We start from the raw sequence: 60,948 nt of genomic DNA on the forward strand, positions 1-60,948 counted from the left end.
CACACGGGATGAGACCCGTAATCATCTGCGCAATCGACAAGGGCACAAAAGCCCAAAACACAAAGCACAGGTACTCACACTTTAATGAAGTAATTTTTCCAACAAATGTTTACAGACAGATTATTTCACTTATCATTCACTGTATCACAATTCCAATGGGTCAGAAGTTGACATACACTAAGTTGACTGTGCCTTTAAACAGCTTAGAAAATTCCAGAAAATTATGTCATGGCTTTAGAATCAAATCAAATCAAATGTATTTATATAACCCTTCTTACATCAGCTGATATCTCAAAGTGCTGTACAGTAACCCAGCCTAAAACTCCAAACAGCAAGCAATGCAGTTGTAGAAGCACGGTGGCTAGGAAAAACTCCCTAGAAAGGCCGAAACCTAGGAAGAAACCTAGAGAGGAACCAGGCTATGAGGGGTGGCCAGTCCTCTTCTGGCTGTACCGGGTGGAGGTTATAACAGAACATGGCCAAGATGTTCAAATGTTCATAAATGACCAGCATGGTCAAATAATAATAATCACAGTAGTTGACGAGAGTGCAGCAAGTCAGCAACTCAGGAGTAAATGTCAGTTGGCTTTTCATAGCCGATCATTAAGAGTATCTCTACCACTCCTGCTGTCTCTAGAGATTTGAAAACAGCAGGTCTAGGACAGGTAGCACGTCCGGTGGACAGGTCAGGATTCCATAGCCGCGGGCAGAACAGTTGAAACTGGAGCAGCAGCACGGCCAGGTGGACTGGGAACAGCAAGGAGTCATCAGGCCAGGTAGTCCTGAGGCATGGTCCTAGGGCTCAGGTCCTCGGAGAGAGAGAAAGAAAGAGATAAAGAGAGAATTAGAGAGAGCATACTTAAATTCACACAGGATACCGGATAAGACAGGAGAAGTACTCCAGATATAACATAGTGGCCCTAGCCCCCCGACACATAAACTACTGCGGAATAAATACTGGAGGCTGAGACAGGAGGGGTCAGGAGACACTGTGGCCCCATCCGATGATATCCCCGGACAGGGCCAAACAGGAAGGATATAACCCCACCCACTTTGCCAAAGCACAGCCCCTACACCACTAAAGGGATATCTTCAACCACCAACTTACCATCCTGAGACAAGGCCGAGTATAGCCCACAAAGATCTCCGCCACGGCACAACCCAAGGGAAGCTGCTGACAGACCTTCAAACTCAGCGCGTCTTTGCTTGACATCAAGGGAAAATCAAAAGAAATGAGCCAAGAACTCAGAAAAAAAATTGTAGACCTCCACATGTCTGGTTCATCCTTGGCAGCAATTTCAAATGCCTGAAGATACCACGTTCATCTGTACGCAAGTATAAACACCATGGGACCACACAGCCGTCATACTGCTCAGGAAGGAGATGCGGTCTGTCTCCTAGAGATGAACGTACTTTGGTGCGAAAGGTGCAAATCAATCCCAGAACAACAGCAAAGGTGAAGATGCTGGAGGAAACAGGTACATAAGTATCTATATCCACAGTAAAACGAGTCCTATATCGACATAAACTGAAAGGCCACTCATTAAGAAAGATGCCACTGCTCCAAAACTGCCATAAAAAAGCCAGACTACGGTTTGCAACTGCACATGGGGACAATGATCGTACTTTTTGGACTAATGTCCTCTGGTCTGATGAAACAAAAATATAACTGTTTAGCCATAATGACCAACTTTATGTTTGGAGAAAAAGGGGGAGGCTTGCAAGCCGAAGAACACCATCCCAACCTAGAAGGACGGGGGTGGCAGCATCATGTTGTGGGGGTGCTTTGCTGCAGGAGGGACTGATGCACTTCACAAAATAGATGGCATCAAAGCCCTGACCTCAATCTTATAGACAATGTGTTGGCAGAACTGAAAAGGTGTGTGTGAGCAAGGAGGCCAACAAACCTGACTCAGTTAACCCAGCTCTGTCAGGAGGAATGGGCCAAAATTCACAAAGTTTATTGTGGGAAGCTTGTGGAAGGCTACGCGAAACGTTTGACTACCCGAAACATTTAACATTTGGGAATGTGATGAAAGAAATAAAAACTGAAATAAATCATTCTCTCTACTATTATTCTGACATTTCACATTCTGAAAATAAATAGGTGATTTACAGGGAATTTTTACTGGGATTAAATGTCAGGGATTGTGAAGAATTTAGTTTAAATGTATTTGGCTAAGGTGTATGTAAACTTCCGACTTCAACTGTAGTACTAATTTCTCCCAAGAAATATATTTCTAACTGAGAGTTGTGTGAGAACTAGACGTAGAACACTGTTATATTGTCGATTGTGCTAGCCCTATGTGAGCGGTGTGGGGCTCAGAGTAGCAGTAGCATGGTCTCCCTTGCTAGCCCTATGTGAGCGGTGTGGGGCTCAGAGTAGCAGTAGCATGGTCTCCCTTGCTAGCCCTATGTGAGCGATGTGGGGCTCAGAGTAGCAGTAGCATGGTGTCCCTTGCTAGCCCTATGTGAGCGGTGTGTGGCTCAGAGTAGCAGTAGCATGGTGTCCCTTGCTAGCCCTATGTGAGCGGTGTGGGGCTCAGAGTAGCAGTAACATGGTGTCCCTTGCTAGCCCTATGTGAGCAGTGTGGGGCTCAGAGTAGCAGTAGCATGGTGTCCCTTGCTAGCCCTATGTGAGCGATGTGTGGCTCAGAGTAGCAGTAGGATGGTGTCCCTTTGCTAGTCCTATGTGAGCGGTGTGTGGCTCAGAGTAGCAGTAGCATGGTGTCCCTTTGCTAGTCCTATGTGAGCGGTGTGGGGCTCAGAGTAGCAGTAACATGGTGTCCCTTGCTAGCCCTATGTGAGCGGTGTGTGGCTCAGAGTAGCAGTAGCATGGTCTCCCTTGCTAGCCCTATGTGAGCGGTGTGTGGCTCAGAGTAGCAGTAGCATGGTGTCCCTTGCTAGCCCTATGTGAGCGGTGTGGGGCTCAGAGTAGCAGTAACATGGTGTCCCTTGCTAGCCCTATGTGAGCAGTGTGGGGCTCAGAGTAGCAGTAGGATGGTGTCCCTTTGCTAGTCCTATGTGAGCGGTGTGTGGCTCAGAGTAGCAGTAGCATGGTGTCCCTTTGCTAACCCTATGTGAGCGATGTGTGGCTCAGAGTAGCAGTAGCATGGTGTCCCTTTGCTAACCCTATGTGAGCGGTGTGTGGCTCAGAGTAGCAGTAGGATAGTGTCCCTTGCTAACCCTATGTGAGCGGTGTGTGGCTCAGAGTAGCAGTAGCATGGTGTCCCTTTGCTAGTCCTATGTGAGCGGTGTGGGGCTCAGAGTAGCAGTAGGATAGTGTCCCTTGCTAACCCTATGTGAGCGAATTGTGGCTCAGAGTAGCAGTAGGATGGTGTCCCTTTGCTAGTCCTATGTGAGCGGTGTGTGGCTCAGAGTAGCAGTAGCATGGTGTCCCTTTGCTAGTCCTATGTGAGCGGTGTGGGGCTCAGAGTAGCAGTAGCATGGTGTCCCTTTGCTAACCCTATGTGAGCGATGTGTGGCTCAGAGTAGCAGTAGCATGGTGTCCCTTTGCTAACCCTATGTGAGCGGTGTGTGGCTCAGAGTAGCAGTAGGATAGTGTCCCTTGCTAACCCTATGTGAGCGAATTGTGGCTCAGAGTAGCAGTAGGATAGTGTCCCTTTGCTAGTCCTATGTGAGCGGTGTGTGGCTCAGAGTAGCAGTAGGATAGTGTCCCTTGCTAACCCTATGTGAGCGAATTGTGGCTCAGAGTAGCAGTAGCATGGTGTCCCTTTGCTAGTCCTATGTGAGCGGTGTGGGGCTCAGAGTAGCAGTAGCATGGTGTCCCTTGCTAACCCTATGTGAGCGAATTGTGGCTCAGAGTAGCAGTAGGATAGTGTCCCTTTGCTAGCCCTAGGGCAAGTGCATTAAAAGAGTTGCTTTCTCAGTTGCAAAAGCAGCAAGGACTTTCACAAAGCTACGTTCAGCAATCGACAGAATTCCGAGAGCTGGCTATGTACTGTCCCACAAAATTGCTAAACATAGCAAGCCATTCGCTGAGGGCGAATTCATTAAAGAATGTTTAAGCGACTCTGCAGTAATACTTTGCCCCGACGAGAGAGAACCGTTTGAAAATGTTTCCCTGTCAAGACGAACAGTGACACGGCGGGATTATTCGTGTCATGTTGCTCGTTAAGGTTGTGCCTTATTTATTTTCACATATTATACCAAGTGTGTATAAGTTTAGGAGCGTTGTTTTTCCACCTTCCGTGAGTAACTGGTGTCTCTTTTGTTGAGGGCGTTTATTTTGGTATTGTACCTGACCTATATGTTTGTGGACTTGCCTATTAAAAAACGCTACTCGGACATCTCTGCTCTCCTGCACTTGACTCCTTCATCTACCTCTAAACACAATCTCGTAACAGGGTGTTGAGGACATCGCAGATGATATGGCACAACAGTTGAAAGATAAGGTAAAGGATTTCACCTATTTCTCCTTGGCCCTGGATGAGAGCAGTGATGCACGTGACATGGCACAGTTGTAGATATTCTGACAAGGCATAACCCCAGAGCTTGACATTACAGAGGAGCTTGCTTCAGCACAGTCAATGAAGAGCACAACCACAGGGAAAGAATTCTAGGAGGAGGTTAATAAGTGTGTTTCAAAGCTGGAAATGAGTTTTGAAAAGTTATCCAGTGTGACCACTGCCCAAACTTGACAGGAAAAAACGTTGGCCTTTTGAAAAGGATACAAGATCAAGTAGCTGAGCTAAACACAGATCAGAAAACAAATGTGTTCTGAAAATGAGCCATGTTGTGAGCCATGTTGTGGATACAGTCACTAAAGTGGTAAACTTCATAAGGGCAAAATCTTCAAACCACAGGCAGTTTGTCTCACTGTTGGAAGACACAGAGTCGGGTCATGCAGATCTCCCCTACCATACAAAAGTGAGATGGCTGAGTTTGGGGAAAGTGCGTTAAAGGGTGTGGGACCTAAAGTCAGAGATTGCTGTGTTTTTGCAAATGAAAGGAAATATGTGGATTTTCCTCAACTGCAAGATAAAGAAGTGTTGTCTGATTTTGCCTTCACCATGTACATCATGGCCCTCATGAATGAACTGAATTCCAAATTACAAGGGAAGGTCCTTTTTGCACATCAGATGTACAGCCTTGTCAAAGTCTTCAAGGGAAAATTACTCCTAGCCCATCAAGTAAAAGCCAACAAACTCACCCACCTTCCGACACTACTAATCTGTTCCCTATCAGATAGCCAGTGGGAGAAGCGTACATCGCTGATGGGTGCTTTGAACGGTGAGTTTTGTCTTCGTTTTTGAGGATTTTAAAAGTGTTGGAAAATGACATGATGTTGGTTTCCTCTCCTTTCACCTTCAATGTGGATAACTCTCCCACTGACCTGCAACTTAAGCTTATCGAACTTCAGTCTGATGCTGTGATTGGAGAACTATTCAAAACACTGTCACTGACGAGGTTCTATGAATCTCTCGATGAACAAAACATTCCAAAGATTAGGAGTCATGCTCAGAAGATGTTTGAACTGTACCTCCTGTTCTCCACTCATTACCTGTATTGACTGTGCCTGTTTGAATTCGTTACCTGTATAAAAGACACCTGTCCACACACTCAATCAAACAGACAATCAAACAAACAGACTCCAACATCTCCACAATGGCCAAGACCAGCGAGCTGTGTAAGGACATCAGGGTGAAATTGTAGACCTGCACAAGGCTGGGATGGGCTACAGGACAATAGACAAGCAGCTTGGTGAGAAGGCAACAACTGTTGGCGCAATTATTAGAAAATGCAAGAAGTTCAAGATGACGGTCAATCACCCTCGGTCTGGGGCTCGATGCAAGATCTCACCTCGTGGGGCATCAATGATCAGGAGGAAGGTGAGGGATCAGCCCAGAACTACACGGCAGGACCTGGTCAATGACCTGAAGAGAGCTGGGACCACAGTCTCAAAGTTAACCATTAGTAACACACTACGCCGTCATGGATTAAAATCCTGCAGCACACGCAAGGTCCCCCTGCTCAAGCCAGCGCATGTCCAGGCCCGCCTGAAGTTTGCCAATGACCATCTGGATGATCCAGAGGAATAATGGGAGAAGGTCATGTGGTCTGATGAGACAAAAATAGAGCTTTTTGGTCTAAACTCCACTCGCCGTGTTTGGAGGAAGAAGAAGGACGAGTACAACTCCAAGAACACCATCCCAACCGTGAAGCATGGAGGTGGAAACACCATTCTTTGGGGATGCTTTTCTGCAAAGGGGACAGGACGACTGCACCGTATTGAGGGGAGGATAGATGGGGCCATGTATTGCAAGATCTTGGCTAACAACCTCCTTCCCTCTTGGCCAACAACCTCCTTCATTGAAGATGGGTCGTGGCTGGGTCTTCCAGCATGACAATGACCCGAAACACACAGCCAGGGCAACTAAGGAGTGGCATCTCAAGGTCCTGGAGTGGCCTAGCCAGTCTCTAGACCTGAACCCAATAGAGAATATTTGGAGGGAGCTGAAAGTTCGTATTGCCCACTCGACAGCCCCGAAACCTGAAGGATCTGGAGAAGGTCTGTATGGAGGAGTGGGTCAAAATCGCTGCTGCAGTGTGTGCAAACCTGGTCAAGAACTACAGGAAATGTATGATCTCTGTAATTGCAAACAAAGGTTTCTGTACCAAATATTAAGTTCTGCTTTTCTGATGTATCAAATACTTATGTCATGCAATAAAATGCAAATTAATTACTTAAAAATCATACAATGTGATTTTCTGGATTTTTGTTTTAGATTCCGTCTCTCACAGTTGAAGTGTACCTATGATAAAAATTACAGACACCTACATGCTTTGTAAGTAGGAAAACCTGCAAAATCGGCAGTGTATAAAATACTTGTTCTCCCCACTGTATGTATGTGAACAGACATTTTCACTGATGAAATATAACAAGTCAAGGCACAGATCATCTCTTACTGACTCACCTCTCAGCAATCCTGCAGCATAGCGACGTCAGAAACTATACCTGACTTCACTGCTTTAGTCAATGCCCATCAGAGACTTCACTCCTCACACTGATTGAGCAGTTTAAATGTAAGGTTGAGCTCTCTCTCTTTCTTGTGTTTTTGTGCATACCCGTTAACCAGAGTTCTGTCCGTGGTGCTGAATGCACTTTTCCCTCCGTGTATTTCATTGCATATTTAACATTGAAAATATCTAATAAAAGGAGAACATGGATGTGGTTTATTTCTGTGCATGTTGTTTTACAAAAGTAAAATAAGTAGCATATCTGGACGTGATTTACAGTAGAAATGTGTGTCAACACAGTCATACACATGATGTATAATCCGGTAATATGATTCTGGCCCGCGATGGCAAAAAGATATTCTAATGTGGCCCTCCATGGAAAATAATTGCCCAGGCCTGCCGTAGATATATATCAGGATGTCAAGGTGAAACGTCTCACAGATTGTACATTTGCACAAACCCACTATGCAAAAATGCACAGGAAACACATTCACATACTACACACAGTATAGTTGTATACATATGTCATGAGCATCATGTGGAAAGTACACGTGGCATATGACAAAGTGCACGTGGCATATGGGCTATTATACTGAACATATGCTGTGCTGTATATTCATGTGGAGGTTGTTCTATACATTAGTTCTGCCTCTCATATGACGCCTACACAGCTTCCTTCTGGGACGCTACCATAAACCAAGCTCTGCCAGAGGTTTATTAATACATACCTACAGTAAATACACTAGATTTGTGGCTTCTACCTAGCAAGTTCATCATAGACATACATTCCATAGCCGTATTCAGCTCAGTAGATGTTCAGGGACAACGTATAGGTGAATAATTTCCATAAAGGTAAAGCAGCACCAGCGGGCCCCACAGAACTAAACCAGCCCAGATGGACACAGTCCAGGCACACTCCCTCTGCCTGTCACCACAAAATGAATAGGTCATTAGCTCAGAGCTGCTTTTTCACCTCACAAAATGGTGCCACTGCTAGAAAGTCTCCTCTAGCAAGTCCCACAACAGCAGAGGGAACAAGAGGTGCCTTAGAACCATTGAGTGAGTGAGTGAGTGAGTGAGTGAGTGAGTGAGTGAGTGAGTGAGTGAGTGAGTGAGTGAGTGAGTGAGTGAGTGAGTGAGAGAGAGAGAGAGTGAGAGAGTGAGAGAGTGAGAGAGTGAGACAGACAGACAGACAGACAGACAGACAGACAGACAGACAGACAGACAGACAGACAGACAGACAGACAGACAGACAGACAGACAGACAGACAGACAGACAGACAGACAGACAGACAGACAGACAAGAGGAGTGTTTTAATCCTCTCTCTGTCTTTTGGACATCCCTTACACAGTCTGTTTCACAGGTTTCAATCGTACCACCAAATCCAGTGTTATTACAGTTTTTCCCAATTGTTTACACACTAAAACTGGCCCATGAGGCACAATGACCCAAACCTGTAACTCATTTAGCAGAACCATACACCAAATTTGCAATACTACTGGCACATGTTTTGCTTTACACTCAGATTACAATTCTATAACAAACATTTGGCAAAACACAACACAAAATTCTCTACCTTTGGCACAACCTTCACATCTACAATATCTTGTGTGCATATTTTAAAAAACACTCTTCAACAAGCTAAGCTCAATTACCAACTGATCAATTTCACTCTTCACATGTGCAAACACTAATTGCGGAAATGTTCACTATGAAATCAGACTTTTGGTATGGATAAAAATGCTACAGGGGAGTACTACTGTGTTTGAAAAACAATGGAAGCAAACTTAGCAGGGAGAGGTGGAGGTGGACATGGAGGTGGACGTAGTGGTGGACGTGGACATAGAGGTAGAGGTAGAGGTAGAGGTGGAGGTAGACATGGAGGTAGAGGTGGAGGTAGAGGTGGAGGTAGAGGTGGAGGTAGAGGTGGAGGTAGAGGTGGACGTGGACATAGAGGTAGAGGTAGAGGTAGAGGTGGACGTGGACATAGAGGTAGAGGTAGAGGTGGAGGTGGAGGTAGAGGTAGAGGTGGACGTGGACATAGAGGTAGAGGTAGACGTGGAGGTGGAGGTAGACGTGGAGGTGGAGGTAGATGTGGAGGTGGAGGTGGAGGTAGAGGTGGATGTAGACATAGAGGTGGAGGTAGAGGTAGAGGTAGAGGTAGAGATGGAGGTGGACATGGAGGTGGAGGTAGACATGGAGGTAGAGGTAGAGGTGGAGGTGGAGGTGGAGGTGGAGGTAGACATGGAGGTAGAGGTGGAGGTAGACATAGAGGTAGAGGTAGAGGTGGAGGTGGAGGTAGAAGTGGAGGAAGACCAAGTGAGAGTAATCTCTGATTAAATTTAGGCTACTGTGGTGGACCATGTGGTCAACCATGGTTTGACCTTGAGAGAGGCTGGGCAGAGAGTGCAGCCCAATCTGAGCCGCTTCGTCGTAGCATCCATTATCTGGACGTCCCAAAATTAGAATAGGTTTGTACTGCAGACATCTGCTATTTTTACTACTTGACAGTAATACAACATAAAGCTCAGTAAAGACTGTAGATTCCAATACATACTGTAAGGGGAAACAAAGTCCATGTTTCATGTATAACAGTATGTATGAAATTGGGAGCTATTTGTAACATGTTTATCTTGTATACTGTATTACTGTAGTGTTTACTGTACTGTATGCTATTTTGTTATTGTAGAACTGAAAGACGACCACAACGTGCTGGTAGAACTCGTCTATTTACAGTCGAAAAGGAGGCTGCCTTTGTGCAAATGGTAGGTGAAAATAATTACTTAAGACTGCGGGAAATCCAACAACAGATTATTGAAAACCCTGCCATCTTCCATCACATCATAGTGAGCTTATCAATCATAGCTCACATCCTTAAGAAACACAATTTCAGGATGAAGCAAATCTACGAAGTCCCATTTGAAAGGAATTCCCAGAGAGAGAAGGATAAATGATACAAATATGTGCAAGTAAGTAATGTACTCGCATTACACTCCTAAAACATTAGCAATTACAGTATTTATTGTCATTTCAGAGACTCATGGAGTTGGATGCAAGTCTCATCCCCCAGGAACTCATATTCATAGATGAGGCTGGATTCAATTTTTCGAAGATGAGGAGGAGAGGAAGGAACATCATTGGTCAGCGCTATCATTGCGGTACCTGGCCACATTGGGGGAAATGTCACCATATGCGCAGCTATGAGCCAGAATGGGGTCCTCCACTGCCATACCACCCTTGGACCATACAACACTGCCCATCTCCTTAATTTCCTGAACTCCTTAAATTACAATCTTTTTCAGTCGGAGCAGAGAGTGCCAGGTGATCCTGATCAGCAAATGTATGTTCTAATTTGGGACAACGTGAGTTTCCCTCGGGCTGCTCAGGTCCGCAACTGGTTCCATGACCATCCCAGGTTTACAATTCTCTATCTCCCACCGTATTCCCCATTTCTCAACCCCATTGAGGTGTTCTTTTTAGTATGGCAGTGGAACCTATGGCCCTTTTCCAGGCAATGGAGGAGGCCTGTGGTGACATTCCAGCAGAGTCCTGTCAGGGGTGGATGCGTCATGCCAGAAGATATTTCCGCCACTGTCTGTCCAAGGAGAATACCGCATGTGATGTTGATGAAAATCTGTAGCCAGACCAAAACACAAGACATGACTGATTTTGTTTTCACAATTGAGTATTTGTTTCTTGATTTAGTTTTCACTGTATTTTGACAGTTTCTTTATCTATTCTGTACAAATAATCTAACATACAGTACTGTAGTACAATTAATCTAACATACAGTACTGTAGTACAATTAATCTAACATACAGTACTGTAGTACAATTAATCTAACATACAGTACTGTAGTACAATTAATCTAACATACAGTACTGTAGTACAATTAATCTAACATACAGTACTGTAGTACAAATAATCTAACATACAGTACTGTAGTACAATTAATCTAACATACAGTACTGTAGTACAAATAATCTAACATACAGTACTGTAGTACAATTAATCTAACATACAGTACTGTAGTACAATTAATCTAACATACAGTACTGTAGTACAATTAATCTAACATACAGTACTGTAGTACAATTAATCTAACATACAGTACTGTAGTACAATTAATCTAACATACCTTACTGTAGTACAATTAATCTAACATACAGTACTGTAGTACAATTAATCTAACATACAGTACTGTAGTACAATTAATCTAACATACAGTACTGTAGTACAATTAATCTAACATACAGTACTGTAGTACAATTAATCTAACATACAGTACTGTAGTACAATTAATCTAACATACAGTACTGTAGTACAATTAATCTAACATACAGTACTGTAGTACAATTAATCTAACATACAGTACTGTAGTACAATTAATCTAACATACAGTACTGTAGTACAATTAATCTAACATACCTTACTGTAGTACAAATAATCTAACATACAGTACTGTAGTACAATTAATCTAACATACAGTACTGTAGTACAAATAATCTAACATACAGTACTGTAGTACAATTAATCTAACATACAGTACTGTAGTACAATTAATCTAACATACCTTACTGTAGTACAAATAATCTAACATACAGTACTGTAGTACAATTAATCTAACATACAGTACTGTAGTACAATTAATCTAACATACAGTACTGTAGTACAATTAATCTAACATACAGTACTGTAGTACAATTAATCTAACATACAGTACTGTAGTACAATTAATCTAACATACAGTACTGTAGTACAATTAATCTAACATACAGTACTGTAGTACAATTAATCTAACATACAGTACTGTAGTACAATTAATCTAACATACAGTACTGTAGTACAATTAATCTAACATACAGTACTGTAGTACAAATAATCTAACATACAGTACTGTAGTACAATTAATCTAACATACAGTACTGTAGTACAAATAATCTAACATACAGTACTGTAGTACAATTAATCTAACATACAGTACTGTAGTACAAATAATCTAACATACAGTACTGTAGTACAATTAATCTAACATACAGTACTGTAGTACAAATAGGCCAATTTTTCTTCCTTTGTACATGCAAAATACACTGCTCAAAAAAATAAAGGGAACACTAAAATAACACATCCTAGATCTGAATGAATGAAATATTCTTATTAAATACTAAAGACATGATTTCCCAGATGTGCTCAATTGGATTCAGGTCTGGGGAACGGGTGTGCTCAATTGTGCTCAATTGGTGAACGGGTGTGCTCAATTGTGCTCAGATGTGCTCAATTGGATTCAGGTCTGGGGAACAGTCCATAGCCCCCAAAGAAATGCCACCCCCACACCATGACTGACCCACCGCCAAACCGGTCATGCTGGAGGATGTTGCAGGCAGCAGAACGTTCTCCACGGCCTCCAGACTCTGTCACGTCTGTCACATGTGCTCAGTGTGAACCTGCTTTCATCTGTGAAGAGCACAGGGTCCCAGTGGCGAATTTGCCAATCTTGGTGTTCTCTGGCAAATGCCAAATGTCCTGCACGGTGTTGGGCTGTAAGCACAACCCTCACCTGTGGATGTCGGGCCCTCATACCACCCTCATGGAGTCTGTTTCTGACCGTTTGAGCAGACACATGCACATTTGTGGCCTGCTGGAGGTCATTTTGCAGGGCTCTGGTAGTGCTCCTCCTGCTCCTCCTTGCACAAAGGCAGAGGTAGCGGTCCTGCTGCTGGGTTGTTGCCCTCCTACGGCCTCCTCCACGTCTCCTGATGTACTGGCCTGTCTCCTGGTAGTGCCTCCATGCTCTGGACACTACGCTGACAGACACAGCAAACCTTCTTGCCACAGCTCGCATTGATGTGCCATCCTGGATGAGCGGCTCTACCTGAGCCACTTGTGTGGGTTGTAGACTCCGTCTCATGCTACCACTAGAGTGAAAGCACCGCCAGCATTCAAAAGTGACCAAAACATCAGCCAGGAAGCATAGGAACTGAGAAGTGGTCTGTGGTCACCACCTGCAGAACCACTCCTTTATTGGGGGTGTCTTGCTAATTGCCTATAATTTCCACCTGTTGTCTATTCCATTTGCACAACAGCATGTGAAATGTATTGTCAATCAGTGTTGCTTCCTAAGTGGACAGTTTGATTTCACAGAAGTGTGATTGACTTGGAGTTATATTGTGTTGTTTAAGTGTTCCCTTTATTTTTTTTGAGCAGTGTATATTTACTGTATGTTTAGCTTTTTTTGCAGTGTGTGTGCTTACAGTATGCTGTTTGAAATGTATTGAGTCATATTGAAATATAAAACATACATTTTTGCATTTGTGTTCTTTTCTTGTTTGAGTATACTAACAATATACAGTATAACAACACAATCTTAGTTTTACACTAAAATAGGTTCTGATAGTAGTGTTTTGAATATGTCACATAAGTGTGATCTCGATTGTCACTAAGTTAGATTCATTTGATGTGTGAGTGTATTTCATTTGTATGCATTGTTTAATTTTGAGCAGGGAGTACATTATTTTGATTTCTGTGTTTCATTTTGCAAGATGTCTTTGGGGTTTGGGGAAATTGGCTAACTGTATTGTGTTTTGTATTTAGAATTTTGAGTACTTGAGATGTAGTTTCAGCAAATGTGTGCTAACAATTGGGAAAAATTATAATGAACGAAGCAAAGGCCTTTTTGCAGAGCGAAGGAGTCTGGGGTCGATGGGACCGACGTGTTGGCTAATCTACACAAGCACTACAAATCAATTTCACTGACGCTCTCGCTCTGCACCCCTCTTCTCTTCCCCTCCTTCCTCACCTCCTAACCCTTCTCAGGTGAGCCCCTTCACCAGCCCCTTCACCAAATCTATTTCAGTGACGCTAGCTCGGCACCACCCCAACCCTCTCCCCCCTCGCTCTCATTCTCTTCCCCTCCTCTTCTCAGGTGAGCCCAGAGCCCCCTCTCCAGAAGCTAATTTCAGTAAATCACCCCAGACTCCCCCTCCACTCCTCCTTGCCCCCCTTCCTCCCTCCTCCTCCCTCCCCTCTCCAGCTAGTCGGGCGCCCTCTCCAGAAGCTCATTTCAGAGAGTCACCCCAGAGCCATGTCCTTGGCTGGCCTGAGTCTTTCTCATTATTGTTGTCTGGTGTGGATAACACATGTACCACTATGTTATTGTGTTGACACAGCTAGTCTGGAGACAATATGCTATTGGACTACATGCTATTGGACTACATGCTATTGGACTACATGCTATTGGACTACATGCTATTGGACTACATGCTATTGGACTACATGCTACTGTTGCATAATTCACTGTTGTGCTACAACTAGTGTCTTTGTCTTACTTGTTCAACTGCATTGTTTGAGCTACGGTGATTTAATATTAAATCCTAGAAGTACTGCTATACTTTTGGAAATACATTATTTAGGATTATGTATGGGGTAAAAATGAACTGTCGTACTTTTTTTAGCAATGACTGGAGTGAGGTTAAATCGTCTTTGTTCACAGATGAGGAAACATAACAAGAGAGAGAGGAGAATATGAGAAATGAAAAAAGAGAAGAAAAGATAGAAGGGATAGAAGAAGAGAGGCAAGGGTAATTCAGTACTCAATGAGGGCAACTGAGAGACAGAACACTACTGTCCCCATCTGGCTGAGTTCTGAACTGCTGTGACACAATAGACCTGGTAAATCTCTTTTTTTCTTCTTTTTTTTCTTTCTTTTTTTTAGATATATAGAAGAACTTATCCTACAATATCCCAGCCTGTCTGTCAGCCTGCAACTCTTCTCTTTAGTCATTATTTTACTCACTCAATCTTCTCTTTACATCTCCATCTGTTAGCCTAAAACTCTTCTGCTCTTCTTTTTCTCGAACTACTAACCAAATGTTCAGGTGTAAAATCGTAATAACACAGAAATAAATGACATTTTCTTGAATCAAATAAGGTTATTGTGGTAAATTCCCTGAAGCCCTCCTCGAATAAGCATCCAGTGGCTGCACATATTTGACGGAAAGTTTATTTTGTTGCAGCTCAATTTTGGAATCAGTCCTTACAACACAACATTCAGACTTCTAGCTATACATCCCAGGAGTATCGGTCAGGAGGACTCCAGACCGATACACCAGACCGATACAAAGTAGATCCTAGAGCTACCTTCTGATAGGGTACAGTCTGCTGGTTTCTGTTGACACATTTGTTTAGCAGTCAAAAGGATATAATAGAGGCATTCAATTCACCCTCCAATTGCAGACGTTGAACTTGTTTCTCATGGCCAGATAGAGAATACAAAAGGAAAATGGATTTGTCAGCATAAAAGCATTTTCTGTAGGTTCTGCACATGGCCTACTACTCCACTCTTTCTATATTTCTTTAGCTCTCTCTCTCTCCCCTCTCCTCCATCCCCCCCTCTCTCTCTCCCCTCTAGCTGCTTCTCTCACTCTGCCTCTCCCCCACCCCTTTCTCTCCCCTCTCCTCCATCCCCCCCTCTCTCTCTCTCCCCTCTCCTCCATCCCCCTCTCTCTCTCTCCCTCTCGCTGCTTCTCTCACTCTGCCTCTCCCCCACCCCTCTCTCTCCCCTCTCCTCCCCCCCTCTCTCTCCCTCTCGCTGCTTCTCTCACTCTGCCTCTCCCCACCCCTCTCTCTCTCCCCTCTCCTCCATCCCCCCCTCTCTCTCTCCCTCTCGCTGCTTCTCTCACTCTGCCTCTCCCCCACCCCTCTCTCTCCCCTCTCCTCCATCCCCCTCTCTCTCTCCCCCTCTCCTCCATCCCCCCCTCTCTCTCTCCCTCTCGCTGCTTCTCTCACTCTGCCTCTCCCCCACCCCTCTCTCTCCCCTCTCCTCCCCCCTCTCTCTCTCCCTCTCGCTGCTTCTCTCACTCTGCCTCTCCCCCACCCCTCTCTCTCCCCTCTCCTCCATCCCCCTCTCTCTCTCTCCCCTCTCGCTGCTTCTCTCACTCTGCCTCTCCCCCACCCCTCTCTCTCCCCTCTCCTCCATCCCCCTCTCTCTCTCTCCCTCTCGCTGCTTCTCTCACTCTGCCTCTCCCCCACCCCTCTCTCTCCCCTCTCCTCCATCCCCCCCCTCTCTCTCCCCTCTCGCTGCTTCTCTCACTCTGCCTCTCCCCCACCCCTCTCTCTCCCCTCTCCTCCATCCCCCTCTCTCTCTCTCCCTCTCGCTGCTTCTCTCACTCTGCCTCTCCCCCACCCCTCTCTCTCCCCTCTCCTCCATCCCCCTCTCTCTCTCTCCCCTCTCGCTGCTTCTCTCACTCTGCCTCTCCCCCACCCCTCTCTCTCCCCTCTCCTCCATCCCCCCCTCTCTCTCCCCTCTCGCTGCTTCTCTCACTCTGCCTCTCCCCCACCCCTCTCTCTCCCCTCTCCTCCATCCCCCTCTCTCTCTCTCCCCTCTCCTCCATCCCCCCCTCTCTCTCTCCCCTCTCGCTGCTTCTCTCACTCTGCCTCTCCCCCACCCCTCTCTCTCCCCTCTCCTCCATCCCCCTCTCTCTCTCTCCCTCTCGCTGCTTCTCTCACTCTGCCTCTCCCCCACCCCTCTCTCTCCCCCTCTCTCTCTCCCCTCTCCTCCATCCCCCTCTCTCTCTCCCCTCTCGCTGCTTCTCTCACTCTGCCTCTCCCCCACCCCTCTCTCTCCCCCTCTTTAATACAATTCTACAATCATAAGAATTCTGACAACCATTACTCTTTCCTTGTAGATTGTATTATATTTGCTTTTTCATTTCCCCTGCATGTTGGGTTGTTAAAGGCAGAAATAGCTCATTGTTTTAGATTTCAGTTCCCACTTGTACCCAGTGCAGATAGTGTGAAATGGTTGTTGTAGAAATAGCCTCCATGCTAGCAAAGCCTCCCCCCTCTGAAATATATGGCACCCTATTCCCTATATAGTGCACTACTTTTTGACCAGGGCCCATAGCGTTCTGGTCTAAAATAGTACACTATGTAGGAATTAGGGTGTGATTACAGAAGCAGACCTTGTTCTCTAAGTCCCTCCGCTCCCCCATCGGACCTGCTTAGACCACCAAACGCTCTACTCCACTCTCTGAACCAAACAACCAGTGTGACAGCCAGTGGTACACATCCCTGTACCATAATCTGATGTACCTACAAGACCGTGCTAAATACTGTAAAGAGATTAACTTCTAGGCTACTCTAGACTACACCAATAGTCACAAATGCATGCGTTTTCTAGCAAGTATTCTTCAACAAATCATTACGCTAGATAGCAGTCCTAACCGTAGCTCATTCATTGGTCCAGGTCTTTCTTGAAAAATGAAGCTTTATCTCAATGAGACTAAACTGGTAAAATTATGGTTATTTCAAACTTGCATTCACAAGCCATGACATCAATGCTCTTACATACTGTAATGTAATACATAGTTCATTGACTGTATGTTACCACTTTGTCAAATAGTGAGAGACACAGATTTGTGTTTCTAGTCAAGTCAGATTAGGATCTCTCCTTTTCCCTGTAAGAACCTTCCAGTCAGTGATGGTTGGGGTTCTGCTAAAAGACTGTGTTATATTTTAGTTCCAGGGGCCAATTATAGATGACAGACGCAGTAGGCTCTCAGGAAGTGCAACCCTGAAAGCCCTTTTAAAGCAGTGTCAAAGCATAACTTGGAAGTTATTGAGGTCCCCTCGCCCCTCACACACACGCTAATACATACACTTTTAGAAACACATACACACTCAGACCCCCCCACACACACACACACTCACTCTACCTCAGCCCCTCCCTCCCATAGCATGCATATTTTATAGACAACCTTTCACTCTGATCTCATCTCTTAACCCCATGGGTTACTCTGGGTAAAAGTCACATTGACTAGGCAAACATTTTTTTCCTGGCTGCCAAGAACACAGCAGGATCCGCCATAAGCTCCCATCGATGTTAATCCTGCCATTTATACACTGTCATAAAGGAGGTATTGGACCATCGCTGGGTGTGAAATGCCATACCAGCAGAGGGTTGATATTCTCACTGACTTCTGAAATTGAATATTGACCTTGAGATGTCAATCAACATGGGAAAATGAGGAAAGATTGAAAGAAAGAGATTTATAGCTATGAAACTAGCTACAGTGAGGGAAAAAAGTATTTGATCCCCTGCTGATTTTGTACGTTTGCCCACTGACAAAGAAATGATCAGTCTATAATTTTAATGGTGGATTTATTTGAACAGTGAGAGACAGAATAACAACAACAAAAATCCAGAAAAACGCATGTCAAAAATGTTATAAATTGATTTACATTTTAATGAGGGAAATAAGTATTTGACCCCCTCTCAATCAGAAAGATTTCTGGCTCCCAGGTGTATTTAATACAGGTAACGAGCTGAGATTAGGAGCACACTCTTAAAGGGAGTGCTCCTAATCTCATTTTGTAACCTGTATAAAAGACACCTGTCCACAGAAGCAATCAATCAATCAGATTCCAAACTCTCCACCATGGCCAAGACCAAAGAGCTCTCCAAGGATGTCAGGTTCAAGATTCTAGACCTACACAAGGCTGGAATGGGCTACAAGACCATCGCCAAGCAGCTTGGTGAGAATGTGACAACAGTTGGTGCGATTATTCGCAAATGGAAGAAACACAAAAGAACTGTCAATCTCCCTCGGCCTGGGGCTCCATGCCAGATCTCACCTTGTGGAGTTGCAATGATCATGAGATGTAACGGGATTCGTCCTCCTCTGACGAGGGGTATGAGAGATCGGACCAATATGCAGCATGGTACGTGTTCGTCATGTTTTAATGAACAAAATCACTGAACACGAAAATACAAAATAACAAATAGAAAGACAGAAATGAAAACCGAAACAGTTCTGTGTGGAACACACAGACACAGAAAACAATACCCACGAAACACTGGTGGGAAAAGGCTACCTAAGTATGATTCTCAATCAGAGACAACTAACAACACCTGCCTCTGATTGAGAACCATACCAGGCCAAACGCAAAATACAACATAGAAAAACAAACATAGACTGCCCACCCCAACTCACGCCCTGACCATACTATAACAAAGACATAACAAAGGAACTAAGGTCAGAACGTGACAGGAGAACGGTGAGGAATCAGCCCAGAACTACACGGGAGGATCTTGTCAATGATCTCAAGGCAGCTGGGACTATAGTCACCAAGAAAACAATTGGTAACACACTACGCCATGAAGGACTGAAATCCTGCAGCGCCCGCAAGGTCCCCCTGCTCAAGAAAGCACATATACATGCCCATCTGAAGTTTGCCAATGAACATCTGAATGATTCAGGGGACAACTGGGTGAAAGTGTTGTGGTCAGATGAGACCAAAATCAAGCTCTTTGGCATCAACTCAACTCGCTGTGTTTGGAGGAGGAGGAATGCTGCCTATGACCCCAAGAACATCATCCCCCACCGTCAAACATGGAGGTGGAAACATTATGCTTTTGGGGTGTTTTTGGGGAACAGGACAACTTCACCGCATCAAAGGGACGATGGACGGGGCCATGTACTGTCAAATCTTGGGTGAGAACTTCCTTCCCTCAGCCAAGGCATTGAAAATGGGTCGTGAATGGGTATTCCAGCATGACAATGACCCAAAACACACGGCCAAGGCAACAAAGGAGTGGCTCAAGAAGAAGCACATTAATCCCATAGAACATCGAGTTGCCAAACGTCAGCCTCAAAACCTTGATGACTTGGAGAAGAGTTGCAAAGTGATTGCCAACAAGGGTTTTGTGATTGCCTCTGTGATTGCCAACAAGGGTTTTGTGATTGCCTCTGTGATTGCCAACAAGGGTTTTGTGATTGCCTCTGTGATTGCCAACAAGGGTTTTGTGATTGCCTCTGTGATTGCCAACAAGGGTTTTGTGATTGCCTCTGTGATTGCCAACAAGGGTTTTGTGATTGCCTCTGTGATTGCCAACAAGGGTTTTGTGATTGCCTCTGTGATTGCCAACAAGGGTTTTGTGATTGCCTCTGTGATTGCCAACAAGGGTTTTGTGATTGCCTCTGTAATTGCCAACAAGGGTTTTGTGATTGCCTCTGTGATTGCCAACAAGGGTTTTGTGATTGCCTCTGTGATTGCCAACAAGGGTTTTGTGATTGCCTCTGTAATTGCCAACAAGGGTTTTGTGATTGCCTCTGTGATTGCCAACAAGGGTTTTGTGATTGCCTCTGTAATTGCCAACAAGGGTTTTGTGATTGCCTCTGTGATTGCCAACAAGGGTTTTGTGATTGCCTCTGTGATTGCCAACAAGGGTTTTGTGATTGCCTCTGTAATTGCCAACAAGGGTTTTGTGATTGCCTCTGTGATTGCCAACAAGGGTTTTGTGATTGCCTCTGTAATTGCCAACAAGGGTTTTGTGATTGCCTCTGTGATTGCCAACAAGGGTTTTGTGATTGCCTCTGTGATTGCCAACAAGGGTTTTGCCACCAAGTACTAAGTCATGTTTTGCAGAGGGGCCAAATACTTATTTCGCTCATTAAAATGCAAATCAATGTATAACATTTTTTGTTGTTGTTGTTGTTGTTATTCTGTCTCTCACTGTTCAAATTAACCTACCATTAAAATTATAGACTAATCATTTCTTTGTCAGTTGGCAAACGTACAAAATCAGCAGGGGATCAAATACTTTTTTTCCATCACTGTATGAAACTAGTTGGAAAATGCCTGATCGATTCAATTTTCAAGGGAGTTTTAGAACTGGAGGGAGGGGAGTTTTGTAATTGATGAAGTTTTTTATCACCCCTTGACCTGCCAATTCAGATATTGGATGCTTTTCTCTCTTGAACAATAAGAGAGGGATGGGACAAATATGTATGTAATAAAGGAGACAAGTGAGATCTGAGGACACACACACTACACACTACACACAGAAAAGGGCTGTCGCAGGCTAAGAGAAGCTACAGACTATAGCCTACTACAGTGGAGATGACTGAAACAGGTGTGCGTCACCTGGAGCAGGAATGGAGTGGATGTAAGCTGCTGATGCTTTACAAGCTGCAACACACTCTGCTGACAGAAACTTTGACTTCCCTTCTTTTCCAACTCCACTCTTCCTCTCTGTTAAACCACGGCATTGTTGAATACTCTATTCTGATTGGCTAGAAGGCCATTCTAGAGTGTGCATTAGCTTCAGATATATGGGCAGTTGGAAAAGACATTGGACACCTCTTAAGAAGTTCCAACAATAAGAGCCTTAATTCTGTTCTAAATCACTGCACCAAGTGGACGTCATACTTGCCACAAAGTGACGAAACTAAACCATCAACCACACAAACTGAAATTGGATACATTGAAAACACTGGAAAAGCATAGCTATCTAAACGCAGGAAAAACATAGATATCTAGCAAGCATTCATATACAGTATTTTTGCAGAGATGCCTTTTTTGTAGCATCTGATGATGTTGCAGTCAAAACACAAGTAGTGCTAGTGCTGTCAAATCCCACATTTCTCCTTTGACCAGTTGTTTTCGGCAAATAGTGTTGTTTATATTTGGTTGTCATATTGGCAAATCTCTTTTACTTTCAGGGTCTAGGTTTGGATATCCCTATACCAGATTCTAATTGATTATTAGAATGGTGGCCAACCAAGAGTATCTTGTGTGGAGTGCGACAAGGAAGATAATCATCATGGGTCATCCCATGCCTGTGTTCTTCCCTGGAACTCCTTCCTACTAGGAACCTGAGGAGAGGGGGTGGAAGGATGCCCGGCGTTCAGGAAACATCACTGTTTCCCTTTAAGATGGTGTTGTTTTGACATATATTTTGGCATTTTAGTCATTTAGCAGACAGTCTTATCCAGAGAAATTAGGGTTAAGTTCCTTGCACAAGGGCACATCAACAGACTTTTCCCCTAGTTGACTCTGGGATTCAAACAAGTGACGTTTCGGTTACTGGCCAAACACTCTTAACCGCTAGGCTACCTGCTGCCCCTGTGTAGAACAGAGGCCTCAGGCTGCCATTGTGAGTCACAGAAGACGAGGATGCTACAGTATCTTTGTATCTATCTATCTATTGCAGTGCAAACTCAAACTGACAAAATATGTTTGTTGTTTGTGAGGGAACGTTTATGGATCTTCAACATTTAAAAAAAACTTGTGATTAAACTACTACTAGTCACCCAAAATAACCAGGCTACTATTACTACTAATTATAAACACATAAGCCGACAGATGCTTTTTCATAAGTACTACTTTACAACTGCCACGTGTTTGACAACAGACATTTCTTGTCTACCTCAGCTGTGAGCAGAGGACAGGATCCCCTAGAGGCCAACTCTAACTCTCCAGGGTTTTCAGGTGTTCCACAAAGAAACTATAGAGGCACAGAAATGACCCTCGATGATGTCATCCTCTTTCTCTAATGAGTTATGATGTTCCAGCTGGAACCCTGGGGAGAGGGGTTGTCAGGGTAAAGGGGTTGCCAAGGACATGTGGGGGACATATGAGGGCCAAAGCCCCGCTGGGAACCCTGTTGCTGGGCTTTGGAAACGCACAAACACTCCCACAGGCACTGAGAGACAACTGTTATGCAAAGCTCTAAGGACTAAGTGTACTTTTAAGTTTTCTCACTTTTCTTTTAAATCAAGCACCTAATAATTATATATCTGATATTAAATGATGTGTATATCTAGGTGTTACTATTGATGCACATCAGGAATGAACATTTCCCTGCAAAGGCTCTTGATATGGTTACTTATCATGTAGAAAAGTGCTTTGAGAGCACTAGTTGACGTAAAGCAATGCAGAGGATTAATTATAAACATAATAGGCTCTAGCCTGTCATTTTAGTTATTGACAGCATCTGGATGACAACATCTTGGATACACTGCAAAGTGCATATTTTTCTGACAAAACCCCATCAACTCAATAGTCCATCTGGAGAGCAAAGGTTAGAGGGGGCATCTCTCTCTCTTTCTTTCGCTCTCTCTTTCCCTCTCGCCCTCCCTCTCTCTCTCTCTCTCCTTCCCTCTATATCTATCTCTCCCCTTCTCTCTCCCTCTCACACACACACTACCCCCTTTCTCTCTCTCTCTCTCTCTCTCTCTCTCTCTCTCTCTCCCCTATATTGCTCTCTCTTTCTTTCTCACTCCCTCCCTCTCCATCCCTCTTTCACTCTCTCTCCCTCTTTCTCTGTAATATTCCATTAAAATAAGTCAAACGGAGGCCTCAAGGACAGTTGGCCACAGCAGCCAACTGAGGGAGATATTAAACTTATTTTCTTCTACGATCAATATCACATTGTGGGGCAGGGAGAGGACCGAAGAGGAAGAGCAAGGAAAGGGCCGTGGGGTGAAACACACATACACACACACTGTGGGGTGAAACACACACACACACATATTGTGAGGTTAAACTGCCCTCTTGTCTCTAACATCACACTGTCCTCACAGCCAGCCAAGGTGTATGTGTGTGTGTGTGTGTGTGTGTGTGTGTGTGTGTGTGTGTGTGTGTGTGTGTGTGTGTGTGTGTGCGGTAATTTGTTTCTGCAAACATTGACCAAATAAAGGGAACTTCACTAAATCAGCCCTTCTCACATCTGTCTCTAGGTAACCTACAACGAAGTCATCTGTCCACCAGAGAGGAAAATAAATGTATATTTTTTTGCTCGATGTGTGAACTCATTAATTCACTCACTAACGGCCATCAAGCCTCTTCAAGGACATCCTTGTCAACGAAAGATGATAAGTCGACAGCAGCAAGAATTGTATCATTAATCATTATGTCACTTATACTTTGAATTAATAAATCATTCATTAATTATTAATACTGGAGGCTTGCGATCATGGTAAATATTCTTCCTGTGGTGTCACACTAACAATGAATAGACGTTGGAACAATTTGTGTGTTGCATTCTTATAAACACTGCAACTTAGCTGCTTTCAGTGTTGTGAACATGCTTTTTAGTATTGGCAACAGTGCCTTTGAAATCCATCCTTATCTATTGTTCTGTTTAGATTGAAAGGAAAAGGATGAACTAGAGCACACCAAGGATCTTTGCTTGACATCTCAACCTTACAACCTTTGACATTTCCTCCAAGGCTCTACTCCTACTCAAGGCCCCACTCTCATTCCCACACTCCATCTCTCCCCTGCCCTTCACACTCCTTCCTCTTCTTATATCACATCTCTCTCTCTCTCTCTCTCTCTCTCTCTATCGCTCTCTCTATCAGTTTGTGGCATGTCTTCCCCCCTCCCTCCAAAAGTTTCTCGCCATCATATCTCTCTTTCCCTCTTTCCATCCTCCCTCTATCCCCACCCCTCTCAGGCTGTTGTCTCTCCCTCTCTCCCCTCTCCTCCCTCGCTTCCGTGCGTTCTCATTACATGTCATTCTCCTGGCTCCATCACCAGCCAACCACAGCCAACCCTGAGATAGGGTTATATTATTCACAAAGCTACAAGTGAAAACACTGGAAACACAGTTATTAGCATGTACCGACTGTAGTGACCGACTGACTCCTTACAACCTCATCTCCTCAGCCAGAGCAGGGGAAAATGCTAATTTGACTCAAATCATCATCGTGCTGCTCGAGGCGCAATAAAGCAAGGCCTTTATATTCTGGCCAAAGACAACTATCAATTATGAATTGATATAAGTTGCCAAACAAAACACATTTGTTTGAATAGTGAAGTCTGAGCATCTGGTCCTATTCTGTGTAACTGACAGACAATAAAAATAGAAATACACTTTGCAGTAATGTTTGCAGATATTTTGATTGTGAGAAAAGACGTGTATGAAAATGTGTGGTCACACCAACTAATTAGATTTTGGGGCCAAACTTTTGTTAGCGGCTCCAGACTAATTACTGTTCCATGTATGCATGTGTTAATTGAAAATATAATTACAAAGTGTATTAATAAGGAAAGTGATCATGTTTAAGAATGAACGCTAAAGTTAAGCTAAAGAAATGTGAATGCTTACTTTATTTGAACCTAATTATTGAGGTATTTTCATGTTTCCTGGTTGGAGTGTATGACCGCAATTGGAGATGCGTTTGAGAATGGCATTTTTGAACTGTGTAGTGGTTTGTACACCTGTTAATTGTCCCAGGGCCAGGGGGAGAATAATTGGAAAATATTGAAATGTGTAACTATTAGGGGAACCCTGGACCCGATGATTAGGCCAATTTATGGGGGCTTTCTCCTCAAGAAATGCTGGTGGCTATGACAGAAGCCAAACGTGAGTTGGATTGGGGGTGTGGTTTAATGTGTGTGTTTCTTGCGTCTGTCCTTGCCACCATCAAGACACACCCATCTGTCAGAACCTTGTCCTCAGCTGTTTCCCCCCACTCAGCCACAACAAACAAACCTTGTGCAGGTTGAGTTCATTAACTACTTGCAGATGTAATGTGAGATGACGATGGAAGCTTTGAATAGGTCAGTAGGCTACAGAGTAATATGAGAAGAATGCAATTGCTGAATTTATATAGATATTCTAAACTAAGTGTTTTGATAACTTTCAAATGTAGTAACAGGTCCATATAGAATAAACAAATCTTTACAGTATACCATAGAAGCAGTGTTCTGATAATATAACAATGTGGACCTTTCATCTTTCATTGTCAGTCCCAGCTGATACAGGTACTGTGCCTATCGGCACTTTGTCTGGTGGTAATGGGGCTACCTTGGCAAACATGTCAGAGTGGTCATACCTTCCTGAGAGGTGTCCCTTATACAATAGGATTTCCTTTATCCTGGTGCAGAATACACTGTGTTTCTCCCTCCCCATGTTGACTGATACCATTCAATTCAATAATAAAAAAGGCAATACAATTAAAAGCTGTGTCTAGTAAAATGTTAATGCCGAGTCCCATGTCTCTCTCCATTCAGAGACATCCATATCAAGCCCATCTATCATTCTGGTCTTCATCACATTATCTTGCAGGTCTCCATGTGCTGGCTCCATACATGTTTCTGGGAACACATACACACATAGTCACTGTTCTATTACCAATGGCAGTTAGGATACGTAATATCTGAAACACAAAAAGGTACTATGTTGAAGTTTGAACAGATCAGACAAAACCTACCCAATTATGGTCACCCCATTAAACAACTGAGGCTGCCATCTGGCAAAAGCATCTCCAGTCCTTCTGTAGAAATAGGCAGAGTTGAGGGAGAGTTCATCAGTGACACATGGAATGAAAAGGTTGTTGCTATTACTGGACATTTGTGCTGTACTGTATTATAGGTACAAACCTCATTGTGGATGTGTTGAGTGAATGTGTTGAGTATCAGGTCTCTCATATCATGCATCGGTGAACACATACACACAGTCACTGTTATATTAGCAATGGCAGTTGGTATTTGACACAGAAACATATACTATGTTGAAGTTTGAACAAGTCAGATTAAATCTACCTAATTCTGTTCTCACCATCGACGACCATTGGTGAGCAGGCAGGAGGTGGGGCTGGCGGTGAGGTCTTTGCCAGAGCCCCATTGACAGGCATAGCAGCGTAGCTCAGCTCCTGGCCCCTCATCAAAGATACTGGTCGGTCACACATAAACACACACACACACACAGAGCACTGATTACATTATCAATGGTGGTTATGATTAGGCTGGTGGAACCAACCCAATCACTGATTCACCTTTCTATTTCACTTCAGATATCATAAAATGTGACGTGAAATAGAATGGTGAACAAATCGATTAGTCTGGTTCCAGGCTAGGTAATGCCCTGGACATTATATGCATCTAAGAAGAAGAAAATAAACAACAAAATAAACAGTCAGTTGTATCAAAGTAATGAAGTGGGTTACCTTCTGTATTTGAACCAATGACGAACCTGTGCTGCCGGCGATAGGTGAAGGTTGCTGGTCGGATACTTGCCGACATGTAGCTGACTGTTCCATTCATAGTTATACTCACAGCGAGGGCATGTCTACATGATGCTGAGAAGGGCCCCCTTGCTGGTATTCTCTATACTGCAGGTTCAGTTGAAAACTGGACATCTCTCAAACAATTGCAGCAGGCAATCTTCAGAGGTGGTGTTGATTGACCCTGTGACAGGGTGAAACAATTGACAGCCAAGTGGTAAATGACATTTTCTTCTAAAGAAAAGAGAAAGGATTTTGCTAATGCACTTCACAACCAACATGACTCTACTTGGCTGGGGAATAAGCCTACTAGTTAATCAAGCCAGGTATTTTTTTATACAACTTTTCACATTTCACACAACACATATTGCCTGTCATTGTTGATGAAGCCATCTGTGTCCTCAGGGTTGTAACTTGGGTCAACAACAGAGGAGGTATCACAAGGGTACCTGTGTCGCATGACACACCTTTATTCTGAGGTCTTGCCTGACAAGCTGTGAAAATAGCAAGTGAACTGTGAATTAAATAATTTTTGTAGGTCGCTAAACATGCTATGATACCCACCTTTGCTCCTACTGGTAGGTCCCGGCATCCATTCATAACCAGGTGATCAGTCTGGCACCCAACTGCACACTTTATCGAACAGAAAAACAGGGTCAACGATTGTCATCATCCCGTTTGGAATCAAATGTTATGCTGTAGACATGTAAACTGACTGGCTCCAGATTGGATTAGATTCAGGTCGGTGACACAGTTACACTATGCAACTGGACCCGTACAAGTCAGCTGGGCTAGACAATCTGGGCCCTCTCTTTCGAAAATGATCCGCCGCCATTGTTGCAACACCTATTACTAGTCTGTTCAATCTCTCTTTCGTATCGTCCAAGATTCCCAAAGATTGGAAAGCTACCGTGGTCATCCCCCTCTTCAAAGGGGGTGACACTCTATACCCAAACTGTTACAGACCTATATCCATCCTGCCCTGCCTTTCTAAAGTCTTTGAAAGCCAAGTTAACAACAGGTCACTGACCATTTCGAATCCCACCGTGCCTTCTCTGCTGTGCAATCCCACTTTCGACTCTGTCAATCACCCCATTCTTATCGGCAGACTCAACAGCCTTGGTTTCTCAAATGACTGCCTCGCCTGGTTCACCAACTACTTCTCAGATAGAGTTCAGTGTGTCAAATCGGAGGGCCTGTTGTCTGGACCTCTGGCAGTCTCTATGGGGGTGCCACAGGGTTCAATTCTCGGGCCGACTCTTTTCTCGGCATATATCAACAATGTCGCTCTTGCTGCTGGTGATTCCTTGATCCACCTCTACGCAGACGACACCATTCTGTATACATCTGGCCCTTCTTTGGACACTGTGTTAACAAACCTCCAAACGAGCTTCAATGCCATACAACACCATCTTCCGTGGCCTCCAACTACTCTTAAACGCTAGTAAAACTAAATGCATGCTTTTCAACCGATCACTGCCCACACCCGCCCGCCCGACTAGCATCACTACTCTGGACAGTTCTGACTTAGAATATGTAGACAACTGCAAATACCTAGGTGTCTGGCTAGACTGTAACTTCTCCTTCCAGACTTACATTAGGCATCTCCAATCCAAAATTAAATATAGAATTGGCTTCCTATTACACAACAAAGCCTCCTTCACTCACGCTGCCAAACATACCCTCGTAAAACGGACAATCCTTCCGATCCTCGACTTTGGCGATGTCATTTACAAAATAGCCTCCAACACTCTACTCAGCAAACTGGATGCAGTCTGTCACAGTGCCATCCGTTTTGTCACTAAAGCCCCATATACCACCCACCACTGCGGCCTGTATGCTCTCATTGGCTGGCCCTCGCTACATATTCGTCGCCAGACCCACTGGCTCCAGGTCATCTATAAGTCTTTGCTAGGTAAAGCTCCGCCTTATCTCAGCTCACTGGTCACGATAACAACACCCACCCATAGCACACGCTCCAGCAGGTTTATCTCACTGGACATCCACAAAGCCAACACCTCAGTTGGCCGCCTTTCCTTCCAGTTCTCTGCTGCCAATGACTTAAACAAATTGCAAAAATCGCTGAAGTTGGAGACTTATTTCTCCCTCACTAACTTTAAGCGTCAGCTGTCAGAACAGCTTACCGATGGCTGCAGCTGTACACAGCCCATCTGTAAATAGCCCATCCAACTACCTACCTCATCCCCATGTTTTTATTTACTTTTTTTGCCCTTTTGCACACCAGAATTTCTACTTGCACATCATCATCTGCATATTTATCACTCCAGTGTTAATTTGCTAAATTGTAATTACTTCGCTACTATGGCCTATTTATTGCCTTACCTCCTTACACCATTTGCACACACTGTATATAGATTTTTCAATTGTGTTATTGATTGTACTTTTATTTATCCCACGTGTAACTCTACATTGTTTTTTTTTTGTGGTGCTGCTTTGCTTTATCTTGGCCAGGTCGCAGTTGTAAATGAGAACTTGTTCTCAACTGGCCTACCTGGTTAAATAAAGGTGAAATAAAAATAAATAAATAACTATGACATGTTTTGCTATGGCCCTGGGTTGGTTTGAGTTTGTTTCTGCTAGTTAGTAGACTGTTGTAGTCAGACATGAGTTAGCTAGTACCACCATAGCTGCATCCAATATTTAAGAAAATAATTGGTACGAAACAACTTTGCCATATTATGATGTAGTCAAATTAACCTTGGGAGAAGGCAATGTTGCCATTAATGTTATAAGCAAAGTTTGTAAAAAAAATAGCTAGAAATGCTGTTAGCTAGCTAAAATGTGGGGTTTCCCTCAATCTTAGTTAGCTGGCTAAAGTTATAATGAATATTTTTATAACTAACCCAACATAGACCAAAGCACGAGCTAGCGAGATCTTGTTGGCACGTTCTAGCACGCATTTGCATATTTCCGTTAGGAAAGCGTACTCTATGAATTGCGCGTCTGTAATAACTCAATTCGTCCTAACCCATGCACTCCTTCTAAAACAATGCAATTGTTTGAAACTTTGGCAAAGGGTAAAGTCTACAAAAAGTAATGATCCTTTGAACGTGTTTGGAGCGATGAAACAACTGAACTCCATTAAATTAAGTGAAACAAAGTGGGCAGAGGGGTGATTTGCATGTGGAGCTTGGCAAAAGGGGGCACGATTTGTTGACATAATTGTAATCCAAACCCAACCTTCATTTACTTGTTGTGACAAACCGAGGTTCCAAACTTCGTTTTAGATGAGACCGACTTTATGAGCAAAATGATTCTACTTTGTAGTCAATTTTAACACTAGAAAAAATGTTTCTTACTTGTATCGATACCATATAGCTTGGTTCTGACCTTAGTTATTTTGTTATGTCTTTGTTTTAGGTTGGTCAGGGCGTGAGTTGGGTGGGTTGTCTATGTTCCTTTTTCTATGTGGTGTTTTTGTGTTTGGCCTGGTATGGTTCTCAATCAGAGGCAGGTGTTGTTAGTTGTCTCTGATTGAGGATCATACTTAGGCAGCCTTTTCCCACCTGTGTGGTGTGGGTGATTATTTTCTGTTCTGTGTTTTACTTCAGGACTGTTCGTTTGTCGTTTTATTGTTTTTTGTTCAGTATTCTTGTTAAAACAATATGGACACTTACCACGCTGTGCATTGGTCCTCCTCTTCTTCCACCCATGACGAGCGTTACAGTTTCAAAAGGGATGAGTTGGTTTTTAGGGGCAGTCGCTCTTTAAGGCATTGTTTAGCACCTTGATGGAAGTGTGTGCTATCGGTAAAATGTTTATTGCCTGAATATGTGCCAATCATGATCTTTATGATGTTAATTGCTCATTCATGTCTAATGGGATATTCCATGGTGAAATGCATTATGGGTCAAATGAATTATTAAGGTTAGGACAGTGCTTTTACTTATGTTGCTCTTTGTCCTGTTTATTAATTTGTAAATATTGTAAGTATCCTACTTTTGGTGCCTATTTATTTTCGACTTTTGCTAAGAACAGTAGATGTTTTTTTAAATGTTTATATCCTTCTCTGCCTCCTCACTGCTACATCCAATGTGACGGCCTACCTCACATTGTATTGATGCAGCCCTCAATAACAAATGGGTATTCTAACACTAAGGCTCATTCTCCTGAACCTCAGTGTATGGGGATGGAGTTCACACACATAGTTAGGGGAAATGAAAAGAACGGGCGGGGGGTTGGTGCAGTGAGAGACATTGAGAAGTTTGGAATGACTGCATGTGCTGACAGTCCAACTTTTTTAATTTTATTTAACCTTTATTCAACTAGGCAAGTCAGTTAAGAACAAATTCTTGCTTACAATGATGACCTACCCCGGCCAAACCCTAACCCAGACGACTCTGGGCCAATTGTGCACCGCCCTATGGGACTCCCAATCATGCTGGAAAAGCGTGATCTTCATGGATGGATCCCGGTTTCAACTGTACTGGGCAGATGGCAGACAGTGTGTATGGCATTGTGTGGGCGAGCAGTTAACCGATGTCAACGTTGTGAACAGAGTGCCCCATGGTTGGGGTGGGGTTACGGTATGGGCAGGCATAAGCTACGAACAATGAACACAATTGCATTTTATTGATGGCAATTTGAATGCACAGAGATAGCATGAGGAGATCCTGAGGCCCATTGTCATGCCATTCATTTGCTGCCATCACCTCATATTTTAGCATGATAATGCACAGCCCCCATGGATCTGTACACAATTCCTGGATCTGTACACAAGGTTCTGTACACAAGCTGAAAATGTCCCAGTTCTTCCATAGCCTGCATATTCACCAGTCATGTCACCTATTGAGCATGTTTGGGATGCTCTCGATCGACGATAACCAGCAACTTCACACAGCCATTGAAGAGGAGTGGGACAACATTTCACATGCCACAATCAACAGCCTGATCAACTCTACGCAAAGGAGATACTTTGTGCTGTATGAGGGAAATAGTGGTCACACCAGATCGTGACTGGTTTTCTGATCCACGCCCCTAACTTTTTTTTAAAGGTATTTGTGACCAACAGATGCATATCTGTATTCCCAGTCATGTGAAGTCCATAGATTAGGGACTCATTTATTTATTTCAATTTACTTATTTTCTTATGAGCTGTAACTCAGTAACATTTTTGAAATTGTTGCATGTTGAGTTTATATGTTTGTTCAGTTAGATGTTCAATGTTTCTTTAAAAATATATATATTTAAAAGGAATAGTTTCACCATATTAAATGAGAGATATATTCACATAACAGGGTTGACCTTAAAATGAGGGACAGACATAAATTAACCACTAATCACATTAAATAAATACTAATTTTCAGAAAAGACCTTTCCGGTCCAGAAAAGACTCAAAGCAATAAAATAACTAGGTCTTTACAATGATGGTGAAACTTTGAGAAATGTTGGGATTCAATTTGTTACAATCTTTCTAGAAATGACACAAGGTTGATCGAAGGGACATGTCAAAATGCTGAAATTTGGTATTTCAGAAAGCTTTTTTTCATATTCAAAATCTGATTTATTGAATTATCTACATGGTCTGTATTAAAAGGCACTTCATAACAGGCTTCAAAATGCAATATTGTTGTACAATTTCTACTTAAATATCAAAGAGACGCTAAAAGACACTAATTTTATGGAAATACCCAGAGAATGGGGTTCCATTTGGGACACAAGCACTCACTTCTGTGATAGGATGTTGTCAATAGAGCTGCAATCTGGGATTCATGTTTCAACCAAATGGCAGCCCCTCCATTTGTTTTGGTATTCATCTAAGGGAAGGGTCTCAGGGGGAAATGAGACCCCTCTCAAATTCATAGACAGTGCTCTAGATCCAAGGGCAGTGCTAAGCTCATGAGTCATGATGCATGTTATATTATTGAAGAATTTAAAAGACCATTTCAAAAAAAAATGTTTACCTTTATTTAACCAGGCAAGTCAGTTAAGAACACATTCTTATTTTCAATGACGGCCTGGGAACAGTGGGTTAACTGCCTGTTCAGGGGCAGAACAACAGATTTGTACCTTGTCAGCTCGGGGGTTTGAACTCGCAACCTTCCGGTTACTAGTCCAACGCATTATCTCACACACAGGCTTAAAATATCTTAAAGCTACAGTCTGGGATATGGGAACCTGTTTAATGGTCATTTAAATTAATTAGAGAGAAAGAGAAATTAACTGACTCCACTGAGAATCACTGTGATATAGAAGCCTGTTCGAGTGAATCATAATAAAGATGGAGGGAGGAAGGAAGGGGACAGAGGGAGAGAGGGTTTGTGTCCCCATAACTCCTTCTATCCCCATAATATCTATTTTCCCCTGAAGTTTGCACTTGTTCACTTCCCTTGAAAGGAAATGACTGGCATGGGGAACTTTCTCTAGCCCATGCCTACACCAATCCAAGTTGAAGAAATTGAGACAAAAAGTATCAGTATTTTGAACCTGGGGTGTAACTGCACCTGAGGGAAAGAGAAAGAGAGAAAAGAGATGATGAGAGGGGAAAGAGGGTGAGAGAATAGAGATGAAGAGGGAGAGAGGTTAGGAAATGAGAGAGAAGAAAAGAAGAGATGGTTTGTGCTTGCATACAGCATCATCTTGTGGTATTTGAAACAACTACAGATACAGCATATGTAGTATAGCTCACTTTATGTATAGTATTTATATTGCTACTGTCACGTTCACCAACCTACAGTAAATGCATGGAACATAAGTAGACAATTAATTTGTGTCTGTTTTTAAGTGAATTCCCATTACTTTCTATAAGGCTACTATTAATCATTTGAGCTGCACTACATGTATATTTGTAACTGTATTGTCTGGACCTGTAGCTTTGTATTAAACATATTTGTTGGAATAAAAGTGCCATCAACTTATAATACTATTATGAATATTTACTTGTAACTCATTTAAGAAGGTCTAATTATTGCAAAATGTAATTAGGCCACCATATTTCATAATATGTAAAGACATTTGTGTAATATTATTTCTAACATCATAGGCTACTTTAAAATAAGTAGGCCTGATTTCTAATATGCCTGGCTGTCCATATCAATAATATTTTAATCATATAAAATGGTTTGTAGGTTAATACAAGGAGGTTAACATCAGGAGGGGCTGTTACACAAAGCTAACGTAATACAGGAGGAGGTTAACATCAGGAGGAGTTGTTACACAAAGCTAACGTAATACAGGAGGAGGTTAACATCAGGAGGAGCTGTTACACAAAGCTAACGTAATACAGGAGGATGTTAACATCAGGAGGAGCTGTTATACAGGAGGAGGTTAACATCAGGAGGAGCTGTTACACAAAGCTAACATAGTCCTTACTGAAAGTCAGTGGTGGTCAACTTTGAGAGATAGTCTATGTTATTTTACTGTTCCTTTAAAGAAGATGGCCAATGTGTCGCACGGACAACTGGTAACGTACGCCAAAATATAATTGTATTCAACATTCTGGCATGTAGAGGTCGCGAGAGAAAACTTTCCTGATTCAAACGTTAATTTCGGCCTGACAGAATTCAATGCAATTTAATACCGCGTTTCCTGTCAAGCCGAGGTGGAGACGAAGGGGTGCTCGAGATCGTGTACTGTTTGCGCGTGTCTGTTCTGTGTGTGGATGTTAAAATCTGAAGAATTACCAGGGAAATTAAATTCACGTGTAGGCCCTACGTGTAATTCAACCATAACCAGGTAAATTGAACTAAGTAGATGTGCCGTGTGTGTTAATATTTAGAGGTTGTCGAGGTGCACAATACAAATGTTTTCTTAGCAGAAAAATGCCTGTTCTACAGCAGGCCCGCCAGTATCTTATTTCTCAATACACCGAATAGGTTCAGTGGGATATCCCCTATTCCGCCTGTTTTATACCTTTTCTATTTAATATCGTAATTAGTGAGAAAAATGTTGTCGAATTACCGGTGTCCTTTGAGAATATGACAACGTTAAGAGAGGGTTTGATGGAGCAGTGGCCAGGTAGCGGAGGAACATGGTTGCTCTGCGGTGTCTCCTAGTGATACACACCGGGCAATAGTGCAGCCCGAGCCGCTAGAGGGATACGGGCCTGCCGGGGGTGGCGTTGCGACAACCAAGGCATTGAGATTCGGAGACAATGTCCTCAACATACGATTTTGTTGGAAAGCAAACGTAACTATTTATCAGCTATAGCCAATATGCAGAGGATGTTACTGTTACCACAGGTAAAGTTAAATGTTTGTATGAATGGCAACAAATTATTTTTGGATGCATTGTTAAAAGTCGTTCTCGGCTTTTATGTATGATGACGGCAAATCACATTTGGACATGGATTGTCGTCTATTTTAACTGGCTATACAGTAAGTTACATTGACTCATCTGTCCACGTTGTATTCGTGACCAACGATATCTGAGTTTTTGTGGTATATTATTTGATTAAACAGTAACCTAGGCTTGGTCTTCTCTGGGCTTGCAGCCCTCCCTTCTTTCTCATCTGGCTACTGCAGCCTGGGGTTTCGGCGACGTTGTTTATCACTCTACTTGGTTGATACAGAATGGCGGGTTTGAGTATCGCGCTACACATGACTGCCCCTTACACTTGCTAGTTTGATGCAGTGCATGACGTAGTCTATTTGTAGAATACCCTAATTTGGTTGAGTGTTAATAAAACGTTTATATTCCAGCAGATTTGGTATTTTTACCAATTTAGGCCAATTCCCTTACTGCATTGCTGTAGCTATACCCTGGTCTCAATTGGGATTCCCTGTATAAATATAGGTTAAATTAAAGTATTGTAATTATCATGATACTCTAAAGGACAATTTCAGCAGTAATGTGATGTACTTTTCAAAGGTTTTCTATTCCTTTCTAGGTGCATAATCAGAAATACAAGACTAATATGGGGCATTGTGCCCATAGGGGGCACAGGGGCTGTTTCAGGTGATTGAAAAATACAAAATTCTCCAATTTATGGACAGGGGATAAGCTCCCCTCCAGACCACCTCCCTCACATACTTTGTGCCCCTTCATCCTTTGTGCCTACAGTGAAAATCTGAACAATAATAATACAAATATTGTGATATGAATACAAAAGCTGTATTTTGACTGTCTCTTGTTTCCTTTTTTGTTTCAGATGTAAAGATGTGAGTGTGGTCTGAGGCAGCTGTGATTCCATGCTTCAGCCCCCCCACCCACCCCAGCACCACACTAGAATGTACTTGAACTTGCCTCCAGTCGCGGCTTTGCACACAGAATGGAGGTCATCGTGCGGTGGTCTGCCCAGAGGCTTTAGCGGTCTGTCCCTGTGCTTCAATGACTCTGACAGCGACTTGTCCACCACTGGAACACCCATCTCAGAGAAGGTCCAGATGATCATAGAGAGCCTAAGGAGCACCCAGTCCTCACTCAACATGGGCGATGAGACAGAGGGGAACCAAGTGCTATCAGGGCAACCGGTACAGGAGGCTGGAGCCCGGGGCTCCCAGGGCCAAGGCTTCAAGGTCCGGAGGGGGCCTCCTGTGGTTATGGGACCCAAGCCCAAATTCAGAGGCCCTCTTCCTCTCACTCACACTGATAACTTGATGGCACTGCCAGAAGTTTCCTATAATGTTGAATCGGAGAGTTCTGACGGCGATGACTCTGTAGATAGAGGCATCGAGGAGGCCATTCAGGAATACCTGAAGGAAAAGGATGACCACAAACGCAAGGCTGAGCCAGAACCAGCCACTAATATTTTACAGCCACCGAAGATTCCCCGGAGGGAGGCTGCTCCAACCTTTCCAGAACCTACTAAACAACATTCCGACAGCAATAAGATTTTAACTGCCAGCAACCAGGTTCCGAGAAGTGTCAAAACAGAGACACACAACACAGCACTACCCATGAAAAAATGTTTGAAAAGTAAAATACCCACCTGCAAAGAGAATCCCTTTAAGAAACTGGATACAATAAGCAACACAGCGGTGGTAAAAAAACGATCTTTGGAACAGAAGAGAGGCCCCTCTAATTCCAACCCTCTCTCTGACAAACAGAAGAGTCCTGTACTGAAAGCAGTGAAGTTGGAGGAACACTTGTCTGACAGTGACAGCAGCAGCAGTAGTGATGACGGCATTGAGGAGGCTATTCAACGTTACCAGCAGGAGAAGAAGAAAGAGAGACATGAAGGAGGCCCTAAGTCCTCCAAACCCCTTCTCGTCCTCAAAGAGGAGTCAGACTCCAGCAGCAGTGATGACGGAATAGAGGAGGCCATCCGCCACTACCAGCTGGAGAAGCAGAAAGAGAAGGGTGTACCGACGCTCTCTCTATTTCTACCCAAACAAAAGCAATTGGGTAAAGCAGCGGCTCCCCTGCACTGTTCAGAGAGCACAAGCACTCAGGCAGCAGCCATGAAAAAACACAAACTGTCTAAAAAGAAGAAACCTGAGACTAGGGATTTAAAATCATCTCTATCCTCTCAAACTCCTGGTTCCTCACTCTCTCTTATCAAGAAGAGATTAGCAGTTAGCAGCCCCAAAGGGAATGGCCTCCTCTTGTCAACTAAAGTAGAGCCGCTGCGAGAGAGGGAGCAAGAGCAGCACACCACCCCATGCCCAGCCACTCTGAAGGTGAACACCACCACCACAGCTGAGCTGATGTGTGCTGAGGCCATTCTGGACATTTCTAAAGCTGTCATTAAAATGCCAGGGGCCTTTAACCCTAATGTAGCATCAGCAGGCCATATCAATATTAACAGAAGCTCCACGGAGTCCACCGCCACCACTTCTCTTATCTCCACAAACTGCCATGATGATGAGAGCTCCATTGATAGTGAGGATGGGATCGAACAGGAAATCCGGAAGTTTCTTGAGAAGAAAGCCCAAATGCACAAACTGCCATCTGGGCCCGGCTCAGATGTTGGTACTACAAGTCCAGGTGGAACCAACACAATAACAGAACCAGAGAAAAACACCAAACTGAGTCCGGCCCAGAAGAAAACACTGAGGCTATCTGTGAAGCAGAAAATAAATCTCAAAGATGAAGGTGGCAGCAGGAGGAGTTCCAAGGAAGGAGAGAGTCATCTCAAAATGAAAGAAGAGGCACTCCGAAAGCATTTGACCAAGCATGACCAAAGGTCAAGGTCATCTGTTTCCACCCTGAAAAAATCCCCACTGAAATCAGTGAGGACCTCAGAAAGGAGGGGGGAACCTAAGAGTGGAGACAAGAGTAGCTCACTGGACAGTGACGAAGACCTGGACACTGCAATAAAAGACTTGCTCAAGACTAAGAAGAAGTTGAAAAAGAAGACTAGAGATATGAAGTTGAAGTCAAGGAAGGGCCTTGAGGATGAGAAGCCGTTGTCTCGAAAAACAGAGTTAAAGAAGCTGGGTATGGACCATGTGCCCAAGACTACCAGCCTTTTGAAAACTAGCCTTAAAATCACTACTACTACTGCCCAGAGTAGTAACAACAACAGAAAAAAAGGCACATTTAGTACGAATGTGTCACAGTATCCACAGAGCAATGAGAAGAGCGAGCCCCTCAACCAGACAGATGAGATGGACCGATCTCAAGGGAACAGGGATGTAGAAGGCCTGTCAAGGGAGACTATCCCAGTTGTTCAGATCAAGGAAGAGAGCAGTTCAGTGGACAGCGACGACAGCATCGAACAGGAGATCAGAAAGTTCCTGGCAGAAAAGGCCAAGGTTTCTACTACCACAGTGAAAACAGATGATAGAGAGGATATTGTGAATGGCAAGGGCAAAACAGCAGTCCCTCTCACGGATAAATGCATAAAATTGGAAAATCTGCTGGCTGAAATTCCAAGGATAGATGTTGCTCAATTCCCTGAGCTGCCTCGTCAGAGCAGTTGTGAGCAGAGAGGAGTTCCGGAAAGAGGAATCTTTCCAAACACACCCCCTATCCAGCCAGTGCCAGGAAACCACACCCCAGAAACAGCCAGGGGGTCGTGCCTCCTTTCAACCCTCACCCCCAGCTCCTATCCTCCAGCGCTGGAGCCTGCCAATGGCGCTGTGTCTGGGGCTGCCAGATCAGAGAAGAGGAGGAGCTCTAGTTCAGATCCAGGAAGCGGTGATACCCACCAGAGTGCCAACTCTGAGATGGCAAGGGAGCACAGCTACAGGTCATTTCCCAGCACCAGCTACCCCTTGCCCAGGACTGACTCGGAGCAGTGGTGTAAGAGCCAAGTGATCCCCACCACTGAGACAAAAGAGAAGATCCATAACAGGAACCCATTCCAGTACAGCTCACCTAGTTTCGGTGAGAAGAGAGCCACCACTCCAGCGTATCAGTGTGTAGTACCAGCCAGTATCTATTCGCATAGGAGGAATATTGAGCCTGCACCGGATACACCTGTCTCCACCCGTCCTGCTGCTGCACGGACTGGGAGCAGCATCAGATCACCACTGGTTCCATTCCACCGCCCCTCATCCTCAGAGACCATATCTACGTCGGCTGCCGTCTTCAGCTCCCCGTTCCCCAGCCTGACCAGGAGACCTACGGAGACAGGACCATCAGGGAGGTACTTCCTTCAGGGTCATGAGTCAGGCAGCCGCTGGGGTCAATCCCCAACCCTGACCCCGGGGCTGTCGGAGAGCAGCGTGGTACACGTGGCCAAGGACAAGACGATGTTTGTTGAACTGTTCACGAATGAGACCAACCACGTTCAGGTCAGAAGCAGGGAGGTGAAAGTGAGTGAGGGAAAGGAGGAAAGGAGGAGAGACTTGCCAGCAGGAGAGAGTGAGAGAGAAAGGGAGTGCAGGAAGACAGAGCAGATAGGAAGACGAGGAGAGGAGTGTGTAGATGAGACCGACGTCAGCGAGTCAGATGAGAGGACGAGCCCAGAGCAGCAGGGCTTTCACACTTTGTAAGTGCAGGCTTTTTTTCTTGTTTGTTAGGTCACATAGCGGCATCACATAACCTTTTTAAAAAATATATTAGTTAGCGTATTGAGTGTGCCCTCCTTCCTGGTGGATGTCATGTCAATTCAAGTACATTTGTTAGTTCGTAGGTTCCAATGGTTTGTTTGTTTGTTGTTAATACACACACACAAAGCCTCTTTTTATATGTTTGTACATTTTATACATCTATTTAAATACTCTAACGCAATGTCATTGAGAATTTAAGACTAAAATGTTCCTTTTTTAATTTGTGCTCTTAGATTATTATTATTTTACATTTTTATCATTGAAACCCTTAAGCAATATCAGCCACCGCCCTGAAACAACAAGTAGAGTGCATGAATGTTAGTACCACCCAATGCACAGCTGTGTGTTGGTTGTTTCTTACAGGAAATAAGATGGTTATTTTTGTCTCACCAATGTTTCACTGACTGTTTTTGTAAAGATACAACATGAAAATCCTATCGAAGCCCTCTTAAAGTTATCAGGCCAAAGATATAGGCCTAACCACCCAAATATACTATGAGTAATTGGTACAATAAAATATTGTGTCAAAATGATCAATTGAAGACATCATTTTACAGGGAGCAGTGAGTTAGTGTTTTGTAGCTCCATGGATGAGTGACTGAAGGGACTTATTTTTATCATGCAAATACGTCAGACTGTATTCAACTAATATTTGTGTGTGTGTTTGTTCCCCTTGCCCTCCTTGTAATTTGTCCATCGGCCAAAATCTTCCCTTTGCATTCTAATATAGTCTTCCTCTTTTTTTTTTAGTGGCATTAACACATTTAAACAAAAAAAGTATCATTCTATTCTCATGACAAGCAAGTTTAAACCTTGTCATAAAGTAGGCATATATTTCTTTGTTCTCTTTTAAGGGTTCTGTCAGCAGTGGTTAAAATAACCAAAGCAACTAACCCCAGTCACAAATGCTGTTTTTACATGTGGTTTTTGTATATTTGTTCTGTCGCTGACAATATACAAATACCTTTTAAATTCATGAAGAGATTTTCCTCTACAATCATAGGCACATTTCCCATATCAATGGTTGATTTCCCTCTGACAAACTGTCAACAGCACACAAATCATCAAGGCTCTTTGTATTTCTTGACTTGCCATTTGGTTGTTTTTTGTTTGATGTTCTAGTAGTTTTCTTGAATTTTGTTACGTGAAAATATTATTTATTTTTGTTTATGGAAAGGAGGAAAAAATAATTGTACTGAACATGCTGTGCATCGCCAGTTTTCATAAATAATTAGCAAAAATTTAACTTTTCTCCCTTTTCCCTGTCAAAGGAAGAACTTTGACTGTATCTTTTAAAGTGCAACTGTGTAATAAAGAGTGAATTTCATCAATAGTGGTGCATCTCTTATCTAATTCAATTAAAATGTATCCTCAACAATATTCTAAACACCTTGATATTCCTCCACAAAGATGGGCCATACATGCATTACAGCTCTTCAAGGTGTTCTTATCAGCTGCTACTCTTCAGAAGGACACTTTTCCACTGGAGAAATGTGCATTTCTGTTAAACCAACTGTCTAACTCTTGCTATATTATCCCTGTATATGACTCATTTAGCTAATGTTAAAATCCTTAGTGTCCTCTGACCTCATATTACCAAATCAGAATTACTCAGCAGTGAGGGGTTCATTAGTACCTTGGGCCACAATACATTATATTAGACAGACAGACTGACTTGGATACATGAATGAGTAACTCAAAGGCTTCTCTCTCCTTGATCTCTCAACATTTCCCTCTGGTAACAGCATGTAAAAGTCTGGTCTGCGGCCAGCCGGCTACACCGTTTACATTTCTCTACTGTTGAGAGTGATATGATCGTACTGGCTTCATGGTTATCATGATGTTCATAATGTCTAATGCATAAGCAGAGTGAGGATAGGAGTATGTGTTCGACATCAATTTTGCTCAGTCGCTGATTGCCAACCCCAAATTATAGGGCGTGTTCCTCTGTCCAGGCTTAGCTGACGCATGCCAGATCTTACCATGCCTGGATAGGCATTTTACAGCACGTGAACCACATGTTATAGCTATCTGGTGTATGACGGCACAGTCGATGCGTGCCACGTCAACCATTGGTTGATGCATGCAACATCTGAGCAGGGGAATGCGACCATAATGAGTAGTCATTTATAATGCAAGGTGATGTGTAGATTAGTCTGTCTACATAAACATGCACTGATGTTTCCTCCCCTACTCTGCCTTGCCCCAGGTCTCTGTCCAGTTCCATTGACCCTGGTATCACCCTCAGCCCTTACATAGCATTGAACACAGAGGAAAGGAGCAAGAGGTTCAGATGGATGTGTAAAGCTGTTGCTGTAAATCAGCCAAAGGTACAGTGACGTACGGGGACAGTTAAGCACGTTGCACACTGTCCATACAATGCCAATCAAACACCAACCAGAAACAGATGGATAGGTGTGACTAGTGCTTAATTTGAGCCGGCACCTCCCTGTTTTGGACTGTTTTGTTCTGGCAGCTGTTTGGCCGGATCCAGTACCTCTCATGGCATGAAAAATAATTGTCACTTTTTACAATGTAAAAATTCAAATGAAAGAGATCAAAGCTAATTTGAGTTACCTCTTCATTTATTGTCCTGCCCCAACCAACCCCAAAAAACGTAATGTGAAAAAGTCGATTTTCATCCTGGGCCTGATATTCCAAGAGTTGATTTGGGTTGGGCCAGCCCTTACTTACGGTGTGCGTAACATTGTAACCTATGTTTGAGACCAATGCATGGCCATGGCTGTGTGAGTAGCACGCCTGTATCTCTCACAGAACTAAAATATTCCCAATGTGTAAGTGCCTCTACTCTCCTGCTCTATGCCACTACACAAATGTGATGATAAGCATGCAATGCTTTATTATTAAGGTAATTCTTTTTTCTTATGTGTTCCAGTACCTCAGAGCTCTCTAGGGCACCCCTCTCTCCCGCTCACATTTTGTTCCAGTACCTCAGAGCTCCCTAGGGCACCCCTCTCTCCCGCTCACATTTTGTTCCAGTACCTCTGAGCTCTCTAGGGCACCCCTCTCTCCCACTCACATTTTGTTCCAGTACCTCAGAGCTCCCTAGGGCACCCCTCTCTCCCGCTCACATTTTGTTCCAGTACCTCAGAGCTCTATAGGGCACCCCTCTCTCCCACTCACATTTTGTTCCAGTACCTCAGAGCTCCCTAGGGCACCCCTCTCTCCCGCTCACATTTTGTTCCAGTACCTCAGAGCTCCCTAGGGCACCCCTCTCTCCCCCTCACATTTTGTTCCAGTACCTCAGAGCTCCCTAGGGCACCCCTCTCTCCCGCTCACATTTTGTTCCGGTACCTCCCGATTTACAAATTAAGTACTGGGTGTGCCCCTATGTTTTTGTTGGAGTTTATTAGGCATTGTAATGGGCAGTGTGCAAGGGGCTTTACAGTGTGTTCCAATCTGTCTGGAATAGGTTTGTGATGAACTGGTGTTTGTTGGCTTGGTTTGTTAACAATCGATTCTTTCTGGGCTCTTTTTCAGAAGACCAAATTTGAGAAACCTGTGAAGAGAATGCTCCAATTTCTACCTCTATCCAGGTACATTTTGTAGGCAAATCTTGTCAAATTTAACCTACTTGATAACACAATAGTACAACACATAGATAAATAAAGGATTAGGCACAGACATGATTAAATTAGAAGATGAGGAGGGTTCATTGAGTGTAATGAATTATGTTTCTTTGCAGGAAAAATAAATCAACTGGGAAGTAAAGCAACAGAAGCACAGATGTTTTTTTGTACAGAAAGATCTTTCAAGATTTCTTATCAAACATTTAAATGCGTATATGCCATTTAGCAAATGCTTATATCCAAAGCGACTTACTCATGCGGATGAAAACTGTTATTGTTGGTGAAGAGGGTTTGTCTGTTGTATGTGAATTGTTTGATTCTGAATTATGTTGGTTATGTTGAAATTGCACTTGTTATTGTTCAACAATGTTTTAATTATTTGTTTGTTTAATGCTTTTTTATTAGGCTATGGGTTCTCAATATTCAAATTGACAGTTGTTGAAGAACGTTTTCAATTTCAATACATTTTATAGATTGACTTCTACATCACATTCATATTAATGTTAAAATATAATTTATTGAAGAAAAAAAAACAGTTCTGAATAATCAACATATCCCAAAAAATGTAGATGTTACAGTATTTGGCTAGAATTTGACAATAAAATGTGTAGGCTACAAGAGAGTACAGTATGGTTCAGTAACTGTGGTATTACAATTCAATAAAGTTTTGGAATGAGCATTCAACTACATGCGTGCTCATGGGAGTTGTGGTCCAAAGGAAATTATTGACACGTGATCTAGTGCGTACGAGACATCCAATGGACTTCAACTACCAGTCGCATATTTCTTTGACCTTCAGTGGGAGGGGACAGCACGAGCAAGCATGGCAGCTGGAGTTCTTACCAAAGGTACATTTTTATTTACGTTATACAATCAATTCATATATTTTGGTTATGATTATGACATGAAATATATTTAGCATCTATTTTGCTACCTTGCAAGACTGTACAAAGACTACTGTATCCTCGTTTTTAATTGACAATTCAATTACACAACCATTGCTGACGTTAGCTAGCAGTAGCATCAAGTTGGAAGGCCAACGTTACAATGTAATGTTTTCTATGTTGTAGTTAGCTGCTGTCTTTATCGTCTGACTGCTAGCTAACTGACTGCTGGTGGGTTTCTTGTAGGTTTGTGCGGGTTCCGCCAGCCCCGGATTGTTGCAGCCGGATACTCCTGTAGTGGACCTCTCTATGCGACTGCTACCGCAGTCAAAACACTCCCTTTGCAAACTGACAGCACGGGTAGGCCGAGTTGTCAGTGACACGTACAGTTAGCTGTCTTGCAGTAGTTCATGCTATGGATGTTTAACACGAATTCATAAAGCTTCTCTACAATCACAAAGAACTAACCACTTCTCGATATTATCTTTTTTTTTTTTTAATAGCTGTCACTGACGAGATCCAGAACTTGCCTCTTGAAACGCCAGATTTCTTTCGCTTGTCAGAACTCTTCTCCTTAAAAGATCTATTCGATGCCAGAGTGCACCTTGGACACAAGAAAGGCTGCAGACACAGGTTGGATGGCTGATTTTCATAGTTCATTTGACAGTTATGTTCTCATTGTGGTTCATATTGACCTCATCTACCATATTCACTTTACTCTTGCATCAGAGTAAAGTAAAACCAGCTGGATTATCTTCAAAGTGCAACATTAAAACATATATACATATGTTTTTTTATTAACCTTTTATTTAACTAGGCAAGTCAGTTAAGAACTTAAGAACAAATTCTTATTTTACAATGACGGCCTACCAGGGAACAGTGGGTTAACAGCCTTGTTCTGGGGCAGAAGGACCTATTTATAACTTGTCAGCTCAGGGATTCGATCCAGCAACCTTTCGGTTCCTGGCCCAACGCTCTAACTGCTAGGCTACATGCCATCCCAAAACATGCCTTGCAGATTTCATATACAGAGACAGACTGTAGGTATGAACAGGAGCACATTGTCACACAAACATTGATCTTGATTCTCTCTCCCTTCATCCCTCTCTACTAGACTGATGGAGCCCTATCTGTTCGGCAGTCGTCTGGGCCAGGACATCATCGACCTGGACCAGACAATGGCGCACCTCCAGAGCGCCCTGAACTTCACCGCCCACATCGCCTACCGCGGCGGCATCATCCTCTTCGTCTCCCGCCGCCGACAGTTCAGCCACGTGGTGGAGAGCACGGCAGGGGACTGTGGAGAATATGCCCACACACGCTACTGGCAGGGTGGTCTGCTCACCAATGCCCCAATCCAGTACGGCCCGGGGGTCAGGCTGCCTGACCTCATCGTCTTTCTCTCAACTCTCAACAACGTCTTCCAGCAGCATGTGGGGGTCCGTGATGCAGCCAAGATGAATATACCCACGGTGGGTGTGGTGGACTCTAACTGCAACCCCAGCCTGGTGACATACCCGGTGCCTGGGAATGATGACACACCAGCCGCAATGGAGCTGTACTGCCGCCTCTTCAAGATGACCATCAACAGGGCCAAGGACAAGAGGAGGCAGATGGAGCTGCTCCAGGGTCTATCACCAGCGGGCCTCATACATGGTTCCTCGTGAGAGGCACTGGTGGAATTAATGAAGGGCCCCTTTTTGAGTTATTTGAACATGCATTATTCAATTTTACTCCCTTGAAGTTAACCCTGATCTGAAATGATAGGATAGGATAGGTCAAATCTCTGCCTTTTGGTTAAGATCAAGTGTAGTATTTGAAAGCAAGTGTTCTACTTCATTGTTTACAACAACATAACCAATAAATCATTATTGATCGGGTGTATCGAAATGTTTGTGTTCCTAGCTCCAACATTGCGGTAGTATCTAATAGTTCACAGCAAAACACACATCTCAAAGTAAAATAATGGAATTAAGAAAAAAAAAAAAATATTATGTTCATGTCAGATTAGGGATTTATGCCAAGGAAGGGTGGGTAAAGCATGCATTTAGGTGTGGCAGGTAGCCTAGTGGTTAGTGTTTGGCCAGTAACCGAAAGGTTGCTAGATCAAATCCCCAAACTGACAAGGTAAACATCTGTAGTTCTGAACAAGACAGTTAACCCACTGTTCCTAGGCCTGTCATTGTAAATTAAAATTTGTTCTTAACTGACTTGCCTAGTTAAAGGTAAAAAAAATAAATATGTATATAGTCAAATGTGGCCAAGGACTACTGCTAAAATGCTATATGAAGCACTGTTTTTCAGCAACAAGATTTGGTGCATTTGTACAGAGTTGTTGCTCTTTGTCTAGATTTATCTGGAGAAACTTAGGTTTACAAAGTATGTAATTGCAGTGTTTGCTCCATCAAACTGATCATGTTTCCAGATTATTTCTAACATTCAGCTTGACATTGTCTGGTCAAATAAAATAAAAAAGCTTTTTCTGTATCAAATGACATGAATGCACTCATACTATTTATTAAGTAAACTTTCTTTTCACTAAATATGTGGTCTCCTCGTGTGCTTTTTCGACATTACAACTATTTCCTTGAATTGTAATACTGGGCTAAAATCTTAGTGTTCCCAGTCATATAAAATCAATGTCCGAATTCATCTAACATCTTTATCATTGTAGCAATAAAATACAAAATGGCACTGGCATGTATAGTGGCTGTTTTAATGGGTTCCTGACCAATTATACTATTTTCTGCTGATCTTAACTTTTTATTTTGTACATTGTTTCTGCCATTGTTTCATATGACCGAAAAGAGCTTCTGGACATAAACGGTGATCACACCTCGATTTGGATGACTCAGCCGCTCAATACATACTGCTCACCATGGACCAGGTCCTAATCCCCGACACCCGGAAGAGGAAAAGACGGAGATGTAGAGGCTGACGTGGGGGCAGGCTGATGAAACTACCTCTACCCCCTGTTCTATTGGCAAATGTACAATCACTGGAGAACAAATGAGACAGGCTCCGTTTGAGAATGTCCTATTGTAATATCCTATGCTTCGTGGAGTCGTGGCTGAACAAGGACATGGTTAATATGAATCTAGCTGTTTTTTCTATGCATCGGCAGGACAGAACGTCAGTGTCTCGTAAACTCAAGGGCGGAGGTGTGTGTCTGTTAACAACAGCTGGTGCACAATCTTGAGGTTCTGCTCGCCTGAGTTAGAATATCTCATGATAAGCTGTAGACCATACTATTTACCAAGAAAGTTTTCATCAATATTTTTCGTAGCTGTATACTGATCACCACAAACCGATGCTGGCACTAAGACCGCACTCAACGATCTGTATAGGGCCATAAGCCAACAAGAAAATGCGCTCCTAGTTGGCAGTGATTTTAATACAGGAAAACTTAAATCCGTTTTACCTAATTTCTACCAGCTGTACAACTAGCGGTAAAAAACAAGATAATCTTTACTCCACACACGCATACAAAGCTCTCCCTCGCTGTCCATTTGGCAAATCTGACCATAACTCTATATACTCCTGACTCCATCTCAAGTAAGGATCCGCCTCTTTTTTTCAATTTTCACCTAAAATGACCCAAATCTAACTGCCTGTAGCAAGGATATGCATATTCTTGGTACCATTTGAAAGGAAACACTGACATTTGTGGAAATGTGAAAGGATTTTTAATTTTACCAGGCAAGTCAGTTAAGAACAAATTCTTATTTTCAATGACGGCCTAGGAACAGTGGGTTAACTGCCTGTTCAGGGGCAGAACGACAGATTTTGTACCTTGTCAGCTCGGGATTTGAACTTGCAACCCTTTCGGTTACTAGTCCAATGCTCTAACCACTAGGCTACCCTGCCGCCCCAATGTAGAAGAATATAACACATTAGATCTGGTAAAAGATAATACAAAGAAAAAACTAACCCATTTTATTAGTTTTTTGGTACCATCGTATTTGAAATACAAGAGAAAGGCCATAATGTATTATTCCAGCCAAGGTGCAATTTAGCAGTGTATGTGCAAAGTTTTAGACTGATCCAATGAACAATTGCATTTCTGTTCAAAATCTTGTATCAAGACTGCCCAAATATGCCTAATTTGTTTATTAATAACTTTTCATGTTCAAAACTGTGCACTCTCCTCAAACAATAGCATGGTATTCTTTCACTGTAATAGCTACTGTAAATTGGACAGTGCAGTTAGATTAACAATAATTTAAGCTTTCTGTCAATACCAGATATGTCTCTGTCCTGGGAAATGTTCTTGTTACTTAGAACCGCATGCTAATCGCATTAACCTACATTAGCTTAACCGTCCCACAGGGGACCCACCGATCCTGAAGAATGTTTACAAGCAATAACTCAAACAGGAAGTACCAGTGACACACTCAATTCGGAAGTGGTGCGATGAAGTGGATGCTAAACTGTTTTGCTTGCACAGACTGGAATATGTTCTGGGATTTATCCGATGACATTGAGGAGTTTACCACATCAGTCACCGGTTTTACTAATAAGCACATCGACCAAGTCGTCCCCACAGTGACCATACGTATATGCTCCCCCTCACATACATAGCTCCAAGATGGCGTAGCAGTAAGTCGTCCTGTCTCGTGTCCCTTGTATATACCGTATATTTTTCGTTTTTTTACATATTTTTCTTCGCATATCTCTTCAAAAACATTTTGCTAAACCTAAGCTTCCAAATACTCTCCTGCAACCCGCCTCACCCAATGTAGCTATTTTTCCTAAAGTATTTATATTTACTTCGAACCGGAACCCCTCAACTGAAGCTAGCCAGCTAACCACCAGCTATGCTAGCGGTCATCAGCCAAGCTAACCTTTAGCTCGGAAAGCTCTCACCAGCTCGAACAACGCGACTCTAACCAGAGCATAACGGACCTATTTATTTTTCATCTCCGGATTCATCCCCGGATTCCCACCGCAACCGGAACATTTTTCAGCTGGATCTTCACAACTAGCTATCTAGCTAAACCGCAACCCCAGATGATTACTCCTGGCTAGCACTTCCACCCACTTAGCGTGAAGCTAGCGTGAAGCTAGCCCGGCCAGCGCACCTGTGCTACCACCGTAGCATACTCCTGGGCTACAATACCCGGGTCCACGACCGGTCTATCGATGTCACCGAATGAAGAGGAATAAACAGACTCACCCCATCGCGACGTCCCCCAAAGGCCAACTCTCTAGCCCTCGCTATCTCCCTGCTTGCTAAACTCGGCCTGCTAACTGCTAGCTTGTTTAGCCCCGGCCTACGAACTGTTAGCTTGTTAGCACAGGCCTGCTAACCGTCTGAATCGCCGCGTCCCAAACACGCACCGGACCCATACTCACTTTCTATCTCTTTTTGATTTTTAATCTGTTTATACCTTTCCGGAAACCTGCCTCACCCAATGTGACACGGAATCGCTATTATTTTTTATTTTTAGAACACACTCAAGAACCTCCAGAAGCTAACCAGCTAACTAGCTACAAGCTATTTAGTCATTGTTCGTTTTTTTTTTCAACCTGGATAACACTCGCCAGTCCAGCTTCCCTGCCCCATCCACCGCTGCCCCCTGGACACTGATCTCTTGGCTACATAGCTGATGCACTCTGGACTGTCCATTAATCACGGTACTCCATTCTGCCTGTTTATGTTTTATCTGTCGGCCCCCGTTGCCTAGTCAACGCCATTTTACCTGCTGTTGTTATGCTAGCTGATTAGCTGTTGTCTCACCTACTGTTTTAGCTAGCTTTCCCAATTCAACACCTGTGATTACTGTATGCCTCGCTGTATGTCTCTCTCAAATGTCAATATGCCTTGTATACTGTTGCTCAGGTTAGTTATCATTGTTTTAGTTCACAATGGAGCCCCTAGTTCTACTCTTCATACCCCTGATACCTCCTTTGTCCCACCTCCCACACATGCGGTGACCTCACCCATTACAACCAGCATGTCCAGAGATACAACCTCTCTCATCATCACCCAGTAGCTGGGCTTACCTCCGCTGTACCCGCACCCCACCATACCCCTGTCTGCGCATTATGCCCTGAATATATTCTACCATGCCCAGAAACCTGCTCCTCTTATTCTCTGTCCCCAACGCTCTAGGCGACCAGTTTTGATAGCCTTTAGCCGCACCCACATATTACTCCTTCTCTGTTCCGCGGGTGATGTGGAGGTAAACCCAGGCCCTGCATGTCCCCAGGCTCCCTCATTTGTTGACTTCTGTGATCGTAAAAGCCTTGGTTTCATGCATGTCAACATCAGAAGCCTCCTCCCTAAGTTTGTTTTACTCACTGCTCTAGCACACTCTGCTAACCCTGATGTCCTTGCTGTGTCTGAATCCTGGCTCAGGAAGGCCACCAAAAATTCAGAGATTTCCATACCCAACTATAACATCTTCCGTCAAGATAGATCTGCCAAAGGGGGAGGAGTTGCAGTCTACTGCAGAGATAGCCTGCAAAGTAATGTCATACTTTCCAGGTCCATACCCAAACAGTTCGAACTACTAATTTTGAAAATTACTCTCTCCAGAAATAAGTCTCTCACTGTTGCCGCCTGCTACCGACCCCCTCAGCTCCCAGCTGTGCCCTGGACACCATTTGTGAATTGATCGCCCCCATCTAGCCTCAGAGTTTGTTCTGTTAGGTGACCTAAACTGGGATATGCTTAACACCCCGCCAGTCCTACAATCTAAGCTAGATGCCCTCAATCTCACACAAATCATCAAGGAACCCACCAGGTACAACCCTAACTCTGTAAACAAGGGCACCCTCATAGACGTCATCCTGACCAACTGGCCCTCCAAATACACCTCTGCTGTCTTCAACCAGGATCTCAGCGATCACTGCCTCATTGCCTGTATCCGCTACGGAGCCGCAGTCAAACGACCACCCCTCATCACGGTCAAACGCTCCCTAAAACACTTCTGTGAGCAGGCCTTTCTAATCGACCTGGCCCGTGTATCCTGGAAGGACATCGACCTCATCCCGTCAGTTGAGGATGCCTGGTCATTCTTTAAAAGTAACTTCCTCACCATTTTAGATAAGCATGCTCCGTTCAAAAAATGCAGAACTAAGAACAGATACAGTCCTTGGTTCACCCCAGACCTGACTGCCCTCGACCAGCACAAAAACATCCTGTGGCGGACTGCAATACCATCGAATAGTCCCCGTGATATGCAACTGTTCAGGGAAGTCCGGAACCAATACACGCAGTCAGTCAGGAAAGCTAAGGCCAGCTTCTTCAGGCAGAAGTTTGCATCCTGTAGCTCCAACTCCAAAAAGTTCTGGGACACTGTGAAGTCCATGGAGAACAAGAGCACCTCCTCCCAGCTGCCCACTGCACTGAGGCTAGGTAACACGGTCACCACCGATAAATCCATGATTATCGAAAACTTCAATAAGCATTTCTCAACGGCTGGCCATGCCTTCCGCCTGGCTACTCCAACCTCGGCCAACAGCTCCTCCCCCGGCAGCTCCTCGCCCAAGCCTCTCCAAGTTCTCCTTTACCCAAATCCAGATAGCAGATGTTCTGAAAGAGCTGCAAAACCTGGACCCGTACAAATCAGCTGGGCTTGACAATCTGGACCCCTATTTCTGAAACTATCCGCCGCCATTGTCGCAACCCCTATTACCAGCCTGTTCAACCTCTCTTTCATATCGTCTGAGATCCCCAAGGATTGGAAAGCTGCCGCAGTCATCCCCCTCTTCAAAGGGGGAGACACCCTGGACCCAAACTGTTACAGACCTATATCCATCCTGCCCTGCCTATCTAAGGTCTTCGAAAGCCAAGTCAACAAACAGGTCACTGACCATCTCGAATCCCACCGTACCTTCTCCGCTGTGCAATCTGGCTTCCGAGCCGGTCACGGGTGCACCTCAGCCACACTCAAGGTACTAAACGATATCATAACCGCCATCGATAAAAGACAGTACTGTGCAGCCGTCTTCATCGACCTTGCCAAGGCTTTCGACTCTGTCAATCACCATATTCTCATCGGCAGACTCAGTAGCCTCGGTTTTTCGGATGACTGCCTTGCCTGGTTCACCAATTACTTTGCAGACAGAGTTCAGTGTGTCAAATCGGAGGGCATGCTGTCCGGTCCTCTGGCAGTCTCTATGGGGGTACCACAGGGTTCAATTCTCGGGCCGACTCTTTTCTCTGTGTATATCAATGATGTTGCTCTTGCTGCGGGCGATTCCCTGATCCACCTCTACGCAGACGACACCATTCTATATACTTTCGGCCCGTCATTGGACACTGTGCTATCTAACCTCCAAACAAGCTTCAATGCCATACAACACTCCTTCCGTGGCCTCCAACTCCTCTTAAACGCTAGTAAAACCAAATGCATGCTTTTCAACCGATCGCTGCCTGCACCCGCATGCCCGACTAGCATCACCACCCTGGATGGTTCCGACCTTGAATATGTGGACATCTATAAGTACCTAGGTGTCTGGCTAGACTGCAAACTCTCCTTCCAGACTCATATCAAACACCTCCAATCAAAAATCAAATCAAGAGTCGGCTTTCTATTCCGCAACAAAGCCTCCTTCACTCACGCCGCCAAGCTTACCCTAGTAAAACTGACTATCCTACCAATCCTCGACTTCGGCGATGTCATCTACAAAATGGCTTCCAACACTCTACTCAGCAAACTGGATGCAGTATATCACAGTGCCATCCGTTTTGTCACTAAAGCACCTTATACCACCCACCACTGCGACTTGTATGCTCTAGTCGGCTGGCCCTCGCTACATATTCGTCGCCAGACCCACTGGCTCCAGGTCATCTACAAGTCCATGCTAGGTAAAGCTCCGCCTTATCTCAGTTCACTGGTCACGATGGCAACACCCATCCGTAGCACGCGCTCCAGCAGGTGTATCTCACTGATCATCCCTAAAGCCAACACCTCATTTGGCCGCCTTTCGTTCCAGTACTCTGCTGCCTGTGACTGGAACGAATTGCAAAAATTGCTGAAGTTGGAGACTTTTATCTCCCTCACCAACTTCAAACATCAGCTATCTGAGCAGCTAACCGATCGCTGCAGCTGTACATAGTCTATTGGTAAATAGCCCACCCATTTTCACCTACCTCATCCCCATACTGTTTTTATTTATTTACTTTTCTGCTCTTTTGCACACCAATATCTCTACCTGTACATGACCATCTGATCATATATCCCTCCAGTGTTAATCTGCAAAATTGTAACTATTCGTCTACCTCCTCATGCCTTTTGCACACATTGTACATTGTATATAGACTCCCCCTTTGTTTTCTACTGTGTTATTGACTTGTTAATTTGTTTATTCCATGTGTAACTCTGTGTTGTCTGCTCACACTGCTATGCTTTATCTTGGCCAGGTCGCAGTTGTAAATGAGAACTTGTTCTCAACTAGCCTACCTGGTTAAATAAAGGTGAAATAAAAAATAAAAATAAATATATTCCAACAAGAAACCATGGAATACAGGCAACATCCGCACTGAGCTAAAGGCTATAGAGTTGCTGCTTTCAAGGAACGGGACACGAATCCGGACACTTATAAGAAATCCCGCTACGCACTGCGATGAACCATCAAACAGGCAAAGCATCAATACAGGACTAAGATCAAATCCTACTACACTGGCTCTGACGCTCGTTGGATGTGGCAGGGCTTACAAACTATCACGGATTACAAAAGGAAATCCAGCCACGAGCTGCCCTATGACACAAACCAAACAACTGTGTGATCATGCTGTCCGTAGCCAATGTAAAACCTTTAAACAGGTTAACATTCACAAGGCCCCAGGGCCAGACGTATTACCAGGAAGCGTATTCAGAGCATGCGCTGATCAGCTGGCAAGTGTCTTCAATTACATTTCAACCTCTCCCTGGCCCAGTCTGTAATACCTACATATGTCAAGCAGACCACCATAGTCCCTGTGCCTAAGAACGCCAAGGTAACCTGTCTAAATGACTATTGCCCCGAATCCATGGCTCACATTAACACCATCATCCCAGAGACCCTGGCCTCTCTCCAATTCGCATACCGCCCCAAAAGATCCACAGATGACGCAATCACTATTGCACTCACTGCCCCTTCTCACTTGGACAAAAGGAACAACTATGTGAGAATGCTGTTCATTGACTATAGCTCAGCGTTCAACACCATAGTACCCTCAAAGATCATCACTAAGCTAAGCTCCCTGGGACTGAACACATCCCTCTGTAACTGGATCCTGGACTTCCAAATGGGCCGCCCCCATGTGTTGAGGGTAGGCATAAAATATCTGCCTTGCTGACCCTCAACACGGGAGCCCCTCAAGGAGGGGTGCTCAGTCCCCTCCTGTACTCCCTCTTCACTCACGACTGTGTGGCCGCGCATAACATAGCGCCAATACAGGACTAAGATCGAATCGTACTACACCAGCTCTGACACTCGTTTGATTTGTCAGGACCTGCAAACTATTACAGACTACAAAGGGAAGCACAGCCAAGAGCTGCCCAGTGACACGAGCCTACCAGACAAGCTAAATAACTTCTATGCTCGCTTCAAGGGAAATAAGACTGAAACATGCATGAGGGCATCAGCGGTTCCGGACAACTGCGTGATCACCCTCCCCACAGCCGATGTGAGAAAGACCTTTAAACAGGTCAACATTCACACGGCCGCAGGGCCAGACAGATTACCAGGACGTGTACTCCGAAGATGCGCTGACCAACTGGCAAGTGTCTTCACTGACATTTTCAACCTCTCCCTGTCTGAGTCTGTAATACCAAGATGTTTCAAGCAGACCATCATAGTCCTTGTGCCCAAGAACAGGTAACCTGCCTTAATGACTACCTACACTTAGCACCCACGTCTGTAGCCATGAAATGCTTTGGAAGGCTGGCTGGTCATGGCTCACATAAACACCATTATCCCAGAAACCCTAGACCCACTCCAATTTGCATACTGCCCCAACAGATCCACAGATGACACCATCTCTATTGCACTCCACACTGCCCTTGCACACCTGGACAAAAGGAACACCTATGTGAGAATGCTATTCATTGACTACAGCTCAGCGTTCAACACCATAGTGTCCTCAAAGCTCATCAGTAAGCTAAGGACCCTGGAACTAAACACATCCCTCTGCAACTGGATCCTGGACTTCCTGATGGGCCGCCCCCAGGTGGTAAGGGTAGGTAACAACACATCTGCCACGCTGATTCTCAACACGGGGGCCACTCAGGGGTGCGTGCTTACACCCCTCCTGTACTCCCTGTTCACTCATGACTGCATGGCCAGGCACGACTCCAACATCGTCATTAAGTTTGCTGATGACACAACAGTGGTAGGCCTGATCACCGACAACGATGTGACAGCCTATAGGGAGGAGGTCAGAGACCTGGCCGTGTGGTGCAAGCACAATCTCCCTCAACGTGATCAAGACAAAGGAGATGGTGGACTACAGGAAAAGGAGGACCGAGAACACCCCCATTCTCATCGACGGGGCTGTAGTGGAGCAGGTTGAGAGCTTCAAGTTCCTTGGCGTCCAAATCACCAGCAAACTAACATAGTCGAAGCACACCAAGAAAGTTGTGAACAAAACCTATTCACGCTCAGGAGACTGAAAAGATTTGGCATGGGTCCTCAGATCTTCAAAAGGTTTTACAGTTCCACCATTGTTAAAGGAATTTGATTCCTATATGTTTATCAACCAATTCAATTAAAACACTCTGCCCATTTCCAAGGATTTGTAAGATACTTATTTGCATAAAATGGACAGAGACCAGTTTCAAAATCAATCAATAGAGTTTATTCTCGAGAGTACTGCTCATGGTACAATTTACAACAGGCTATATACTAAAAATGACGTCATAGGTTTTAAACTGTCCTTCCTCCACTCCGATACAATGGCAGTACAGTTCACAAGCCTTCCCACATTGTCCACCACCTGTTAAATAATCTACTACTAGCCCAAGGTCTCTCCTCTCCCTGTGTAGAGACAGGATGTCCTGTAAGGAACACAGCATTTCAGCCAGTCTGACGATAGCTCCATTAGTTTCTAACAAGGAACAGACAGTCCTTCTAATTCTGGACGAAAACTACACACATTACATTCAGTATTATGATTATAATAAGATACATACATCCATACAGTAACATAGTAGTATTCTGTTTAGTCATAGTTCTGATTGAAATGTATACATAATTTAGTCATTATTCATAAAAATCCCTTAACAACCATCGAGAGCATCCTGACGGGTTGCATCACTGCCTGGATGGCAACTGCTCGGGCCCCGACCGCAAGGCACTACAGAGGGTAGTGCGTACGGGCCAGTACATCACCAGGGCCAAGCTTCCTGCCATCCAGGACCTTTATACCAGGCGGTGTCAGAGGAAGGCCCTAAAAATTGTCAAAGACTCCAGCCACCTTAGTCATAGACAGTGCCAAGTTTAGGTCCAAGAGGCTCCTAAATAGCTTCTACCCCCAAGCCATAAGATTCCTGAACAGCTGGAACGCTGCTGCTACTCTCTGTTATTATCTATGCATAGTCACTTTAATAGCTCTACCTACATGCACATATTACCTCAATTACCTCAACACCAGTGCCCCCCGCACATTGACTCTGTACCGGTACGCCCTGTATACATCCCAGCTATTGTTATTTACTGCTTGTTTTTAATAATTTGTTATTCTTATCTCTTATTTTGGGGGGTTTAGTTTCTTAAAACCACATTGTTGGTTAAGGGCTTGTCAGTAAACATTTCACTGCAAGGTCTACACCTGTTTTATTTGGTCACGGATACCTTTTAAAAAAGTAGGGGCTTGGAAAAGAATGTATTTTTATTTTTTATTGAACCTTTATTTAACTAGGCAAGTCAGTTAAGATCAAATTCTTATTTCCAATGACGGCCTATCCCGGCCAATCCCGGAGGACGCTGGGCCAATTGTGCGCCACCCTATGGGACTCCCAATTAGGGCCGGATGTGATGCAGCCTAAGAAAACAAGTCAGTATCTGGTGTGACCACAATTGGCTTCATGCAGCCTGACACCTTTCCTTAGCATGGAGTTGATCCACCTGTGGAATGTTGCCCCACTCTTCAATGGCTGTGTGAAGTGGCTGGAATTGGAACTCTGTCATGTTAATCCAGAGCATCCCAAACATGCACAATGGGTGACATGTCTGAGTATGCAAGTCATGGAAGAAATTAGACATTTTCAGCTTCCAGGAATTGTGTACAGAACCTGGCAACAATGGGCCTTGTGATAATATTGTCTCGGTTTCTCTGTGCATTCAAATTGCCAACTAATATAAATGCAAAGTGTTGGTTTCATGAGCTGAAATAAAAGATCCCAGAAATGTTCTACATGCACAAAACCTATTCCTCTCATTTGCCAAATTTGTTTACATCCCTGTTAGTGAGCATTTCTCCTTTGCCAAGATAATCCATCCACCTTACAAGTGTGGCATCAAGAAGCTGATTAAACTGCACAATCATTACAGGTGCACCTTGTGCTGGGGACAAGACGACTCTAAAATGTACAGTTTTGTCACGACCCAATGCCACAGATGTCTGAAGTTGAGTGAGCGTACAATTGGCATTCTGACTGCAGGAATGTCCATGAGAGCTGTTGCCAGGGAACTGAATGTTAATTTCTCTGCCATAAGCCGCTTCAAATGTCGTTTTGGAGAATTTGGCAGTACCTCCAACCGGCCTCACAACCACAGACTAAATGTAACTAAGCCAGCCCAGGACCTCCACATCACCTGCAGGATTGTCTGAGACCAGCCACTTGGACAGCTGATGAAACTGGGTTTGCACAACCAAAGAATTTCTGCACAAACTATCAGAAACCGTCTCGGGGAAGCTCATCTGTGTGCTCATCAACGTCACCGGGGTCCTGACCTGACTGCAATTTGGCGCCGTGGGCAAATGTTCACCTTCGATGGTCACTGGCACGCTGGAGAATTGTGCTCTTCACGGAAGAATCCCGGGTAGATGGCAGACAGGGTGTATGGTGTTGTGTGGGCACGGTGTGGTTTGGCCCGGCATAAGCTATGGACAACATCCAAATTAATTTTACAGATGGGAATTTGAATGCACAGATATCTTGAGATCCTGAGGCCCATTGTCGTGCCATTCATCCCCCACCATCACCTCATGTTTCAGCATGATAATGCACAGCCCCATGTTGCAAGGATCTGTACACAATTCCTGGAAGCTGAAAATGTCCCAGGTCTTCCATGGCCTGCATACTCACCATACATGTCACCCATTGAGCTGTTTATGATGCTCTGGATTAATGTGTACGACAGTACGTTCCAGTTCCTGCCAATACCCAGTAACTCCACAAAACAATTGAAGAGTGGGAGAACATTGCACAGGCCACAATCAACAGGTTGATCAACTCAATGCGAAGATGTCACCCTGCATCAGGCAAATGGTCACAACAGATACTGACTGGTTTTCTGATCCACGCCCCACCTTTTATTGACGCTATCTGTGATCAATCTGATACATTTATATTCTCAGTCATGTGAAATATATAGGTTAGGCCCTAATTTATCAATTTAATTTATTTCAATTGACTGATTTCCTTATATGAACTAACTTTGTAAAATCTTAATTGTTGCGTTTCTATTTTTGGTCAGTGTATATAAAATGTTGAGGGTAAATAATTACTGGTATTCATGTCAGTCATATCTTAAATGATCTATTTTCTCTAGCCCCTCGGCTGGGAAGCGTCCAATGAGGAATATTGGATACCACCATGATCATTTGGGTCCCACTGGCCAAGCTGATGAAACAGGAAAATAACAGCCTGTCGTTCCTCCCTGAAAGAATGGTGTGCACACCTAATGGTAAGCAACGGGTGGCCTTAATTCAGTCTGCATGAAATATATAGGTCTGTGATGAGAAATCATGCACCATGCTGAACTTGTGATGGACAACCTCTACCACATTATCTGAGACCTGCACAGCCACATACAAATGCATGCTCACAAGGCTGTTTTGAATGGTATGTCTGCGGCCTGTAATAACGGTTCATGGGTTCTAACTGTTTCTTCTGGAACTGGTAAGACTAATAGTCTCTGGGTTTATTCCTCCCTTCAGATGTAACTGTGGTGCCAATGCCACGGTTGTGCAATGACCGGGCAGACAAACTGACGCATGATGGCTCTACTGCCCTGTCCAGCGGGTACGGAACTGGGCCAGATAAACCCTGACCCTCACCAGAAGGGCAGGGTGTTTAACCTATAGACTGGTTGTTTAGCAACAACCGATGTGTGTCAACTATGGGGTAAAACACATGGGTTTGGCTTAGATGATTGACAACATTTGAACTTTCGTCTCAATGTTTATTGAAAACATAAATACATCTGCACAATGCCACAAGAGCTCTCTTCACAGTCCCCAAGTCCAGAACAGACTATGGGAGGCACACAGTACTACATAGAGCCATGACTACATGGAACTCTATTCCACATCAAGTTTGATTTAAAAAACAGATTAAAAAAACACCTTATGGAACAGCGGGGACTGTGAAGCAACACAAACATTAGCACAGACACATGCACACACTCTCTCACACACACACACTCTCACACACACACACACACACACACACACACACACACACACACACACACACACAATAAAATGTGCACTATACATACACATGGATTTAGTACTATAGATATGTGGTAGTGGTGGAGTAGGGCCTGAGGGCACACAGTGTGTTGTAAAATCTGTGAATGTATTGTAATGTTTTTAAGATTGTGTAAACTGTCTTAATTTTGCTGGACCCCAGGAAGAGTAGCTGATTCATAATAAATACAAATACAAAATGAGCACTTGTCTCAAATACATTGAAAGTTGTTGGCTGGCTAGAAAATTTGAGCCATTGACATGAAATCTGTGAAAATGTCTCTAAACAAGACATGGTCTCAACAAGAGACCCAGCTGAGATGTGTCACCTACGATTCCACACATGGCAGCTTCTTGTCATTGTTGATAGCTCTGACATGATAACGCAAGCCTTCCGGCCACATCGACGCGTACGTCATTTGTGACATTGTCAGCCAACCAGTCTAATCAAGAATGGTTAATCTTGGTGTAAAATGGATGCTGTAGAACTAGCAGCAATGTACTTGGACTAACTACTTTATGTACTTTTGACTTTGTTGCCTTAATCAGTTTCCTTGTGGCTCTTCAAACCTAACCTATAGTCTTTTGGATGTTAATTTCAGGTGGAGAGCAGCCTGGAGGTTCAGCAGTAGCGACTGTGGTCGTAGTGGGGGATGACCAAGCCATAAGCCATGGTCATTACACTCCTCACTGGGTAACGTACTGGCTAAGTGTATTGGTCTCTGACCAATCCGCCCCTCGAGGCGTTGCAGTCTGACTGTATGTGTTGAGCCTGTGTGATGAGGGGCGGAGAATGAAAGATATTTATATGCTCAGGACCCAGAACGGTGGGTAGTTGAAATGATCATAGCTCTAACATTTGGCCACCAAGGAACCATTTAGACCCTCTGAAAAGGGTTCTTAGTGTACAGGAAGTGTTTGAACAGGAGTGAGCCAGTTAAAGAAAAAATAGTTTGGTATTTATTGTTTTAGTTCATTGGTGACATTGTCCAAAAATGTTTTACTTATGTCAACAATGGAACAAACACCAAAAATGTTTTACTTATGTCAACAATGGAACAAACACCAAAAACTGTGGTGGACTTTTCCTTCAAGATCCCTCACCCTCAGCAGTTGTGTTTCTTGTGTTCATTTGTTTACTGACTGGTAACTGCCATTAGTCCAAGACT

General features: G+C 43.8%; 2 protein-coding genes, 1 long non-coding RNA gene and 1 other non-coding gene across 9 annotated transcripts; 3 read left to right on the top strand and 1 right to left on the bottom strand.

Annotated features, from left to right (window-relative positions):
* Positions 1-26,835: 26,835 nt before the first annotated feature.
* On the bottom strand, positions 26,836-30,176 carry LOC112219802. Its single transcript, XR_002948791.1, has 3 exons — positions 30,096-30,176; positions 27,340-27,408; positions 26,836-26,959 (listed from the first exon to the last, which is right to left on the bottom strand). It is a non-coding gene; the product is annotated as an uncharacterized LOC112219802 (long non-coding RNA).
* Positions 30,177-34,067: 3,891 nt separating this feature from the next.
* On the top strand, positions 34,068-43,941 carry ppp1r26 (protein phosphatase 1, regulatory subunit 26). Of its 6 annotated transcripts, XM_024381903.2 has the most exons (6): positions 34,243-34,470; positions 35,624-35,691; positions 35,885-39,613; positions 41,884-42,004; positions 43,176-43,231; positions 43,381-43,941. In XM_024381903.2, the coding sequence occupies exons 3-6, from the start codon at positions 35,925-35,927 to the stop codon at positions 43,403-43,405; spliced, it is 3,891 nt and encodes a 1,296-aa protein (XP_024237671.1). In that variant the 5' UTR covers positions 34,243-34,470; positions 35,624-35,691; positions 35,885-35,924; the 3' UTR covers positions 43,406-43,941. The 6 variants fall into 6 exon arrangements, with proteins under 6 accessions (XP_042158435.1, XP_024237673.1, XP_024237671.1 ...); XM_042302501.1 differs by lacking the exons at positions 34,243-34,470; positions 35,624-35,691 and adding an exon at positions 34,068-34,198; XM_024381905.2 differs by lacking the exon at positions 35,624-35,691 and having other exon boundaries at positions 34,242-34,470; positions 43,179-43,231.
* Positions 43,942-44,002: 61 nt separating this feature from the next.
* Positions 44,003-46,167, top strand: mrps2 (mitochondrial ribosomal protein S2). Its single transcript, XM_024381907.2, has 4 exons — positions 44,003-44,112; positions 44,395-44,508; positions 44,652-44,781; positions 45,263-46,167. The coding sequence occupies exons 1-4, from the start codon at positions 44,088-44,090 to the stop codon at positions 45,813-45,815; spliced, it is 822 nt and encodes a 273-aa protein (XP_024237675.1). The 5' UTR covers positions 44,003-44,087; the 3' UTR covers positions 45,816-46,167.
* A 14,342-nt stretch (positions 46,168-60,509) lies between these two features.
* On the top strand, positions 60,510-60,639 carry LOC112220438. Its single transcript, XR_002948872.1, has one exon. It is a non-coding gene; the product is annotated as a small nucleolar RNA SNORA17 (small nucleolar RNA).
* The last annotated feature ends 309 nt before the right edge of the window (positions 60,640-60,948 follow it).

This window comes from Oncorhynchus tshawytscha, linkage group LG20, assembly GCF_018296145.1.
Source record: "Oncorhynchus tshawytscha isolate Ot180627B linkage group LG20, Otsh_v2.0, whole genome shotgun sequence".
In the NCBI taxonomy this organism is placed as follows: Eukaryota; Metazoa; Chordata; class Actinopteri; order Salmoniformes; family Salmonidae; genus Oncorhynchus; species Oncorhynchus tshawytscha.

Coding starts and splice junctions, on each gene's coding strand:
- ppp1r26 (XM_042302501.1), top strand. CDS start 35,925: ATGCTTCAGCCCCCCCACCCACCCCAGCACCACACTAGAATGTACTTG. Junction 39,614..41,883: donor CAGCAGGGCTTTCACACTTT/GTAAGTGCAGGC, acceptor GCCTTGCCCCAG/GTCTCTGTCCAGTTCCATTG. Junction 43,232..43,380: donor CAATTTCTACCTCTATCCAG/GTACATTTTGTA, acceptor GTTTCTTTGCAG/GAAAAATAAATCAACTGGGA.
- mrps2 (XM_024381907.2), top strand. CDS start 44,088: ATGGCAGCTGGAGTTCTTACCAAAG. Junction 44,113..44,394: donor AGCTGGAGTTCTTACCAAAG/GTACATTTTTAT, acceptor GGTTTCTTGTAG/GTTTGTGCGGGTTCCGCCAG. Junction 44,782..45,262: donor AAGAAAGGCTGCAGACACAG/GTTGGATGGCTG, acceptor CCTCTCTACTAG/ACTGATGGAGCCCTATCTGT.